Genomic DNA, 72,089 nt, shown 5'->3' with positions numbered 1-72,089 from the left:
TATCTTCTTGGTTATCAAGGTCTAGGGAAGTTGTTGTTCTATAAAGATTGCATATTTGGAAAACAAAAGAGAGTGAGTTTTATAGCAGCTACTCATCGTACACATGGTATTCTTAATTACATTCATTATAATTTATGGAAGGCCTTCAAAGGTTTCATCTCTTTGAGAAAATGCTATATGATGAGGCTAATTAATAATTTCACTCACACAGTCTGGATTTATTTCTTGAGATGTAAAAATGAAGTTTTTTTCTAAGTTTAAGAAATTCAAGGCTCTTGTTGAGAACTAAACTGTAAGGAAGATAAAAAAGCTCTGGACTAATAATGATTTGGATATTTGTGAGTCAAATTTCAATGAGTTCTGCACAAGTCATGATATTGTTAGACATAAGACTCTTGTTAGGAAGCCCTAACAAAATAAACTTGCAAAAATTATAAATCAGACACTTTTCGTGAAAGAGATCATTGTATGCTCTCAAATGTGAGATTATGGCATCTTCATGATTTTTGGGTTTAGGATATTTCTATAGCTTGTTATCTTGTCAACTAATCTCCAAACTCATCCATTAATATCAAAATTCTATAAGAAGTTTGGTCAAGTAATCCTATAGATTTCTCTAATTTAAAAGTATTTGGATACCCTACTTTTGCCTTTGTTAATGACGAAAAATTTAGCTCCTAGGGTTGTAAAATGCTTATTTCTTAAATATTCTTCTGAGTCAAAAGGGTATTGTTTATGGTGTCCTGACTAGAGAAAAAATTATTTTAAGCAGAAACATTACTTTTAATAAAAATACATTGTTATGTTTTGGAAAAGTCTTTTGTATTTTCTCCTAGTATAAGTGATCAACAAGATACCAGTGAGAAGGTGGATTTAGAAATGAGAACTACATCTCAAAAGGTTGACCTTATCTCTTCTGAAGTTCTATAATATAGCAGTGGCATTCATGTTGATGAACAATAAAACAAGATTCTAGTACCACCCATCCCGTTAAGCCAAAATATGTTGATGATTCTTTTATTTCTCATAATACACCAAGAAGGGATATAAGAAAACCTAACAAATATAGTGATAATGATGACATGATTGCCTATGTATTTGTAGTTGCACAAGAGATTTCTAAAGGAGCTGAACCTACGTCATATTTTTTTTAGGCAATCACGAATTCTAATTCATCCCAATGGTTGATAGAAATGAAAGAAATATTGAATTTTTTTATAAAAATAGGACAAGTATGTAAGCTTCTTAAAGGCCGTCATGCATTAAGCTGCAAATGGATCTACAAACAGAAAGAAGGAATTCCTGGGGTTGAAGTTTCAAGATAGAAAGCTAGTTTTGTTGTTCTAGGTGTTGATCAAAAGGAAAGTATTGTGTCACAACTCGAACCCGTCGCGAGTGGCACCCACACTAACCCTCCGGTGAGAGAACCAACTAACTCAAACATTAACCAATACTTAGTCAAAAGTAGACAACTAATATAATTTCACAAAATAATATCCATAGTTAAAATAAACATAAGTACAATAAATAATGTGGAAACATTATACTTAAAGAGAATTCCTAAAACCTGAAAGTTGTTTTACCAAAACTACTAAAGAATGTAAAAATGGGGATGCAACCCCGAAAATTAAGAATATGCATAAGTCCAGAAACAAAGGACTTTAAATCGGCAAGAGAAGAAGCCATGGTATCCCAAAAGATGTAGTTCACTCTTGAATTCAAATCAACCACTGAGGTCTCCCTATATCCAATGGAATATGCTTTCTACTCTAAAAAAGTAAGAGTAGGTGTAGTATCAGCACACAAGAAAATAATAATGTACTCGTAGGATCATTTGGCCAACCCAAGATGAGATATGTGAACACACGAATAAACTTAGTAACACAAGTCAACGCATGTACACAAATAAGAAACCTCTATTCAGTTCACAACACGTAATCTTATTCAAAATATTTATTAAACTAGTCAATATGAGTCAAACAAGAGTAACAAATCAATATGAATCAAACAAGAGCAATAAATCAAGTCAAGGTAAGTCCATCAACAAGACTCTAATGCAACAATTCAAGTCTTAAAACCATAACCAGTTCAATGATACATGACTGCAACACTAATTCCACCTCAATTTATAATATGAGGATAAAAATAAGAAGAAGATATAAGTATTGAAAACATCTCTAAACTTGGTGTGAATTATTATGTTAGTCTCTGAACTATTGACATCCCTAAAAATACCCCTCTACTTCACTAAGTAAATTTAAAAAACACTCGTCTTATGCCACGTGTGTGTATATGTGGTCTATTGATATGGCATGCACAAAGATATATATATATATATATATATATATATATATATATATAGTAAAAGAAGACATTTAAAAAGTTAGATACTAACATGTTAGCAATTAAGGAAGAGAAATGAATTTTAAAAATTTTAATTTTTTGCTTACCCCATCCCCTACCCAGTACCCAACCCCCTTAATTTTTTTATAAATTTTTTAAATTATTTTTAAAATAAAATAAAATTTTTTATTCTTACCCCATCCCCAACGTACTTTTTTTCTTATGTTCGATATGCAAGTAGAAAAAATTTTCTTAAAAGCATTTATATATATCTAACACAAAATTAAATATAACTTTTTTAGGAGGTGGGAGTAATAAGGTAAGAACTTATTTTTATTTTTATGAGTGGAGGGTGGTTAGGAGTAAGAAAAAAATTTAATTATCTCCTTTAAAATATTTTAATTTTAAAAGTTAAAAATACTTTTTTGGGGTGGGAGTGAGGATGGGGAAAGAAAAAAACCTTAATTTTAGTTTTTTTTAAAAAAAAGTAAAATTTTCGGGGGGTGGGGTTGGGGTAGGTGGTGAGTTAGGATAAGAAAAAGGTTTGAACTTTTTAATTTTTTTAAAGAAATAAACTTAGGTGGTGGGATATAGGGTTAGGGTACTAGGTAGCAGATGGGATAGGATGGGGTAAGAAAAAAGTTTAAGTTTTTTTTAAAAGAATAAATATTTTAAATAATATTTTTACTATGTATATCTATGTGAAAGCACATCAAGAGAAAATTTCACATATGCACACACGTGGCATAAAAGAAGTATTTTTGAATTCAACTAGTCAAGTAGAGGGGTGTTTTTAAGGTTGCCAGTAGTTCAGGCACTAAAATAATAATTTGAGCCAAGTTTTTGGGGTGTTTTTAATATTTATCTCTAACAAGAATATATCCTTCTTCTTTATTCTATTAGCCAGACATCTTAAGGGTTTAAATAAACTGACAAACAAATATTATACAAGCCATTTTACACATAAACCGCCTTTAATAATTATCATATAAATTTGGCCCACTTCAAAGATTCAATTTAAAAATTCAACATGCAAGTCAATTTACTTAAGGAACTAAGTTAATAACCATACATAATCCTCATTTCACCTATGGAACCATCACACTCATATGTACCTTGTACATACATGCTAACGGTCTTAAGTAAAACACCCCAAATTTCGGCTCTTAAAATTCATGAGATTTGGGCTCACTGGTTTGATCACGACTTTTGATAACAAGTCATGAGGTGTGGTTATGGGTCGTAGGCCCCTAGCTGTAACCAAATAAAATGTATAGAGGCAAGGTTCTACTCTGAGTATGAGTGGATCACTATGAGGCATGAAGATATATTACGATTTGTGTGTTCAAATCGTATGATATCCAGTGTTGGATTTATTTGGGTTATGTATTGCTTATGAGTAGGACCATATGAGTCATAGGGTCATGTTACGAATTAGTGGGTAGAGTTGTAAGGTGGCAGTATGTGGGGGTCCTAGTCACTGTCTTAGTTACAAGTCGTGGTCTCAAGTCGTATGTTGTGGGTACGAGTCAAGGGGATGACTCGTAACCAAAGTCGATGTTTTACAGCTTTTAAGTTGGGGCACTTTAGATAGTTCCCACTTAAAACCCTTTAGACCCTATGTTCATAAAATATTTTTGGGGCATTCATTCAACACTTTAACGAATTAGACACTCCCAAATTCTCTCTCAAACTCTCAGTTCAAGTTATGGATAGGGTTTTAAAAGATTGACCAATTAGAGCTCTAACAGTGGTTTCTCTTCGTAAATTTTTATAATTAAAGCATATTACTCTTCCCTCATTGTTAATTTTGTAAATTCATATGATTTCAAGTATTTTTCATAAGGTTACTGTTGGGTTTTGAAAACAAAGGTTGGGGGTTTTGAATGTTATGAATTGAATAATATTTCTCATGGTTTATACATATGATTTTCATGCTTTTAATATGGGTTTGAACTTGTGGGTGCATGGATATGGTGAATGAACTAGGGAATTGTAATTTTTTTCCAAACTTATGGTTTTTAAAGTGTTTATAACCCCAACACCATAATGTGAAATTGGTTTAGTTATGAGAACTATAGGAATTTATAAAATTGAACTAGTCCTGAACTATTGTATGATTTATAAAGGTATTTGAAATACAATGGTATGCTTTAATGAACAAAGGGGGTCGGTGTTCCCCAATGTGTATTAATGAACAAAGGGAGTTGTTCTTCCTATGTTAATTGAAATTGTTTGGCATGATGTGTTACCTTGAAAGTGTAGTTGGTATGACAATACCAACAATGTATGCATTAACGTGGAACATGGTTAATTGAATGATAATGTGTGACACTTGTTTTAATTAGGCTTTAATAAGGGTTGTGTATCTGAGTCGTGAAAGTAGAGGTCCAAGTGACCAATACTGGAAATCGTATTTGTCAAAGCGAGGGTCAAAGTGACCAGAGAGGTTCGAGTCCCCCTTATCATTATTTCATGATTAAGGATGTTCAAGTCCCTTGTAAATCATCATTATGATCGAGTTCTTAAGTCACCTTGTATATATTGAAGGGTTTGAGTCTCCCGTGTGCATATATATGAGATTATTCTTCGGTTTGTGTGGCTACACGCACTGAGGTATGGCCAAGGGGTGAGAGCTGGGGCCCATATAGCCCGTGGCTACTATTATATGACGGTTAAGATACATAATCTAGGCTAAGGTTTTAAGCTCATTTTTAGCCTTATACCCTATCCCAACATATTTTTTATACACATATATATATGTGTGTGTGTGTGTGTGTGTTGATAAATTTGATTATGTGCACTAGCTTTGAATGATTTTAAATTATTGCTCATAATATTATCCCTAAATTTCATGCTAGCATTCACCCTACTAATTGTATTCAAATGTTGTATCCCCCCGCAATGCAGGAACATGTTATACTTCTACTTCTCCTTCTTAGTAACTTGGATTTGGGATCAGGTAGTGAGTCAGATTAAAGTGGTGAGCTTTCATACCTTGAAAGACCCTATTTCATGTTTATGATTTCTTTTACATTTTGACTATTCCTTTGGATTTAGTTTTTAGCTATGGTAAGGGGCATGTCTCGATCAAATACTCTTTGGTTTTGATTTAAGGCTTCGTTAGACTAGTATTTGTATAGGCGGTGTCGGTATTGTTGTTAGTATCGGTATTGGAATTAATGCTGGTACCGATTAGTTCTGGTTATGGACTTGCTTTAATGCATTGAATTAATATTCTCTTATCTTATTATATGTTCAGAATTTAGCCTACTTGGGGTGTGGTGTTTTTGATTTTGTTAGGTATAGGGGGTAACCTCCAGTCCCCGTGGGACTTGAGATGCCCAACATGGCCAGGACCGGGTTTAGGTTATGAAAAAAGTCGTATCAGAGCCTAAGTTTGGTGTCATTGGGTGTCTGACAAAGCTATGTCGAGTAGAGTCTCTTTTATAGGTGTGTAGCATACCACACTTATAAGGGCAAGGCTACATGATAATTAGGAATATTTCCCTTTCATGTTGTGCTATTTCAATCTATAGAATCTAAGGTCTTGATTCTCTTTAATTCCCATTTGTTCATTTTTCATATCATGCCTCCCCGACAATCTGAAGCTCATGAAAACTCCTCTATACCACTTGAGGACAATTCTAATGGGATATGCTCTATGTATGGGGTACAGAACTGATCTAGGGGTCCTGTTCCTAATTTTTCTTTTTGAGTTCCACCGGTCCCTTCTAGTCTTCCTCGAGCTGCTCAGGCTGATATGTCAAATATAGAATTTTGTCAGTCTATTCATATGGTGGCTCAGTTGGTGGATTTACAGTCTGAGTATGTAGTTTCTATCACTCCATCTTCTAATGCCCCGAGGGTTGGCTTGTTAATAAGGTTGAGACCTCATTTGTTCACCAATGTTAAGGCTGAGGTGGATCCTCAAGAATTTATTGATTAGATGGTATGAGAAATGGGAACAGTCTAGGAGAGAAAATGTCGAATCTGCACTATGGGATGATTTCTCTGGTGCTTTTTTTTACTGCTTCTTTCCTCAGGAGTTGAGGGATGAGAAAGCAAAAGAGTTTGTTAATCTAAATCAAGGCAGAATGACGGTCAATGAGTATTCCTTGAAATTCCATAAGTTGCTGCGGTATGCTCCTGAGTTAATGTCTAGCTTGAGGGCTAGAATGAGAAAGTTTTCTTTTGGACTGTTGATGGGTGGTGATTTTACCACTCATTCGCACTCAGTTTTAGTGCATATTACCTTGTCTCAAATGAGTAAATGATTCATAATCGTGATTTAATGCACTAATATCCACCTTTTGCAGGTATAGGAGTTAAAAAGACAAAGAGATTTGGATAGGAGCTTGAAATGATTAAAAGGGAGCAGAAAAAGTTCAGCTGAAGACCTATAGTGAACTAGCCTCAGTTACCACGGTCATGGTCCATGGACCGTGGGCACGGTCAATCAAGATGGTCAATCAATTTCGACTGCAGAAGTCAATCGCGGTCGCAGCCAAACTTGCGAGACCGCAGCTTGGCAGAAATTTTTAGCCCAAGGAAAAAACTATAATTGCACGTGCAGATCCTAATTTGAATAAAAAGACTCAAACCCTAATTTTTCTACCATTCATTCCATCACATTCCTTCTTCCCTAATTTTTCTAGGTTTAGCTTGAGACTTTGTAGCCTCTATTTTTGGAGAAGAATTTTTTTTGTAAATTTTGGGTGAAGAATACATTAGACACTTTCAAAGTGAAAGATTTTCTTATTTCCATTGTTGATATTGTGGGGGAGCCAAGTTTTAAGTAACATTCGCTTAGATCTACCACAAATTAATTCAATGCAGATTATGGTATATCTTTGCTTATTTAACTTATGTATAGCTAAATCTCTCTCTTGGGGTTATGTGTGAGTAGGGATTAAAGTGTGTGTGAGTTGTGATTATTAGCATCTATTTGATAGTTCATATTTATGGGTTCTATTATTTCTATGCTATTTCGGTTGGGGTTTGATGGCTGAAAACTCCAAATACCCACATGGGCTTGATAGGTAAAAGCTCCAAGCTCTGGAAAACCTAAGGCTATCTTCAAAAGAAGGGTTTAGGGTGAAGTTTAGGAATCTATATCATCCTATAAAGAGGGATGTGGAGACCAAAGCAATGATAGACAATTATGTGTATAGTTTGCTAAATTCTCACTATCTTAGAAATAAGGGTGAAAGTGAGGTTACTATGCCTTGGTGGTCATCCAAGAAATAGGGATGCCTTGATTGAGGCTGTGGTTACTAATTGTTGAACACATCCATTAGGTATTTGAAAGGATCGATGAGTTAAATTTTGGTGTTTTGTTGAAAGACTAGCATCAATATCTATAACTAAACCTACCCATATTTGACTTACTAAATCGATGTTGATAACTAACTCCCATGTGTCACTCCCTTAGTAATGCATAATCCCAAAATCCTTGCATAATTGTTAAAACTCTAATTATTTGTAGCCCCAAATTTATACTAGAAAATCCCAAAAAGTAACATTAGTGTAGGAACTCACCTCCCCCATTTTATCTTTTTGTACCATTTGTTGGCATTTAACTTGTAACTAGCATTTCAAATTAATTTGATTACCACTCACATTGTTCGACATGGATTAGACCCCAACTCCAGACTTGGGTAAATATATTTACAACGACCACCTTGCACTCAAATTGACGTGTAAGTTGAGTGTTATAAAAAATGATGTCGTTGCCGAGGAGTGAAATATAGATTTTACTTGTGTGATGTTATTATTGCTTGGGAATACCTGGAGTGTGGTAATTTAATTTATTTGTTGTTTTTGACTATTTTTTAGGTGATCAAAGTGTGAATGGGGCAATGACCAATAATGCAAGTAATTTTAGCCGCTTTGATGCTCCACTAGATGATGAGGGCCAATTAAATAAAGCGCGGAAAATAAGTTCTATCCGTATCCCACCAACCAACGAAAATGGTGTGTTTCATGTGACTAGTGTTATGTTTCACATGTTACAAATTAAAGGATTATATAGGGAAGTTTGCGCACCATTTAACATAGCGCATATTATATACAAATCCATCTGGCTTCGAATCTTCCTATTTCCACTAATGGGCAAGGTAGTTTAATGGCTTCGCTCACTTCCATCCTGCTCAATTACCTCTTGGAAGGAGCTCACCACAGTTTTCCTTGATAGACACTTCCTACTATCAAAGATGCTTCAAAAATGGGATGATATTGTAAACTTTCGGCAATTGAATGGAGAATCATTGTTTGAAGCATGGGAGAGGTTTAATAGAAAGCTAGCACAATGCCCAAATCATGAGGTCCCAGATAAGATTCTCCTTTAGATTTTCTATAGAGATCTTGACCCATTGAACAAAATAGTTGTGGATAATGCAGTGGGTGGCTCTATTGTAAAATTGTACCATCTTACAGCTTTCTTATTTAGAAATAAAGTATCCAAACAAAATTGGGGGTGGCACACCCGTGATGCTGATGCTCCTAAAACCCTTTCTACTACCTTTATGGTGACCAATGAACAAAGAAAATGAGAATAGAAGAAGGAAGAGAACATGTCCAAGATGATGACCCAGCTTGACCTTCTAACAAAACATGTTATGGGGGTACCCGCGAAAGCGGTAAATACCGTAACATCAAAGCCTTATGAATATGATGATGAAGCAAAGAAGTTGGATGAAGAAATTTGGTACATAGCAAACTACTCGGGAGGTTCCTGCCCTGCCCATCAAAGGCAAGGTGGGAGTTAAGGTTGGATGGATCAAGATCGATATAGAGATTGGAAAGATAGGGAACGTGACAATGACCGCTACATTCCTCCTCATGATAGGGCTAAGGTCAAGGAGTCGAATGTCATTGACCCTAACATTTCAAGACCAAAGATGTTTTGGCACGAATCTTGAGTAGAGTTAAAGGCATGGACAAAATGGTCTGTGAGTTGAAGGGTGACTTCTCCGTACTCTCCCAAACGGTGGTGTCTCACTCCGTCTTCATTAAATAATTACTAAATGCAATGAGTAGAGGTGGACTTCCAAGTAACACAATTTCTAACCTAAAGAATAAAGCATAAGTCCTAGCAATTGTCACTATAAGTGGGAAAGCACTTGAAGAGACCCGTAGAGGAAAGATAAGTGAAAATATGCCTAAGGCCAAGGGAAAGGAGGTGACACATATAAGAAGAAAAGCAAATGATGAGAAAGAGCTAGATAAAGTGATGAGGAGGTGATCAAAGTTGAGGAGCTGCAAGGAGAAGAAAAGCTAACCATCCATGTTCCTCCTTCATTCCCTCAACGGTTGCATAAAAAGGAAGAGAGTGACAAATTGAGAAAATTTATGGAAAAACTTAGCAATCTTTCTATAAATATCCCACTACTTGATGCGATTCAAGATATTTCGAGATATGCTAAGTTGATAAAGAAGTTAAAATCTAAGAAGAAGCTCATTGAGGGTGATACCATCGAAATTACTCATGGGTGTAGTGCTATCATGGATAGCAAAGTTGCGGAAAATATAAACGACCCCGGAGCCTTCACTATCCCTTGCACCATTGGTATTCATGATTTTCCAAAATCTTTTTGTGACCTAGGTGCAAGTATCAACCTAATGTTTTATGCCATCTAGGAGAAACTTGGTTAGGACACTTGTACACTAACCTCAATGTGACTTTTGTGGGCGGACCGGTCCATCAAAAGGCTGGTCGGTATATTATTTGATGTCCTTGTAAAGGTGGACAAATTCATTCTCCTGATAGATTTCATTGTATTAGATTGTTAGATGTACCAAGAGGTGCCTATCATTCTTGGTTGTCCCTTCTTGGCCATCGGAAGGGCAATAGTTGATCTAGAATTAGGGGAAATAAAATTTTAGGTGCAAGAAGATAAAGTATCATTCAAAATTTGTAAGTCAAAGAAACAAACTGCAGAGCTCCAAGTAGTATTCATGGTGGATGTTGAAAATGAGATAGTGAAAAATAAGGGGTTTGAGGACCCACCGTGGGACTAAATAAAGAAATAAATCATACCACGACAATAACTTAGGCGTTAGGTGGGAGGCAACCCACAAATGCCATGAGAGTGGCCCATATCCTTTTTTGTTATGTTCTCATAGTGTAGATGTTTTCTTTTGTATATGATTAACCCATGAATTTTTGGCACTCTGGATTGCATTGAATGAGTTTTAAAAAGGGTAAAGTGCGAAAGTTTACTTTGAAAATCCAAGCAGGAAAATTCTGTGAAAAATGGGTAAAATGCTGAAGAGGGGAAAATAGGGGAGCCAAAACTGCTCTCAGTTACCGTGATCACGGCCACCGTGCACGATCACAGCTACACGGGTGTCTACAGTCACTACCCCTGACTACGATCGCAGTTATTTCAGTCATTTAACCCCTAGTCTCCTTCATTTCCCTCATACTCCCTTTTTAAGATTTTTCTCTCAAATCTAAGCTACATTATTGGCCAAATTATAAGCTCTAGATCAGCCTCTTTGCACATCTCTCTTGCATCACAACTCTAGTAGGTGACATGAACCCTTACTTTTATTTTGGAAAATAGGCCATTGAGTGCATGATTAAGAAAGGGCCTAGAGTTTTAATTTTTATGGTTTACATGTGGTCATACTTATTATTGTTGTGGTGTTGGTTGCTTTATTGAGGTGTGCACACAAGTGGGAAACCCTGAGTACCCAACAGTGTGTACGGTAGACAAATATGATATGCACACCTTGTGTTTGATAAATTGGTCAAATGAACTTTCAATAGTAGCATTTACTTTTGAAGGGCACATTCACATACACCAGTAGCATTGTTCTCATAGCCTTCATTTTTACCCATATTATAGAACATGCTGGTAGTCTAGAATTATGAGGAAGTTGAACATGCAGAACTGACATAGAACCAGCCTCAGGTATTGCTATCATGGTCATAGACTGCAATTACATTAACATGGATGTGGCTCTTATCCCACGATTGCAGTAACTGAGGGTAGGTTCCTATCATGTCAAAAAGCCTGTACTCCCAATTTTTAGCCATACAACCCTAAGCACCTAGTTCAATGAAATTTAAGGATCAATCTAGCATAACTCGCATGATTCAACTGACATTGAAAGATATAATGTATGTTTAATGCTTTCAGGACAACCTCATGGATAAGTTTGATCACATCAGATTCATGGCACCCGAATGCCACACTCACTACTACAGTGATATTTCAAGGACAAAGTTGTTGTTGGAAAGAGGAATTTGTTTAGAGAATTTATCGGAGAAGCTATCGACTTTTTATGACAACTTAAAGCTACAGGGTGGAGTTGCTTTTCCTCAGATCCATGCCTTGCAAATGAGCAATGGGTTCGTGAATTTTACACCAATATCAGTGAAGTATCTTTCTTAGACCCACTTAATATGATTGTAAAGATGCGGGGGAAGCCGGTGAAAGTTGGGGCTAAGTAAATCAATGATGTGTATGGGCTTAAAAAGGCAGACATAGGTGAATTCAAGGTGAAAGGGTGTAAATCGGGGAATTGGTTGGCACAATGGCTATGTCCCAGAAAGGAAGTCTCATGGAACAAGACCAAAAGCAACATCTCCATGAACTACTTCACTTCTAAGGCTCGGATATGGTTGTACATCATTTTTATCCGAATGTGTCCTTACACCCTCATGATGGCAGCCCCTGAATTACATGCTCAGATGGTTGCTTGTATTTTAGATGAAATCCCCTTGGATGTTGGTCATCTTTTGGTCAATGAAATAGATCATTTCAAAAACCATGGTGGTACTAATCTTTTTTACCCCTCTCTGATTATTGAGTTGTGCACTTTTGGTCAATGAAATAGATCATTTCAAAAACCATGGTGGTACTAATCTCTTTTACCCTTCTCTAATTACTGAGTTGTGCAAGAGTGCAGGGGTAGAAGAATATGCTAGTGATACAAGGGTGCATTCTATCACCCCTATCTATCCATTGAGGATTAAAGAAGAGGGCACACCAGGAAATAGCAATAAAATAAAAAACAACTTGGAAGAGCCAACATGTAGCTAAGCCTCATAGAACAACCACCATGGGACCTCTTGAAGAGATTGGAGTTAATATTGTAACCATTAAAGAGCTTGTGGCTGGCTTGCCTCAAGGGCCGGGAGAGCCCTCCACTACCTATTACTTGTATGTGTCACATGTTAATTATGATGAGTACAAAGAGGACAAAAAAAATCAAAAAACTACTATTAATCATCTTGAGGAAGCCTACTCCTCTTTGGAGGCAACACCCTGGGATCTTTAGAGTGCGTAAGAAAAGATAATCACTAGGGAAAAAAAAAGGGACGGGTTCTTTACCAAGATGTAGAAAAGGGTGATAGGTCTGTAGAAGGTTCTGAAACCTCAAAGCAGGCTTCCTACTTCTTGGGTGGACAGTGATTATGAAGCCCCAACCAAGTGGTCAGATCTTGAGGATGATGGTGATGATGCAAGGTTTGTGAGTGATAGCATCCCTTGATATAGTTTCAGGGAGCACCCTTATCTTTTCTACCCATGATTATTTGTGCAGTAGAGACACTACTACCTCTAGTTGGGGGTGTTTCCTTATTCATGACATTTGGTCCTATATTATTGATATATTTACATACTTCTCTACTCTTTTGGATAATCCTTACCTTTATTTTTATTTGAGTTATAATACTCAAGAACTTTGATGGTGTCCATATTTGTATGAACTAGTTATTTGTTATTGGTTAGTTGGAATTTTAGTTTGAATGACACTAGATGTGTTTTGCCATCGTGATTGGGTTTCTATTAGTAAGTGCAGGAGAAGTCTGAGTACCCATGGCATTGAAGCTATAAAATGCAAGGGAAGTCTAAGTACCTATAGCATTGATGATTTGGAATCACCTCCATATCCAGTGGTGTAGTCTAAGTAACCATGTGGATAGTTGCTCCATACTATGATTCATAATATGAGACTATGGCTTGAGTTGTTGCCATAATTAGCAAATTATGTGTGGTGCAGATACAAAGGTAAACAACCCCCTCCATCCAAAAATTATTAAAAAAATTCAAAAGCAAGGACGTGAGAAACTTTGTAACAATATTTTTCTTCTTTTTATGACTCCGAGAGTTGATGTTGGAAAGTTAATGAATACCCCATCTTTATTTTGAGCGGGTAGAATGATTGACATTAATTGCATGCCATGTATGTTAGGATGATTGTCTTCATCTCTTGTGTACCTGTGCTATCTAGAACTTGCCTCTCTAGAATTTTACAGCTAATTTAGATTATACTTGGTTGGATAAATGATATTAGGCAATCTTTGTGATTTTGGTACCCACTTTAAGACTAAAAATCCTACCCTTGCATAAGTGTAATCCCTCATACCCACTTTGAGCCTTTGGACATTTCTTTGGTAAAGATATTATAAGCCATGAACCATTATTTTTATCCTTTTTTTGAACCATTCCATTCTTGAACTTGAGAATGTAATTTGAGACAAAAATCCTAAGTTGGGGGGTGGAAAATATTGAAGGAAAAAAGTTTGGTGCCACAAAGAGTTAATGTATGCCTATTGTGCCTATGTTTTGAAAAGAAGTGAATAGAAGAGGAATGGACCCAACAAAGAAAAGATAGCCTTACCATTGCAAGAAATTGAGATAAAAGAAGTTGGGTGAGCAAAGAAAGCATAAAGTAGGCATGGTAAAAGAAAGAAAGCAAGGAGAGTGGCCCATAGTTATTTAGAAAAAGAAAGAACTTTGAAAAATGTGATGTAGAAGGTCAAGGAAGGGTGTAGCCATGTTGTTTCCGAAATGATATCCTACCTTAACCCAACCTTTCGTTACAAGCTTAGAAAGTCCTTTGAGATCTCCAACTTCTTACCTTCTTTATAGTGGTGATTGAAAATTGGGGTAGGCCTATGGTATGGTGCTTGTTAACATGGAGAACTTCTTGAGAGAGTGAGGTCTTGCACTTAAATTTTCTTGGTGCATGATTAGTAACTAGGTGTGTAACATTTTTCTTTCTCATGAGGAGGCATGTGAGCTAGTTGAGGTGGGTGATTTTGTTGTTTCCCGTGCAATGAGGTAAATGAAGGCATAGTATGCAAGTCACTTTAAGAGTGTTAGTAGTTGTTACATGGTTATTCACCAAAGTCTATTGCATCCTTCGCTATTCCACTTTATAATGAAGGGAGTGGTTAGAAACCTATTTATACATGTGTCAAATGCTTTTACTGGTAGCACTCAAGTTAAGTCATCATGATCATTGATTTATAGAGTGAGGGCATACATTGTCTCGTAATATAGGAGTAGTGTTGCTCGAGGACAACCAAAGTTTTAAGTTAGGGGTGTTGGTGAGTGGTATTTTTACCACTTATTCATAATCATTATTCGTGCACAATGCCTTGATTTGAATACATAAATTAGACAAACTTGTGGTTAGATGCACTAATTTCCACTCGATGCAGGTAAAAAGCTAAGGAGGTCAAAACATGTGGATTAGAGTTGAAAATGATAAAAAGGAAGCATAAAAGAGTGCAACTGAAGACCTAGGTTACATCAGCCCCGGTTACACCGACCGTGGTCCTCTAGCTGCAGTCGTGGTCAGTAAAGATGGTCAGAGCAACGGGGTCACAGAGTCTAACCTAGTCACAGTCAAATATACGAGGTCGTGAATCAGTGGGAACTGGCCGAAGAGAAGAATTGTAAAATGTCATGGATGAATGTCAAATCATATATAAGCAAAAACCCTTTCTTCTTTGGGCATTGCTTATCTCATAATATAGTTTTGAATTCTAATCTTGAAATCCTAATTGGGTAAGTGAGTAATCAACTTTGGAGACTTAAATTTCTTAGTTTCTTGTTGAAGAATGAATGCTTTGTCTGACCCACATGGTATATCTCTCTTTACTTTCTTCATGTGTAGTTAAGAAATTTAGTCTTAGGATTATGTTGAATTAGTGTGTATATTTTGTGTGGGTATTATTGTGCTGGCATGAATTTTAGTTGTTGAGAATGGATTTTACTATTGCTTAATCTTATGAGTTGGGATTTGATGGGTGAAACTCCAAATTTCCAAATGGGTTTGATGGGCAAATGCTCCAAAGCTCTAGAAATCTTTTGTCATCCTCGAAAAAGGGACTTAGGTGAATATTAGGTAACCCATAACATCCTTTAAAGAGGGTTATCAGGGGACAAGGCAATGGTGAACAACTAACCTTATGGTTTAACACCCTTTGCAATCTTAGAAATAAGTGTTTAGGAAGTGTAAATCATGTCAAGAGCATCATCCTAGAAATAGGGATGCCTGGTTAAGGTTTTGGGTGGTTACAAAAAACTCCACACCTATTAGGTGCTCAAAAGAGCCAATGGTGAAATCATTGTGGTTTTATCGAAGATAGACCTCAATGATATTTGACCTAGCCTATCTGTCAATTAAGAACTAAATCTCTTGATAAACCAACATTACCCCACATACGTTACCTCTAAGGAGACATAGTCCCAAGATTCCTCCAAACCTTGAAATTAGACCAAAGATAGAACTCACTCCATATTGGTTAAAGTTTGTGTGAAGAATTCTCAGAAAATCCCCTCATTTACTTATACATGTTGTTTCTATTAGCATTTCGAGTAACCTTATGGTAATTTGAGTAGCCATAGGTTGGAAGTCTATACCATTCACTCCTTGATATTCGACCCCAATTTATATTGAGTTACTTGACAACGACTACCTCATCCCTCAAATATGGAAGTGGGTTGAGCGTTATCAAAATGGCGCCATTGTCGGGGAACAATCTTACATATTAAGTTAGTTTGGAATTTTAGTTACTTATTTTAATTCAAACTTATATATAAGTGTTTGTGATTTTCTTCCGTAGGTAGCTTCTTATTTTATTTGATTTTTTTATCGCACCTACTAACACATGAATTTATTGGTTGGAATACATATATTGACATCCTATGTCTATATTATGACAGACCACACTACACGAAAGATTGTAACTATGCTTCTCGAAGAGAGATGGAATCACCATCTCAACCTGATAGAGAGTTTTTTTCACTTCATATGAAAGTCAAGATGGACATAGGGATGATTGCCCAAATACCCCCTCCCCCTATTGTTCTAACCAAGTTTCTAGTTCTTCTTCTGAGATTGATAGGTCCTATGATAAAGAGGAGAAGGAGAAACATACCGAACTAATGGATTTTGTAGAATTACTACAAGCCATTTTGGATTGGGTGAAAGTAACAAGGGAGAACATATAAGCGATGCATCATGACGCATTGGCATGGAAAACTGTAAAGATAGAGGAAATAGGCGAAGTAGAAAAGCTTGAAAAAATAACAACATTTCCCATTTCCCAAGAGGAGGTTCATCAAGAAGAGAAATTAAGCTACGATGATGAGCTTGGTAGCAAAGACTCATCAGCGGCATCCAAATAAATAAACTCATATGAAAATTAAGAGGCCATAATAAAGGAAATGAGACTAGATTCAAATGAAGAGGCAAAATAAACCTCTTATGATGACTCTAGCTCATTTTAGGGTGACAATTCTTTGGAGAAAGATAACATAAATTAGGTGTTGAGCCTCGTTCAACCCACATTTCAACATTAGGTATAGAGGATATGATGGGGATCCATCCTTTTAACCAAATAGAGAATTGTGGGGAAGAGGATTCCAACTCTTGTATTTTGGAGTTTGTCATCCCAAAGGAGAACATGGTACCCCACCCATTAAAGGCCAAGATGATCAATTTCCAAAGGCCAAGGAGTGGTTTATTGATGTGCTCACTTTTACCCAAGAAGCTAAAATGAAAGTTCAATGCGAAGATGGCTAAAAGGTTTAAATCTTTAAAATGGCGAGACCAAAACTTGCTTGCCATTGCTTTACCTCTTCGAAGCCTCTTTAGAAAGATCTGAATCTTTTATCCCTCTTTCGTTCATTACATATTGAGAAAAAGTTTAGACGATGATTCAAATCTTCTAAGTGGAAGGACAAAAGTAAGTGGAAGGGGTGTCTTGCTAAGACTTTAAACTAAGCGCTCGATAGGAGGCAACCCATCATGCCACAAAAAGTGGCACATATTATTTTAAATATGCATGGTAAGTTAAATTTTTGTGTTTTTATGCATTCATAAGACTTGAGAGGTGGTGCTCACCGAAATTTTGATCGAATTTGAAGAAGAAAAGTGTGAATTAGGCATTTTGGGAATGAACAAGAAAGTTAGGGAATCTGATTTCTGGTCTCAGTTACCACGGTCGCGGCTCATGTTAACGCTATCACTATGGTCGTGTGACTGTGATCATATGACTAACACTGTGATCGTGATCAAATCAGTTTAAATGACTATCCAACTTCTCACTGTTCACCCGCCCCTTCTTCATTTTCTCTCAAAATTTTCTTCTCTTTTTGGCCCTACAGAGCATACCAAGGGTCATCTCATTTCAATTGCATCTACTAACATGGTAATTTGTCTAAAATCCTTTGATTTGAATGAAAATGTATGATTTGATCTTATAATGTTTATATAGACCATGAACTGATGTTTGTCTTATCACATTCATGCTAAATTTTTATTGCTATGTGGTTCGCTGATATAGATAGAGTGCACACTATGTGGGGAACTCTTGAGTACCCAATAACTGGAAGTGCGTTCCATATGTGAGCTTGAAAGCCTCTACAGATTCCTTGTCCAAATTATTTAAGTTTGGAGCTGGGATCACATACTCTAGTCTTATAATTCACTATTTACAGCCTTATCCTACTTTTTTGAAGAAAATTTTTTGGGTGAAACTATGTTAAAGGTATTACACAGGGCCTGTCAAAATCTGCTATCAGGTACCATAATCGTGGACCTGATGACAGTGATCACTTAACTTCGATCTCGGTTATCACTCCACGATCTCCATACTTGAGGGCAGTTTATGGCAAACTTTGAACATTTTTGCACATCGTTTCACTGCCCCTAAAATCCTCATGGAACTAACACATGAGCTTATCTGTTAGATCTAGCATGTGTTTCATATGATAAAACTAACATTGGTCTGAGTTACATTGCTCATAGATTATTAGCCCAAAGATGGAAGACTTAAACGACACCAGATTCATGACCGCATGATGTCGCCAACTCTATTATGATGATTTCCACAGGACTAAGATACTTCTTGAGAGGGGCATCATCCTGGACAAGGAAGAAGAGAAACTCCCAGAATTCCATGCCAGACTCACTGCGACCAAGTGGAAATGCTTTGCCCCAAAACCCTGTGAGGCCAACGAGATATGGGTGTGTGATTTCTGTGCAAACCTCAGTATAGTCTCTATCATAAACCCCATGATGATAATCCAAAATAAATAGGTAAACATTAGAGTGGAGAAAGTGAATGCGATGTATGGGCTCGCAAATATCGACATAAGGTAGTTTCACGAAAGGGCATGTGAGTCTGGTCCTAGATAGCCAACATTTTATGCCCTGGTAAAGAAGTTTCTTGGTCCATCGCCAAGAAAGAAATTTTAATGAAGGACTTCAAAGAAGAGGCCAGACTTTGGTTAAACATCATATGAAGTCGAGTATCACCCTGCACCCATATGACCAATGTCAGGGACTTGAGATCTCGAATGGTGGCTTGCATCTTGTTTGGCATCCCTCTTAATATGGGAGATATTATCTTATGATAATGGAGCTTTCAACAGACCCATGGAGGTACACACCTACTTTTCCCTTCTCTTATCACTAAACTTTGTAAGAGAGCAGAGGTGGAGGTTTATGTTGTAGATACTTGGGTACACTCGAGCTCCATTATCTATCCACTCAAATTCAGAGGCGAGGGTACCCCAGTCTAGAGCAAGAAAAGAAAGATAGATTCTAAAAAAGTATCCCAATAGGACCCAGCAGCAGCAGACCCTCATTAGCAAATCCCCTCGATGATCTTTCAGATCAAATGAGCATGGTCAGAGAGTTAGTGTCCAGATTACCCCATGGCCCGAGAGCGCCCTCTACAGCCCATCATTCATATGTAATGCAATTTGACTATGATAAGTACATTAAGGAGCAGTAGAAACAGGGAGACACCATTGCCAACCTAGAGTAAGCATACTCAACCTTAGCAGGTGAACACAGGGACCTCAACCAACCACAGACAATATGGTACGAAGAGAGAAGAAGAGCAACAAGTTCTTCAAAAAGCTGTGGAAGAGGGTAAAAGGCATCTTTCATATGCTCAAGCTAAATGAGAAATTTCCTTCTTCAAATCTAGATAGTAAAGATGAAGCCCTGAAGTTTTGGCTTAGACGAAGTATGTTACATCTTTTTCTTGGGAAAATTGTATGTTTTCAAGAACAAAAGGTTGCGTTTAATGCTAGATTTTAGTGTTCCAGGATAAGGAGCTAGCTGAAGGAGAAGACTTAGAAAAGTAGCAAAAAAACACGACTGACAGTCTAAATGGAGAACCATCAGTCTTGCGACTGACCACCAGCTTAACGATCAGGCCTAAAAAGAATCTAGGATTTCAGAAGACCTAGTGACGATCATTATGGTGGACTACCATTCTTACGATGGACACTAGTATAACCGTCAGTAGTAAACAAAACTTGGGATCCTGAAACACTCAGTGATTGCCCATTTGGTAGACCATCAGTCTTGCGACGGACCACCAGTTTAACCATCAATGCTAACAGAACTTCACATTTTAGGATCATAAGCGATGGCACATTTGGTGGACCACCAGTCTTGTGATGGACCACCGGTTTAACCATCATTGTTAAACCAAACTTTAAATCTTAGGATCATCAGCTAAGGCTCATATAGTGGACCTTCAACATTCTGACAGACCACCACTTTGGCTACAATTTGGAAATAATTTTTTTGAATTCATATTTTTAATCCTTTTTACCTGGGAACATATAAATAACCAGTTTTAGGTTTTATTAGGAATCTTTTACTTTTTTTTAGGTTTTCCATACTGGAAATATATTGTACGTTGTGTTTCTCTGAGATTCATTCTAGAATTGAGGATCTAGATTCCATTATTATTTTCTCTATTGAAGATTGAAGATCAATAATTGTGACTTTTGTAAATAAATTCTGAATAAATTTATGAATAATGCAATGATTTCTTCTCTTTCTGTGATGGAGATGTGTGGCTAAGCCCCCATAACTAGGGCTATGGGAGCCTTGATTTGAATCTGGTTGGGGATTGTAAATCTACGAGATTCCCATGATTAATTGAAATTGCATAAACTTGTCTTCACATTGATGACTTTTATTGGTTGCAAACTTGAAAAGTGAGCCCAAGCACATCACTTGTTCAAATAGAAAAGTGTTTGTTGGGAAAAAAAAGGTTTACATAAATCTAAAGACTTTAACCTTTGGATAGAGGGTAGATACCTTAACTAGATCAATACATATAAGAATATAGTTGAATAAATAATATGTTCCTTAAGTTTGAAAGATTTAAGGGATAAGATACTCATTTAGTTAAGAAACTAATGGGTAAACCATAGAATTCAATTACTCTTGCAATTAGGATTGTTCATTGGGAATTCAAAATAGTTCACAACCCTAGCTGCTTAAGCATCTTGGTAACCATAACTCGAATTTGACTACTCTTACTGAATTACTATTTGCAATACAATCTACAATTGGATTACTTTCTATGACAAGCATTTGAATACAATTGATAAATCAAAACACCACTTTATTCCAGAACCTTTGATCAACAGTCTAATAACAACCACAATACTTAGTGAACACAGTATTCCCTGTGGGATTCGACACCCAACCCAATTGGTTTCTATATTTGATAGTGATCGCATACACTTTCTAACGAGAGTTGTAATTTAGGTGTATCAAATTTTGGTGTCGTTGTCGGGGAATACGGTTGTCAATTAAGTTTGTGTTTGTTAGTTAACTTTTGGTCAACTGTCTCAAATTTTACTTTTATTTGTTGTTTTTGTTCTGTGTAGGGTAGTTATTGTGTATGCCAAGTACACAGAGATCGGGTGCACCATTATTACTAATACATATAGAACCACAGTTAATTGGCAGAATGCCAGACCCCCGAGATGCTGAAAGTCTAGACGCTCTAACGAGAGCTCAACTTAATCAGCAGAATGACAGCTAGCAGGCGCGTCATCCAAATCCTATTTTGGGGATGATGATTTGTTAGATCCTATTAACCCAAGGCGAGTATAGAATGTGGCTACACTAGTGAATTAGAATGCAAACAGAAATTGTCACTTTAGGGTAAGATAGGATCGACAATCGGTATTGTTTGATCTAAACGATAACGAAGATGGAATAGATGGAGCAGGTGTAACTGGTGCTATCATTCCTCCACCTCTAGCACCTAGATCTAAATTCAATATTACTAGTAGAAGATTCAACTCCTTCATCTTAATGGGTTGTTCAGTGGTCTTCCCGGAGATGATCCAAACATGTACTTGGTAAACTTTATCACCATTTGCAAGTCTTTTGATAACCCAGGAGTAGGTTAGAATGCTATCTGCCTGTGTTTGTTTCCGTTGTCTCTGTCTAGAGAGGTGACACTATGGCTCAATAGACTGAATCCTAATTCTATAACCAACTAAAGGTAGTTAAAAGAGGCTTTCCTAAAAAGGTTCTTTCCATTCTCCAGAAGGGTACAGTTGAGGGATGAAATCAGTAACTTCCAACAGCTTCCCACTAAAGCTCTTCATGAGACCTGGGAGATGTTTAAAAATAAGTTGATGTAATGCCCAAACTATAACATAACAGATATTAATTTGATGGAGACTCTTTATTGGTATTTGAACTCTATTACGAAGCTAGTTGTGGATAATACTGTAGAAGGTTCGTTTGTTGATCTTAATTTACCAGAGGCTTTGGATATGCTTGATCAGATTACCAAACTGAGTAGAGCTTGGTATACCAGGAATTCTATGGTAGCAAGCCCTAATGTGTCAGGTAGTATGACTGCAGGGCAATGCAAGAAGGAAAAAGAATGTGACCAGGACATAGAACACTTAAAGACATAAATAGATTTGTTGACCTAGCATTTATATATAGAAAGACTGAGAAATTAAAAGATGTAGGATCCCAAAGTAGAGATGACTTTAATTCAAAACAAGAGGCAAATAATCTAAACAATCAGGGGGGTTTTGAGGCAATAGCCAAAGAAACTAAGGTCAGAACTATTACGACAAGGCTTGTTATAAGGATAGAGATCAAGGGAACTGGAAGAGCAAGAATGATAGGAGTGGACTGTATGTACCTATTGGAAGTAGAGATAATACTGTAAGTAGCTCAGGCAAGATGCTCATGGAGAACATGATGGAGAAATTATTAAAAGGTGTTGAGATTACCAACTCTAGGGTGACTACTATGAACAGTGATTTGTCTTCCATGAGTTAGTTGATAAACTCACACTCTACTTCTATCAAGTAGTTGGAATAGCAAATAAGACAACTCTCAGTAGCATTGGATCAGAGAAAGAGCAGAACTTTGCCAAGTGATACAGTTCAGAACCCTCGAAATAATGGATCTTATATGGTAATTGCCACACAGAGTAGTAAGGCCCTTCTGTGGTTAAAGTTGTTATTAAAGAGGTTATCAAAGAAGATGTCGAGCTTAGAAAAAGTAATCCTTTAGAGTTTGAGAAGTAGGATAACATTGATGTTCTTTCTAATCATCAACTGGTTGATGGATTGGAAAAAGGGAAAGACAAGGAAAAGGAAGTAGTGGGGACTTTTCTACCAAAACCACCGCCTGTCTTTCCTCATAGATTGAAGAAGAAGGTCGACGACCCAAAGTTTGGCAAATTTATGGCCATTCTTAAGCAGTTGACCATCAATTTTCCATTGGTGGAGGCATTTGAACAAATGCCCGGTTATGCAAAGTTCATGAATGACCTTGTACAAAGAAGCGGACAGTTAGCTATGAGCCAGTGGACAACCTTCATCATTGTGGTGCTATCTCCACCTGTTCTTTGGTGCAGAAGAAGGCATACCCAAGAGCATTTACCATCCCATGCACTCTTGGGTCTATTGATTTTTCAAAAGCTCTATTTGATTTGGGAGCTAGTATAAACTTGATGCCACTTGTTGTGGATAAGAAACAGGGTTTGGGGGATCCTACTTCAATAAACATGAGGCTAGTTATCGTGGACAAGACTGTAAAGTGGCCCGTAGGGATTCTATAGGCCTATTTTATATTTTCGACTGATTTTGTTATTCTCAATTGTGAGGTGGATTTTGAGGTACCCATAATCATGGGTCGACTTTTCCTCACAACCAAGAGTGTACTTATTGATTTAAGCTACTATTCAGGCTGAATGATAAGGTAGTTTGATTTAGTGTATGCTAGTCCATGAAATAGCATAAAGATATGAGTGTATTCTCTATTGTGGATGTCTATTATAAATAGGAGTAGGAAGTGCCAATAGAAGAAAAATTTGTTGTGGAGACTTTAGCTGATGTATCAATGAATTTTGATCATGACGATATACAAGATTATGAGGAGACTATGTGTGCCTTAACGGGCATGGGGTTTTATTCATATGCACCCAAGAAGTTTGATTTTGATTTGAAAAATCATCCAAGTCCACTTGTTAATCCTTTTATAGAAGAGCTACCTACCTTGCAGCTAAAAGAGTTGCCTGGCCATTTGAGGTATGTGTTCCTGGGCAGTGAGAATACACTATATGTTATTATTGTGGCTGATATAGGTGAGCAACGGGTGGAAGCCCTTACCTCAATTATTAAGAGGTATAGAGGGCTATTGGTTGGACGATTGCAGATATCATCGGCATCCCTCATGGTATATGTACACATAAATTTCAACTAGAGTAGGATTTTTTTCCAACTATTGAGCACCAATGTCGTTTAAACCCACCCATAAAAGAGGTCTTAAAGAAATAAATCACCAAGTGGCTAGATGCAGGGGTAGTATACCTCATTTTAGATAGTAAGTGGTTGAGTCCCGCTCAGTATGTACCTAAGAAAAGGGGCATGATAGTTGTGGATAATGAGAAGAATGAGTTGATCCTACTCAGGCCTGTTACTGGGTGGAGGGTGTGTATGGATTACAAAAAACTCAACACATGGACACTGAAGGACCACTTCCTAATGCCTTTCATGGAGCAGATGCTTGATTGGAGAGCGGAAAGGGGTTGGTATTGTTTCTTAGATGGGTACTGTAGTTACAATCAGATTTATATTGCTCCTAAATATCAAGAAAAGATGACATTCACATGCCCATATGGTACGTTTTCTTTTAAGCAGATGCCTTTTAAGTTGTATAATGTACCCTTCACTTTTCAATGGTGCATGATGTTGATATTTTCTGATATGGTTGAAGACGCCTTGGAGCTGTTTATGGATGACTTCTCGGTAATTGGTGATTCTTGTGAGCTCTACTTGTTGAATCTTAGTCGGGGGTTCTAGCAGTGTAAAGAGTTCAACCTTGTCCTTAACTGGGAAAAATGCCACTTCATGGTGAAGGAGGGCATTGTTCTTAGTCACAAAAATCTCTAATAAATGCATTGAGGTAGATAAGTCAAAGGTTGAAGTGATTAAGAAATTATCTCCTTCTATCTCAGTCAAAGGGGTATGTAGCTTTCTCGGTCATGCGGGGTTCTACCGCAGATTCATAAAGGGTTTCTCAAAGATTCCAAACCCGCTTTGCAAACTTCTGGAGATGGAGGCTAAGTTCACTTTTGATGATGACTGCAATAAGACTTTTGAATGTCTTAAGAGGCTTTAATTATTATTGGTTCTGATTGGACGAAGATGTTTGAGATTATGTGTGATGCCAGTAGAGTGGCACTTGTAGATGTTCTTGGCAAAAAGAAAAAGAAGTTGTTTCATCTGATATATTATGTAAGCAAATACCTAAATAGGGCTCAAAGAATTATTTTATGACTGAACAGGAACTTCTAGTAGTGGTGTATGCTTTTGAGAAGTTTCGGTCATATTTGTTAAGTACCAAGGTAGTGGTGCACACTGACCACTTTACCTTGACATACTTAATGGCAAAGAAGTATTCTAAGCCAAGGCTGATCCGATGGGTATTACTGCTTCAGGAATTTGACTTCGAAGTTAAGGATCGAAAGGGATATGAGAATGAGGTAGCAAATCAACTAGCCAGACTCTATGGTGAGCAGGCAGTGGGACGAGCTAGAGATTGATGATTCATTTCAAGATGAGAAAATATTAACTGTTGTGCTCAAAAAATACCTTGGTATGCTGACTTCGCAAACTATGTGGTAAGTGAAGTAATGCCGAACAACCTTTTCTTTCGTCAAAGTAAAAAGTTTCTCCCTGATGTGACATATTATTTCTAGGATAAGATGTATCATTTTGGTAGTGTGCGGATGGTATTATTAGATAGTGCATCCTAATAGTAGATATGTTGAGTATACAGGAAAAAAATCATGCTTCCCCAATTGGAGGTCACCATGATGGTGATCCGATGGCAAGAAAAGTGCTTCAAAGCGGCTACTATTATACCTCCTTGTTCAAAGATGCCTATGAGTTTGTGAAGAGATATGACCAATGTCAAAGGCAAGGGTCTATCTCAAGGCACCATGAGATGCCAATGTCTAAATTGCTGGAGGTAGATTTATTTGATGTTTGGGGCATTAACTTCATGGGGCCCTTCGTGAGCTCATTTGGCATGAAGTACATATTAGTTGCCATTGACTACGTGTCAAAATTGGTTGAGTCAATGGCTCTAGCGGATAATGAAGGAAAATGGATTGCTGCATTCTTAAAGAGAAATATTTTCTCACTCTTTGGGGTACCACGTACCATCATAAGCGATGGAGGATGGCACTTTTACAACAAGATGTTCAGAGCCACCTTCGAAAAATATGGAGTTATGCAGCATAAGGTGGCTACCCCATACCACCCACATCCAGTGGGCAGGTGGCAATCTCCAGTCAAGAAATCAAGGCTATCCTTGCCAAGACTGTAAATGTAGTAGGAAAGATTGGACTAGGAAGCTGGATGATGCCTTATGGGCATATTGAACAGCTTTCAAGACACCTATTGGCATGTCACCATAACAATTGGTTTATGGCAAGGCATTTCATTTGTCGATTAAGCTAGAACATAAAGTGTTGTGGGCACTAAAGTGGCTTAATCTGAACTGGAATAAAGCAACAGATATGAGACTAGGGTAGCTGAATGAGATGGATGAGTTTCACCTCGAATCTTATGAAAGAGTTGATCTATTCAAGCAAAGAATGAAGAAGTACCATGACTGCAGAATTAAAAAGAGGGAGTGAGAGAAAGGTGACTTGGTGCTCCTTTTCAACTCCAGACTCAAGCTTTTTCCAGGTAAGCTAAAATCCAAATGTCTGGCCTATTTAAAGTTAATCAAGTGTACTCATCTGGAGTAGTGGAACTTGAAAAGAAAATGGAAGTGTCCTCAAGGTTAATGGGCAGCGAGTGAAATTGTATGTCGGTCCAATGGACTCGATAAAGAGTATTGCTACCATCAATCTCAATGAAGTCTGAGTAATTGAAATAAATGAGTAGTTCCACGATAATAAATTAGGCGCTAATGGGAGGCATCCCACGGTGTGTTGTTGTAAAGCATTAGTTAAAGTTACTTTGATGTTTTAGTGCATTTTTTATGTTTTTGTGAAGTGTGCAGGACTGAAAAAAATCAAAAGAAGGAGTAATACAGTTGGAAAAAGGGGTTAACGGCCAAATTGGTGGACCACCAATTACCTGACAGACCACTATTTGCTCCGTCAATCAAATGCTGAAAATTTGAGGCACTGGATCAAATTGATGGAGAAATTGGTGGACTGTCAATAATTTGGTGGACCATCAGACTAACCGTCATAATGAAACAGGGTTGCCTAGGTTCTGGTAAGTTGCGATGGACAAACTGGTGGACCGTCGCAGATCCAATGGACCATCGTCTTAGTCATCATTATAACCCTAGTACTGTGTTGGGTCAGGTTAAATTTGATGCCTATTTAAATGACCCGTACTTGAACCAAAGGATTTTAAAGAGATAAAATAGGGCAGTTACATACATTGTAACCATTTCAAATTTTTTAACTAACTCCCTTTGGATTCAAAGTATCTGAAGGCATTTACTCCTTCTCTGACTCTCCATATCCATTCTTCTTCCCTATTTAAGCAAACCCACTCTTCTTTTTCTCTTCTTCATAAACAATCTTAAAAGCAATTACTAGAGTTTTAAGTTAATTTTGTTTTCTTAAGTTGCAAGCAAGAAAAGAGAAGCTACTGCAGAACTAAGGTATAATCATAACCGTTTTCTTCTCTCTTCGAATTGCAAAATCATGAAGTAAATGAGTGGTTCATTGATAAAATTTCATCTTGTTTTCTTCTTTTGCTTTGAATTTCTTTGAGTTTGAAACGTTAATATACACTGTTTGGGAGAATTCTGAGTAACCCATATGTTTAAAAGTGGGAAACTTTATGCAGAAATGTGAAATTGGTGTCTACTTTTGATAAAAATCAATATTGTACATGAAGTCTATGATAAAATGCCAAAATAAAAGCTTAATCTGGAGAAGGGGTTGCTACGGCCAACTTGGTGGACCACCATTTGTGTGACAGACAACCATAAAGACCATCACAAGGACCCCAGAAATGGTACCCACTGGATAAGATGCGATGGACCACTACTGTAACCACCACAAGGCTCTGCAAAGATTAGGTTTTCTAGATAAGACCTGACAGCCCAACTGGTGGACCACCAGTTACCTAACAGACAACTAGTGTGGCCGTCAAGCCAAAGTTTTTGCTGTTTAGACAGGTTTTATGTTGTAAACTAATTTCGTACTTCTTTTTTAGGTATTATGGCATACAAACTTTCACTAACCAGAGGAGGTAGATCTCAAAGAGGTAGAGACGAACCTGCATCTGCTTATAATACTAGTTAATAAGAAAGGGAAACTCACACACTCTCCTAGTCTAAAGAAGAGAGTGACAGTAACACCAATAGTACCAGCTTGATCCTAGACGAGGCAAGGGTTGCTAAACTTCAACCCAAGCTTGCTGAGGTTAAAATAGAGGCTACTAACGTGGGAGAGCAAACTGAAGCAACTGGTATGGATACTGAACTTGAGGAAACTAACATTATCAAGTATAAGGATTCTCAAGTTTGGGAGGCAATTAGATGGCAGCTAAAGGGAGCAAGGAAAAAAATTCTATTACTGATTGGCACCTACAGTAAGAGAGATCAAAAGGCCATTTACTGAGGAACGTTAGATAGTGACAATGGAGTTACATTAATATCCTAAATTAGACCATCATTTGAACGAGTATAAACTAGCATGTATGAGCAAGCCACCTAGATCATATCAACCGAATTAGGTAAGGGAATTCTTTGCTAATTATCTTGTATTAGTAGAGAAGGACTATCCAAAGGGGGCGTCAGTTTATGACCTACCGAACAGAGAATTAGTACCTGTCGGAGGAGTCAACATTGATATTTTAGCCCGAACAATCAATAGGATACTATTTAGGCTAGAGTATGAAGCTCCACCTGCTATGCCTGATCTTGAGTATAGGTTATGATTTGCATCTACTCAGAGGCCTTGGGTGGCTACTTTATTGACTGATGGTATAGTAACCCCTCTTGGTGACCAATCCACGTGAGTGCATTGCAAAATATTCCATTAGCTCTAAGGCTAAGTTCTGGTGGGCTATTGTTTGTTTAAGGCTGATGCCAACCAAAGGTGATGCAAAGTTTGATAAATACAAAGCTGTATTGGTGGCCAATTTGATTGCAGGGCTGCAGATTGATTTTAGCTAGATTATTGCTGATGAGATATTTGTAAGGGCATATAAAATGACCAGTGCATTGCTATTCCCATGCTTAATCACATAGTTATGCAAGCAGGCAAGTGTGCCTCTAATTCAAGGAGTTGACAATGCAGTCCAGGCTACAAATATATAGGACATTGAGAAGTCAAAAGATCACTCAAAGTTTGAGATATGAGTAACCAAGTCTCCAGCTTACCAGACTCACTCTGGACCAACTCCTGATGCTCCCAAAATTCCTACAGGTATGTCATTGCCCATGACCACTTATATGCCACCTGAGTATGTTCTACCAAGTACATCTGTAGGGTCGGGTTATGCACCATCAATGGGTGGACCAGACTTTGCTGAATACAGGTTAACGTAGGAAAATTTCACAAAATCGGTGAAGCTGCAAAAGAGGTTTTAGAAACAGTTAGATAAATGGGTGTCAGAATTCAAGCCTTTTTATTAACGAAATTGTAGCTAAGGCAATCTATATATTCTAAAATATTTAGACTATGATGGACAACATGGAACACCGCATCAACAAAAGGCTAGATGAACTATCCCTCCCTAATCTTGCCAAGCTAATGGCTAAATTTGAGCAAGTGAAGGTTGATATAGCAGAGTTAAAGAAAAGGCAGCCACAGTAGACTATTTTTGACCCAGCCTTAGTGATGAGTGATGATGATGAAGGTATATGGACCTAATGGGAAGACCAGTGAAAGACAAAGAGAAGTAATACATGGATAAGCGAGTTGTAATGAAAGATGAAAAAAAAGAGAAATAGAGAAACAATGACACCAGAGCAACAAGAACAGTATGATATGAGGAGAGTTTGAAAGAAATCTAGGAAACATAAAGAGAAAAAAAAGCAAAAGATGAAGCAGCAGGAGTTTCTACTAGTGTTGACCCAGTAAAGGGCAAAGTTCAGACTCAATCTTGGAGACGATAACTCTAATTTTGGGGGTGAGATTTTGAGTACCCCTACCACCATAGTGGTAAACGCTGCATTAGGTGAGGAAACTGGTTCCTCACTATACTTCATAGATGCCTCATATAAATAAGAGGCAATACAAGTATAACCACTTCTTTGTACTTTGATTTAATGTTTTGAGGATAATGCATATATTGTTTTGCGGGGGTGGTGTACTTGTACCATTGGGGGTTGTGTTGCCGATATTCTTTCCTCCCATGTGCTATCTAGGAGAATCAGCATGCCTAGGATTATGTTAAGTTTGCATTTTTCTTTTCTAGGATTAACTTTAGGCTTTTATTTTTCTTTTTCTTAAATCTTGTTAAGTTGTTAATGTTGGTCCATAAAATAAAAGTGTCGTTTGTGTTAGCACCTTATTGTGAATATGGATGATGAATGATGTTGGCATCAAGATATGAGTTTTTTCATATGACTATTACTTTTGTCTCCTAGGATATGTGATCAACTGTTAGTGAATCTATTGTTGGCATTAACTTGTAAATATACATGACATGTGATGCAAAGCTTAAGAATAGTAGAATGAGTTTTACTCAGTTTTCTCTGTGTAGTACCTAGAATTTGCCTGGTTCAATTGATATTGTTTTGTAGTTGATGAAATAAGAAATGATGGCAGGCCACCTTGTAATTTTAGTCCACTTAGCCAAAATAATTAACCCTACCAAAAAGAATTTTTCATTTTTGAACCCTTCTTTGAGCCTTTGTTAAATTTTCTTCGTCAAAGCATTCTAGTTAACTCTCTTTAAGTTGGTAACACCTAGCTCTATCCCTGGCCCAATGGTGGGCAATATGTACCTGTACTTAGGCAAAACACCTAAATTGAGGGTGGCTATTGTAGGTTGTTAGCTGTCTAATGGAAAGTTGGTCTAAAATTTGAATTAGAGCATTTAGCCCTGGTCTATTTAAGAAAATGTGCACCTTGACTTATTGCATCAGCCTAAGTTGAGGGTGGAATATGCTTGTGTGTATACATAAAATGGGGGGTTATTGTGGGAAAGCATGAATGAATGAGAAAAGGGTAAGTAAGCTAGCAAAGCAATGGCCTTGGTAGGAAGAATTTCGAAGGCAAAGAGAGTTAAAGCCTAGTATTTGTCATTTTTTCCTAAATTTCTTCTTGACCTAGCCTGATACCTCATTACAAGCCTACAATAGACCTGCTTGATCTTAGAAACTAGTTAATAGGGGGCATTGGATGATAAAGGCAAACTTATGGGTGCATGCACAATGTTTGTAACTTCTTTGATGAGTGTGAGAGTTTTGATTTGTATCCACAAAATATAATTAGTGGTGGATCTCCTTGACTGTGAGGGCAACCTGAGTTATACTTAATTTGGCTGATCTCTATAGATTCTTATATCCACGTTTATGTAGATGAAATGAATTTGAAACAATGCCGGTTATGGACTCTAACATGTTAAACCATATGATTTGGATGACAAGTGAATGGTTTTGTGAAAACTAGTTCAGTAGCAAATATCTGTCATTGTATTATTCATATTTGTAAATTGGTTCTGAGTTGCTTGAGGACAAGCGATTATCTTAAGTTTAGGGTGTTGATGTTCCGACTATTGATAGAATATTTTGCATCTTTTTTTGGGAAAATTATATGTTTTCAAGCAACCAAGGTTGCATTTAATACTAGATTTTAGTATTTCAGGGTAAGGAGATAACTGAAGGAGAAGACTCAGAAAAGTAGCAGAAAAACACCACTGACGGTCTAAATGGTGGACCACCAGTCTTACGACTGATACCAGCTTAACCGTCAGGCCCAAACAGAATCTAAGATTTCAGAAGACCCAGTGGCGATCATTAAGGTGGACCACCAGTCTTACGACAGACCACCAGTATAACCGTCAGTGGTAAACTGAACCTAGGATACTAAAAGACTCAGTGACGACCCATTTGGTGGACCACCAGTCTTATGACGGACCACCAGTTTAACAGTCAGTGCTAATAAGAACTTGACATTTTAGGATTATCAGCAACGGCCCATTTAGTGGACACCAGTCTCGGACAGACCACCAGTTTAACCTTCAGTTCTAAGCAGAACTTTACATTTCAGGATCATCAGCGATGGCTCATATGGTAGACCGTCAGCATTTCGATAGACCACCACTTTGGCCGTCAATTTGGATGTAGTTTTTCTAAATTTGAATTTTTAATCCTTTTTACCTGGGGATATATAAATATCAGTTTTAGAATTTACTAGGCATCTTTTACTTTTTTTTAGGTTTTCCATACTGGAAACATATGGTACATAGTTTTTCTCTGAGATTTATTGTAGAATTAGGGATCTAGATTCCATTATATTTTCTCTATTGAATATTGGATAACAATAATTGTGACTTTTGTAAATAAATTCTGAATTAATTTAAGAATAACACAATGATTTCTTCTCTTTCTGTGATGGAGATGTGTGGCTAAGTTCCCATAACTAGGGTTATGGGAGCCTTGCTATGAACAGCTGGTTGAGGGTTGTGAATCTAGGAGATTCCCATGATTAATTGAAATTGCATAAACTCGTCTTCACTTTAATGACTTTTCTTGGTTGCAAACTTAAAAAGTGAGCCCAAGAACATCACTTGTTCGAATAGAAAATTGTTTGTTGGGAAAATAAAGGGTTTACATAAATCTAAAGGCTTTAACCTTTAGATAGAGGGTAGATAGCTTAATCAGATCAATCCATGTGAGAATATAGTTGGATAAATAATATGTTCCTTAAGTTTGAAAGAATTAAGGGATAAGCTACTCATTTAGGTTGAGAAACTAATGGGTAAATCATAGAATTCAATTACTATTGCAATTAGAATTGTTCATTGGGAATTAAAAACAGTTCACAACCCTAGATGCTTCAACATCTTGGTAACCATAACTCTAATTTGACTACTTTTACTGAATTACTATTTGAAATACAATCTACAGTTGGAGTACTTTTTGTGGCAAGCATTTGAATACCATTGATAAATCAAAATCCCACTTTATTCTGAAACCTTTGATCAACAGTCTAATAACAACGACAATACTTAGTGAACACAGTATTCCCTATGGGATTTGCACCTAATCAAGTGGGTTCTATATCTGACAGTGACCGCTTACACTTTCTAACAAAAGTTGTAATTTGGGCGTATCAGGCCCCTGCTAATTGGTCAATTGATGAAACTGGCGGTGCTAGCACAGAGTCAGATAGGGAAGATGGCTCTTGAGGTGGATTTAAAAAGACATTTCTTACTCTTGCTTTAGTGTGCATGCAATGGGAACACCGCATTTTATCTAGTTGGGGGTTGCCCCTGGAATCATGGTGTTTTGATAACCTAATACCAGACACTATTTTTTTTGTGATATTGTTTTGGGATGATGCTTTGGATATTATTTGTTTTATGAATTATTATGCTTTTTTTTTATTTCCAATTTTCTATATGTGCTTTAACTTTTGTTATGGATCTTAGTGATATTGGGACAAGTATGCACAGAATTTTAAGTACCCATAGCATAAATGTCGAAAAATGCAAGGAAAATCTAAGTACCTATAGCATTTTGTTTTGTAAATTGGGATCACTTTATACAACATTGGAGAAGTCTGAGTAGTCATATGGTTAGTCTGCCTATCTTGAGCCAAGATGTAAGACTAAGGCTTTGGTTGTAGCCTTCACCATATGTTACCAATTTGTGCATGGTGCTATGAAAAATCAAGAAACCCCCTCCATCAAAATTTTTTTAAAAGTCAATGGCATGGACGTGAGTAATGTTGTAACAGATCCTTTTTTTTTTGTGGTTCCACAAATTTTTGACTTGTGAATAATAATAAATACTCTATAATTTTTTCTATCGGGAGGGATATTTAAGCTCCCTTAATGATTTTTGCATGCCATGTGTGGTGATAATATTGCATTCATCTCCTGTATACATATGTTATCTAGAACTTGCCCCAGTAGTCTTTCAAAACTAATTTTGATTATATTTGGTTGGAGAAATAATCTTAGGCCCTCTTTGTAATTTTGGAACCCACTCTAGCCTAAAAACCCTACCCATGTATAATTGTAATCCCTAGTACCCACTTTGAGCCTTTAAACCTTTCTTTTGCAAAACTCATTACAACCCATAAACCTTTATTTCTATCCCTCCTTGAGCATTACCCCCCTTGAACTTGAAAATGCAATGTGAGGCTAAAATCCTAAGTTGGGGGTGGTAAAAATTGACGGAAGTAAGTTTGGGACCATGAAGTATTAGTAAAAATGCCAAATGTGCCTAAGTGTTGAAAACAAATGTTTAAAAAAAGAAAGGACTCAACAAAAGGATGACTTGCACAAAAATGCAAGGAATTGGAAGTAAAAGGAAAGTGGGGAACAAAGGAGGTAAAAGTAGGCATAAGAAAAGAGAGAAACAAAGTAAAGTGGCCCTTAGTAGAAAGAAGGAGTATTGTAAAGGGTGATGTAGATGTTCAAGGTAGGGTGTAACCAAGTTCCCTAAATGATATCCTACCCTAACCCAAACCTACGTTACAAGCTTAAAAAGTCCTTTGAAATCTCCGACCATTTACTTTCTTTGTAGTGGAGATTGAATATAGGGGAAAGCCTATGGCATGACACTTGTTGCATTGAGATTTATTTTGTGAGAGGAGAATTTTACACTTGAAATTCCATGGTACTTGTTTGGTAGTTTGGTGTGTGAAACTTTTTTTTCTTGTGAGATGGGCATGCTAACAAGTTGAGGTGAGTGATTGTTTACACCGCCCGAATAAAGACGCACGTAGACTATGGTTTATTTTTAGTTAAAAGGTGAGCCACTTCTAGAGTGTTGGTTTTTCTTGATTGATTTCTCCTTAAAGTCTGATACATCCTGGATTATAAAATTTTATAATGAGGGGTGTTGAGAAATTAGCCTACCATATGTGCGATGGGATACTTATGGTTGCGATCAAGTTGAGGTCGGTATGGAAATTAAGGGATAAAATGCGAAAATAAATAATTGTGGCTCATAGTAAAGAGGTAGTGTTTCTTGAGGACAAACAAATGCTCAAGTTGGGGGTGTTGATAAGTGGTGATTTTACCACTCATTCGCACTTAGTTTTAGTGCATATTACCTTGTCTCAAATAAGTAAATGAGTCATAATCATGATTTAATGCACTAATATTCACTCTTTGCAGGTATAGGATTTTAAAAGACAAAGAGATGTGGATTGGAGCTTGAAATAGTCAAAAATGAGTAGAAAAAGTACAGCTGAAGACCTAGAGTGAACTAGCCTCAGTTACCACGGTCGCAGTCCATGCACCGCGGTCGCGGTCAATTAATATGGTGAATCAACCACCACCTCAGAAATAAATCACGATCACATTGTCGCGGTCACAACCAATCTTGCGTGATCACAGCTTGGTGGAAATGTTCAGCCCAGTGGCAAAACTGTAATTATATGTACTGATCCCAATTTGAACAAAAAGACTCAAACCCTAATTTTTCCATTATTCATTCCATCATATTCTTTTTTCCCCAATTTTTCTAGGTTTAGCTTGAGACTTTGTAGCCTCTATTTTTGGAGAAGAGAATTTTGTATAAATTTTGGGTGAAGAATACATTGGAGACTTTCAAAGTGGAAGATTTGCTCACTTCCATTGTTGATATTGTGGGGAAGCCAAGTTTGAAGTAACATTCTCTTAGATCTACCACAAATTAATTTAATGGAGATTGTGGGTATATCTATGCTTATTTATCTTATGTGTAGCTAAATCTCTCTCTTGGGGTTATGTATGAATAGGGATTAAAGTATGTGTGGGTTGTGATTGTTAGCATTTATTTGGTAGATCATATTTATGGGTTTTATTATTGCTATGCTATTTTGGTTGGGATTTGATGGCTGAAAACTCCAAATACCTACATGGATTTGATGGAGCAAAAACCTAAGGCTGTCATCAAAAGAAAGGTTTTGGGTAAAGTTTAGGAATATTTATCATCCTCAAAAAAGGGATTTGCAGACCAAAGTAATGATGAATAACTATGTGTGTAGTTTGCTAAATTCTCACTATCTTAGAAATAAGGGTAAAAGTGAGGTTGACTATGCCTAGGGTGTCATCCTAGAAATAGGGATGCCTTGATTGAGGTCGTGGTTACTAATTGTTGAACACATCTATTAGGTATTTGAAAGGATCAATGGGTGAAAGTTTGGTGTTTTGTTGACAGACTAGCATCAACATCTATAATCAAACCTAACCATATTTGAATTACTAAATCAATGTAGATGACTAACATCCACATGTCACTCCCTTAGTAATGCATAATCCCAAATCCGTGCATAATTTTTAAAACTCTAATTATTCATAGCACTAAATTTATACTAGAAAATCCCAAAAAGAAACATTAGTGTAGGAACTCACCTCCCCCATTTTATATTTTTGTACCATTTATTGGCATTTAACTTGTAACTATCATTTTGAATTAATTTGATCATTACTCACATTGTTCCTCATGGATTCGATCCCAACTCCAAGTTGGGTAAATATATTCACGATGACCGCCTTGCACTCAAATTGACGTATAAGTTGAGTGTTTAAACTATCCCATGATTTGATTCTTGAGAGTATGGCTTCCTTGTAGAATAAGGATATGGACATCTCCAGGTTGGTTGTGTATTTGCAGCAAGTCAAGGAAGAGAAGAAGAATCAGTGTGAAATTAGGGAGAGGCAAAATAAGAAGTTTAGGTTTTCTGATCAGGGTATTGGTCAGCACCAGAGTGGTAGAGATGGTGGAATGTAACTAAATAAGAAGTGGGGGAGTTTTAGTTCCTATTCTATGGATTGTTCTCCTTACTTGAAGTTGTTGGTTGATTTTCATTCTCAGCATAATAGAGGATTTGGGGCATAGGGCACCCAATCTTAGGTTGGTGGGGCTCAGTCCACTCCATAATATCATTCTTATAGATTCTGTGGGAAGGTTCACCAAGGTTTTATGAAGAAGGGAGGAACAAGTATTTTAAATGTGGTCAGAGTTGTCACTTGCAGAAGGATTGTCCTTTTAAGGTTGCTTTGAGGGCAAATAAGATTTTTTTTGCCACTTTATTAGCACCTGCACCAAAGGGTGCTTCTTCTGCTTTTGGCACTGGCACTGGCTAAAATCGCTTATATGCTCTTGCTACCCACTAGGACTTTAAGGCATCTCCCAATGTTGTCACTTGTATGTTACAATTGTTTTCTCATGATATGTATTACTTTCTTGATCTGGGGTCTACTCTTTCCTATGAAACCCTATTTGTGGATGCATTTTAGTTTTGGTCCTGAATGTATTTCAGACCTTTTCTCTATTTTCTACCCCAATGGGTAACTCTGTGGTTGGTAGAAGAGTCTATAAAGGTTGTGTGGTATCTTTTGGTGGTAGAGAAACTCTGGTAGATCTCATAAAGTTAGACATGGTTGATTTTGATATCATATTGATGATGGATTGGTTACACTCGTACTATGCCTCCTTAGATTGTCAAACCCGTAAGGCCATGTTTAAATTCCTTAATGAGCCAGTCATTAAGTGGGAAGGGGATTCTTTAGAGCCTAAGAAAAGGTTTATATCATATCTTAGAGCCTAGAAGTTGATTTCCAAGGAATGTCTTTATCATTTGGTCCAGGTTAAAAATTCTAGCTTAGAGGGTCCTTCATTAACATCCGCTCCCATGGTTGATAAATTTCTTAAGGTTTTTCTTGATTATCTTCTTGGTATCTCTCCCAAGAGAAAGATTGATTTTAGGATTGATCTTGTTCCGGACACTCGTCCTATCTCTATTCCTCCATATAGAATAGCTCCGACTGAGTTAAAGAAACTTAAAGAGCAGTTGAAAGACCTCCTTGACAAGGGTTTTATCTGTCCTAGTGAGTCTCCATAGGGTGCTCTTATTTTATCCGTGCATAAGAATGATGGTTCTCTTTAAATGTGCATTAATTACCGTTAGTTGAATAAGGTTATGGTAAAGAATAAGTATCCTTTCCTTAGATTGATGATTTGTTTGACCAGCTTCAAGGGTTAGTATTTCTCTAAGATCAATCTTCAATCTGGGTATCATCATCTAAATATTAGGGAAGTGGATATCCCTAAGACTGCATTCCAAACTTGGTATGGTCACTATGAATTCTTAGTCATGTCCTTTGGTTTGACTAATGCCCCAGTGGTATTCATGGATTTCATGAATAGGGTTTTTTCAGTTTCTTGAGTTGTTCGTTATTATGTTCATCGATGATATTCTGGTGTATTCCAAGAGTGAGGCAGATCATGTCGATCACCTTCGTATTATGTTGCAAACCTTGAAAGATCAGTAATTATATGTTATGTTTTTGAAGTACGAATTCTGGTTAAAGGTTATTACTTTTCTGGGTCATGTCATTTCTAGTGAAGGGATCATAGTGGATCCCCAAAAGGTTACAGTGGTTAAGAAATGGCCTAGGCCCACGACTCCGACCAATATTCAGAGTTTCTTGAGTTTGGCCAATTATTATAGGAGATTTATGGAGATTTTCTCGACTATAGCTGCGCCGTTAATTAAGTTGACCTAGAAAAAGGTAAAGTTCTTGTACTCCTATGATTGTGAAGGTAGTTTGAAAAGCTGAAAGATAAGTTGACTTTAACTCCAATTTTGACTCTGCCTGAAGGCACTAATGGTTTTGTTGTCTATTGTGATGCATCCTGTGAGGGACTTGGTTATGCATTGATGCAGCATAGTAGGGTGATGGCCTTTACTTCTAGGCAGTTAAAAGTTCATGAGAAGAATTACCCGACTTATGACATAGAGTTGTTGGTTGTGATGTTCGAATTGAAAGTCTGGCATCACTATTTGTATGGAGTCCATGTGGATATTTTTTCTAATCATAAGAGTCTACAAAATGTGTTCACCCAGAAGGGGATAAATCTCAGGCAGAGAAAATGTCTTGAGTTTTTTAAAGACTATGGTATGAGTCTCTATTATCACTAGGATAATGCTAACGTGGTAGGTGATGCTCCTAATAAGTTATCCATGGGGAGTCTAGTTCATATGGATGAAGATCGGTAGGAGTTGGTGAAACAAATTCACCATTTGGCTAACCTTGAAGTATGTATCTTGGACTCTGAGGATGGTGGTGTATTTGTGCAAGAGGTGGTGAAGTCATTCCTTGTTACCGAGATAAAGGAGAAGCAGGTGTTAGATCCTGTCTTAATGTAGATTAAGGAAGATGTGGGTCAGGAAAATATTATAGGTTTTGAAATTAGTGGTGATGGTATCTTAAGGTACCAAGGAATATTATGTGTTCCCAATGTAGATGGGTTGACAGAAAGCATCTTGGCTGAGGCTCATGAGTCGTGTTATGTCATTTATCCCAGTTCGATGAAGATGTATCATGATCTTAAGCAGATCTATTGGTGGAACAATATTAAGTAAGATGTGGCCAATTTTATGGCTAAATGCATAGTATGTCAATAAGTAAAGGTTGAGCACTTGAGGCCCGGTGGATTGACTCAAGAGATTAAACTAGTGGTGTGGAAATGGGAGATAATTGATATAGATTTTTTTACCGGTCTTCCTAGGTCTTAGAATCAGCTTGATTTGATTTGGGTCATCGTAGATAGGATGAATATGTATGCTCACTTTTTGTCAGTGAGGACCAATTACTCGACAAAGGATTATGCGAGGTTGTTCTTCCAAGAGATTGTGAAGTTGCATGGGGCACATGTTTCTATCACATCAGATCGTAGTGCTCATTCCTAATCATATTTTTAGCATTCATTTGAGAGAATTTTAGGAACGAATGTGAGCCTTAGTACTATTTTTCACCCGCAGTCGGATGGTCAGGTAGAAAGGACTATTTAGACATTGTAAGATTTGCATCGAGCTTGTGTAATTTACTATGGTGGCTGTTGGGTTGATTATTTGCCTCTTATAGAGTTTTTGTATAATAAAAGCTACCCTTCTAGATTAGAATGGCTCCGTTTGAGGTGTTATATGGTAGGAGATGTAGGTCTCATATTGGGTGGTTTAAGGTTAGTAAGGCGGAGTTTCTTGGCCCAGATTTGGTTTACCGAGTGATAGAGAAGGTGAAGGTGATTCGAGATAGACTTAAAGCTGCCCAAAGTTGCCAAAAGTCCTATGTCGATGTGACGCGTAGGGAGTTAGAGTTAAAGTTTGGCGATTGGGTGTTCTTGAAGTTATCTCCCATAAAGGGAGTGATGCAGTTTAGGAAGTAGGGGAAGCTCAGTTCCCAGTATGTAGGTCCACACTTAGTTTTGAAAAGGGTTGGTAAGGTTGCGTATGATTTGGAGTTCCCCTCTAGTTTCAGCTTCATTCATCTGGTGTTCCACATGTCGATAATAAGAAAGTGTGTAGGTGATCCATCGTAAATTATGCCTATCAAGGATATTGGTATTTCGGATTCCTTATCATATAAGACGGTCCCGATTGAGATCCTGGATCGACAAGTTCATCAGTTGTAGATGAAGGACGTAGCTTCGATAAAGGTTCTATAGAGGAACCCCATGTTTGAGGAGGCTACTTGTGAAGCCGAAGAGGAAATAAAGTCCAAATATCCATTCTTGTTTTTTGCTCTAGATAATTGTGTGTAAGGTAAGTAGATTCCCTTCCATCTTTGTTTTCTATCTTTGTTAAAGGAAAGAGTAAATTCCTTGGTATTCTTATTTCCTGTCTTAAAAGGTAAGCGTAGAGATGTCTAGATTCTATTCTTGCTAGCAATTTCCTTGTCACATCATTCAAGGAAGAATGATCCAAGTGGGAGATTATTGAAACACCCCAGATTTTTGGCCCTTGAAAATTCCTAAGCTTTAGGGTCACTATTTTAGTCATGACTCATGGTGAAAAGTCATGAGGTTTGATTATGAGTCATAGGACATTGTTCGTAACCAAATCAAAATCTTAGTGGCAAGGTTCTGGTCAGAGTATGAGTGTCTCACTATGAGCCGCGAAGATATGTTACGAGTTGTATGTTCAAATCGTATTATGTCTAGTGTTGGATTCATTTGGGTTCTATGTTACTTACGAGTAGGAACCTATGAGGAGTAGGGTCATGTCACGAGTTTGTAGGTGGATTTACAAGGTGGGCAGTGTGTGGGGGTCCTAGTTACTTTCTTGATTACGACTCATTGTCATGAGTCATAAGTTATAGGTACGAGTCAAAGAGGTGACTTGTAACCGAAGCCAATTTTTTCCAACTTTTAAGTTTGGGGCACTTTAGACATTTCCCACTTAAAACTCTTTAGACCCAACGTCCATAAAACATTTTTGGGATTCATTCAATAATTTGATGGATTAAAGACTTCTAAATTCTTTCTCAAACTCTCTATTTAAGTTAATGCTAGGGTTTCAAAAGGTTGATCAATTAGGGCTCTCAAGGGAGGTTTCTTTCCGTAAATCTTCATGATTCAGTCACGTTACTATTCCCTCATTGTTAATTTTGCTAAGGCATATGCTTTCAAGGATTTTTCACAAGGTTACTATTAGGTTCTAAAAACAAAGGTTGGGGGTTTTGAATGTTATGAATTGAATAATGTTTCTCATGGTTTATACATATGATTTTCATGCTTTTAATATGGATTTGAACTTGTGGGTGCATGGGTATGGTGAATAAACTAGGGAATTGTGATTTTTTCCAAACTGATGGTTTTTGAAGTGGTTATAACCCCAACCCATAATGTGAAATTCGTTTAGTTATAAGAACTATGGGAATTTTTTAAAATTGAACTAGTCTTGAACTATTGCATAATTTACAAAGGTATTTGAAATACTATGGTATGGTTCAATGAAAAAAAGGGTTGGGTGTTCCTTAATGTGTCTTAATGAACAAAAGGAGTTGTTCTCGCCAAGTTAATTGAAATTGTTTTGGCATGATGTGTTACCTTACAAGTGTAGTTGGTATGACGATACCAGCAATGTATGCCTAAATATGGAATGTAGTTAATTGAATGGGAATATGTGATACTTGTTTTAATTACACTTTAATAAAGGTTTAGTAGCTGAGTCACAAAAGTAGAGGTCCAAGTGACCAATACTGGAAACCGCATTTACCGACGCGGGGGTCAAAGTGACCAGGGAGGTTCGAGTCCCCCTTATTAGTATTTCATGATCTGGGAGGTTCAAGTCCCTTGTAAATCATTATTATGATCGGGTGCTTAAGTCACCTTGGTATATGTTGGAGGATTCGAGTCCCCCATGTGCATATATATAAGATTATTCTCCAGTTCGTGTGACTACACACACTAGGGCCCGACCAGGGGATGAGAGTTGGGGCCCATATAGCCCTTGGGTACTATTATATGATGGTTGAGCTACACAATCTAGGCTAAGGTATCAAGTGCATGTTAAGCCTTATTCCCTATCCCAATATGTTTTATATATGTGTGTGTGTGTGTGTGTTGATGCATTTGATTGTGTGCACTGGCTTTGAATGAATTTAAACTATATATATGTGTGTGTGTATGTGTTGATGCATTTGATTGTGTGCACTGGCTTTGAATGAATTTAAACTATTGTTCATATTATTATGTATCCTTATCCCCGAGTTTCATGCTGGTGTTCACTCCACTAACCATCTTAGGATGTTGTATCCTCATGTGATATAGGAACTGGTCATACTTCTATTCCTCCTACTAGTAACTTTGATTCGGGATCAGCTAGAGAGTAAGATTAAAGTGGTGAGCTTCCATACTTTGGAAGACCCCATTTTATGTTTATGGTTTCCTTTACATTTTGACTATTCCTTTGGATTTAGTTTTTGGCTATGGTTGGGGGAATGTCCCTACCAGATACTCTTTAATTTTTATTAGAGGCTTTTCCATAATACTGTTGGTATAGGCGGTGTTGGATATGTGTTAGTATTGGTTTTAGTATTAACATTGATGCTGGTACCAGTTAGTTTTGGTTATGGACTTTCTTTAATGTCTTGAATAAATATTCTCTTATCTTGTTATATGTTCGAAATTCATCCTACTTAGGGTATTGTGTGTTGGTGATCAATAGTCCTCGTGGGACTTGAGATGCCCATCATGGTCATGCCCTGGTTTGGGTCGTGACATTAAGGTAGCCCACTAGTCATGACCTACAGAGGACGAGCTCTATCAATGTACCAAAATTCAGACCCCAAGTGCCTGTCAATCTTATTTCATCGAATCCTATGAAGATGTCTAATTACCGGTACGTCCCATAATTAGCCAATAGATATCACAACATCATAAAAGTAATGATAACAACCAACACTTGTAACAAACAACAAACTTTACATATAGTTTATTGAATGTGATTACACTTAGAATATAAAACAACCCTTTATACCTTCCTTAACAACATACATTGAACAAGTAATACTATGAAACAGTTATCATGCAAACATAAAACAAATTGGATTAAACTATATTAATCATCACCTATCCCAATCCAAGCCTGAATATTCTAGCGAGCTTGATTTTTCCCCTTTCTCTCAACCACGTCTTTCCTTTGGTCTAAAAATATAAATAATAAACATGATCAACCAAATGACCTGCAATGTTGAGAATTACAACTTAATTCCAACCCCCAAGTCCAAATTCATGATCATTTCCCCACTATAGAGCTTTTTTACTAATTTCATCTTAGACCTACTAGTTTTATGGCTGCAACAAGGAATTATGATCATGCTAGATTAATTTAATGATTAATGACTTAAATTTAAAGGTTTGAACCAATTTCATCCTCTTTCACCAGCAAATCAGCTAAATCAAGCTTAAAACACTCCTCAAAATATGTAAGCTAGTGATTCTAAGGTTAATTAATCAAGATACTATTTATAGGGGACAACTTACTTACCTTTGCGATGAAAAATGATGAAAAATAATGGAAATCACCTAAATCGCCTTTGTCCTTCCCCAAAATGATTTTTAGAATAATGAAATATTTTTGGAGAATTTTCTAAATTAGCAATGGTTTACCCTGCTATAGCATCCCAATTTCTCTATAGCTATATAGTATAGCGGGTTTGACCATCTTATACCTCCGTCATAGCCGAAATTATACCTCTATAGTGATAGTCACTAAACCAATGTTCATGTTTTTGTAGAGGTTGTGGTGAGGAAGAACCTCAAGAATCCTCCCATTTTTTTCTTTTTCACAACGCATCCTCAAACCACAACATTGCAAACTAACCCTTTTATGTCAAGTTCAATACCAGGAGTTTTACTTACCCAAATTCACTTCTGAAAGTCCTACGAATTTCTTATCATCTTATCTTAAATAAAATCAAGCTAAACCTTATTAAATTTTCCCAATTCATTCTCATACTCCCCTAGAACATACCATACTCAAATTTCATCTAAGACTATCCAAGCCTAAAAAAATTTAACTTCTAATCCGAAAAAAATCTTAACCCAAATTTTTATATGATAGACTCACCCATAGTGACAAAGAGGGTCGTTACATAATGATTTTAATGAAATTTTGTCTCTCGTTTTTCGTTATTTTTCCATTAGAGTGCTTCTTGCGTTTGTTGCACTATTTGATTTGGAATTGGAGAAATTACAAGTTAAAACTATTTTTCTACGCAGAGAATTGGAGAAAATAATTTATATGAAGCAACTTGAGGGCTTTGTTGTTCATTGAAATGAACAATATGTTGTTGTTTGAAAAGTTCATTGTATGTACTTAAACAAATTCCATGACGGTAGTACAAGTGATTTGATGCTTGTATGGTTAGCCCAGGATATACATAAAGTCAATATGATAATTATGTTTACTTTCTATAATCTTTAAATGGTTCCTTAATTTCCTTGTTATTGTATGTATATTACATTTTGATTGTTTCAAAAGACATTTCCTTAATCAACAATAAAAAGTCTTAACTTAATAATGAGTTTCAGATGAAGAACCTTGGTGTAGCAAAGAAGATTCTTGAAATGGAGATTCATAGAGAACGACAAGCTGAAAAGTTATACTTGTCTTCGAAAAATATACTGAGAAAATCCTTGACAATTTCAATATGAGTAAGAGCAATCCTGTGTCAACTCCTTTAGCAGCTCACTTCAAGATTTCTTCTGAATTTTGTCTGAAAACAAAGGAATATGTTGAAATGATGTTTATCATTCCATACTCTGGTGCAGTTTGTAGTCTTAAGTATGCCATGGTCTGCACTAAACTCAATCTTGCATACACAATGAGTATGATGAGTTGGTACATGCACAATCCTGACAAGTATCATTGGGATGTGGTGAAGTGGACTTTTTGATACTTGAAAGGTACAATTAATCTTGGCTTGGTTTTTGATAGGAAAAAATCGATATCTATGATGTTGTTTGGTTTGTTGATTCTGATTATGGTGGTGATCTTGATAGGCACAGATCTCCATCCGAATATAGCTTTAATTTATGTTATGGTTCTATTAGTTGGAAAGTATATTTTCAATCAATTGTTACTGTATCCACTACAAAAGTGGAGTATGTTATAGCTACATGGAAGAGGTTGCATGGTTACGTGGTCTTGTTCTTGAGTTTAGTGTTTCACAAGATACTATTATTATGGTTTCAAATTGTCAAAGTACAATATGTGTAACAAAGAATGATTCTTATCATTGCAAAGCTAAGCATATTAATGTGAAATATCAGTATATCAGAAATGCAATGACTGTTGGAGAGATTGTAGTTAAGAAAGATCTCACGTCTGAGAATCGGACCGATATGCTTGCTAATCCACTTTCCATTGGTACGTTCAAACCCTTGTTGAACTTAGCTAGTGTTTACAACACTTGATTTCCCTTCAAGAATTCTATGGTAATGACGAGAATCTACTAAATGTGAGTCAAGGTGGAGATTATTAGAGTTGTCTCAAACTATTTTCTCTTCTGTTGACTTTGCCTTAACATGTTGCCATGTTCTACCTTGGTTCTTAGTACATGTATAGTTTCACGAGTGACAAGACCCGAACCAGGGCCCTGTCGTAATAGGAATCCTAAATCATAGAACAACGTACCCACGGGCTATATGGTCAGCTCTCCCCTAGCTGAAAGGGCCCCAGTGCGTGCAACCACACGAACCAGAGAATATCCATAACTGTATATGCCTATATGGGGGTCTTGAACCTCTCATCATAATCAATGTGAGTCAAGCACCAATACATGTATAAGGGGGACTCGAACCTCCCATTCATATATTAATTCGGGGGACTCAAACCACCCGGTCATAAAGACACCCGCACAAGCTAGCGGGGTTTCTAGTGATATTCCTTCGAACTCCACTTTCACGACCTGGCTACACATCCCACTTTAAATCCCAATTTAAAAACATCATTTCATATACACAACCATTAATCCAATTTCTTACCAATGGCACTTCATTGGTATCATCATACCAACACCACTTGCAAGCGTACCACATGCCATCATCATTATCAATCAACCAATCATTCATTTGACTTTGGTACTCGAACCCATTGCAAATAAAGACACAAATTCAATTCAAAGTTTATGGACTCGAACCCATTATCTAGTAAAGTCATAAATCAATTTAATGTTTAGGGACTCAAACCCTTTTAGCCGATTAAATCAACAAGGTTACTATTTAAATGATTGCATGGCCAACAAGGACATCACAAAACTATTTACCAACCATTCATATTCATTTGGCTAATGCCTTGGTTCAAAATGGCATTTAACATGTGACTAGTTTATTCTCTTAGGAATTTTCATAAACACTTTGAGGGCATACAATTACAAAGACCAAAACCAAAGTAAAAACCATCAAGTTTAAGATAAACCATTACCCAATTGTTAAACCACAAATTACCAAGAACCCACATGTGCAAACCATCATTAAAAACATGTATAAACACAATTGGAACCAAGAGTAAACAATACTCAACAATATTCGACAAGACCCTCAACATTGGTTTTCAAAACAACCATTATTGATTAATAATAAATGTTTAAAACACATAATATTTGAGAACTAACAATGAGGAAAGAGTCACATGCCTTATTGATGAAGATTCATGAAGAGAACTTGACTCTTGAGCCTCTAGATGAACACTTTGTAGAAACCCAAGCCTAATCTTCAAGAGAGTTTTAGGAGTGATTTGATCTTTCAAAGTGTGTTATGAGAGGATACAATATGTTTTAAGATGTGGAGTCTTAAGGATTTTAAGGTGGGAAATGTCTAAATTGTTCTCAACTTAAAAACTAAAAATGTGCGCAAAGGGGTACGACCCCCCCCCCAACTCATACACATAACATACAAGTGGTACCCACTAATCGTACCCAAGACAGAATGTTGGACTCCAAAACTATCCAACATACGGCCCCAAGGACCAACTTGCATCCATAACATACGATTGGTACGCAAAAATAGTACTCTAGTCAAAATCATCTAGGCTAAACATAGGACATCATACGGTTTGGCACTATGGTTTGGCACTATACTTCTCGTACCCTAACATACGACTAGAATGATGTCTATTCTTACCTTGCACAGAAACTAACCAAAACCATATTGAGTATCATAGACCAAGGACTTCAAACCGTATCCACATTATACGACAAGTAAGAACAAGTCGTATGATGTCCAGAAAGCTAAAAATTAAGAAATTTCTAAGGTTCCAAACTATGGTATTCCAATTCTCCCCCACTAGGATCATTCATCTTCGAATGACTGGTTAAGGCAAGCAGAAGAACGAGTTAGCACATTACCACCCATCAAACTTCCCTTTAACCAATACTAGAAAACAAAGACATTAAAGAATCAATATTTTCTCCAAAAAAGACATAAAACAAAGATATTAAGAATAACGTATACCTCAAGCACGAATTTCCAAAACGGGGAACAAATGAGGATACTTTGACTTTATGTGCTCTTCCTCCTCCCAAGTAGTTTCTTCAACCTTATGGTTCCTCCAAAGAAACCTTTACTGAAGCCACATCCTTCGTCCTCAACCGACAAACTTGACGATCCAAGATCTCAACCGGGACTACCTCATAAGATAAGGAATTCGAAATACCCAATCCTTCCAAAGGAATAACTGATGAAGGATCACCCACACACTTCCTCAACATAGAGACATAGAAAACCTGATGACTAGAGCTCAAGCTAGAAGGCAACTCCAACTCATAGGCAGCATTGCCAACCCCTTTCAGAACCATGTATGGACCAACATACCAGGGACTAAGCTTTTATTTCTCACCAACCTGCATTATTCCTTTCATGGGAGACACCTTTAACAACACCCAATCGCCAACTTTAAACTCCAACTCCCTATGCCTTACATCTGCATAGGACTTTTGGCGACTTTGAGTGGCTTTCAATCTATCATGAATTACCTTCACCTTTCAAGGCTTAGTGAACTAAATTAGGGCCAAACATCTTACCCTCACCAACCTTATACCACCCAATTGGAGAACGACATCTTCTATCATACAATGCCTAAAAAGGAGCCATACCAATGCTAGAGTGATAACTATTATTATAAGAAACTCTATAATAGGCAAATGGTCAACCCAAGTACCACCACAGTCAATCACATAAGCATAAAGCATGTCTTCCAATGTCTGAATGGTCCTCTCCGCTTTTCCATCTGAATGCGGGTGAAAAGTGGTACTAAGGCACACCTTAGTCCCCAAACCTTTCTAAAACGATCGCTAAAAATGAGATGATAACAGAGTACCACGATAAAAAATAATAGAAATGAGAGCATCCTACCACTTCACAATCTTTGAAAGATACGACTTAGCATAATCCTCAGTCGAATAACTAGTCCTTATAGGAAAAAAATTAGCAGACTTGGTCATCCTATCCACAATGAACCAAATCGAATGATATTGGTTTTGAGACAGAGGAAGATCAGTAATGAAATCCATATTAATTACCTCTCACTTTCATTCGGGCAACTCAATCTCTTGGTATAGACCTCCAGTCTCATGTGCTTAACTTTCACATGTTGACACACCATGCACTTAGCCACATAGTTAGCCATATCTCGCTTTATATTATTCCACTAACAAAACTCCTTAAGATCATGATACATCTTCATAGAACCAGGATGAATAACATAACAAGATCCATAAGCTTAGGCCAAAATCCTTTCCCTCAATACAATGACGTCGGGAACACATAACTTGCCTTGGTACCTTAAGATACCATCACTACCAATCGCAAAGTCAACAACCTTTTGGTGACCCACATTTTCCTTAATATTTATCAAATCAGAATCCAACATTTGCTTTTCCTTTATCTCAACAGCAAGAGACAACTGTGATACCTGATGCACGAACATATCACCATTCTCAGAGTCTGTGAGATGAACTCCAAGACTAGATAAACGGTGAATGTCCTTCACCAACTCCTACTTATCCTCATCCACATGAGCTATACTCCCCATGGATAAACTACTAAGTGCATCAGCAATTACGTTAGCTTTACTTGGATGTAATGGAGACTCATATCACAGTCCTTTAGCAACTCAAGCGACCTCTTTTGCATGAGATTTAGCTCCCTCTTGTAAATACATACTATAGGCCCTTATGATTAAAAAAGATGTCAACATAAACCCCATAGAGATAGTGACGCCAAATATTCAACGCAAATACCACAACCAACAACTCCAAATCATGAGTAGGGTAGTTCTGCTTATGAACTTTCAACTGCCTAGAAGCATAAGCCACCGCCCTACCATGTTGCATTAACACGTAACCAAGCCCAAAACGAGAAGAATCACAATACACTACAAAGCAACCATTACACTCGAGCAAAGTCAAAACCAGAGCGGAAATCAATTTATCCTTCAACATCTCAAAACTACCCTCACACGCATTTGACCACAAAAACTACGCCTTCTTATGGGTTAATCTAGTCAATGAGGCAGCTATAGTCAAAAAAACTTTCCACAAATCTCCTTTAGTAGCCGGTTAAACCCAAGAAGCTCCGAATATTGATTGGAGTTACGGTTTTAGGCAACTTCTTAACTACTGTAACCTTCTATGTATCCACCATGATCCCTTTACTAGAGATAACATGTCCAACAAAAATCACATCCTTCAACCAAAACTCACACTTTGAGAACTTGGCATACAAAAATTGATCCTTCAAGGTCTGTAACACAGAACGGAGGTGATCAACATAATCTGCCTCACTCTTAGAGTATACACGAATACCATCTATGAAGACAATGACGAACAAATCCAAAAACTAACAGAAGACCTTATTTATCAAGTCCATAAATATCGTCGGGGCATTGGTCAATCCAAAAGACATAACTAGAAACTCATAATGACCATATCGGGTCTTGAAGATAGTCTTAGGAATATCTACTTCCCTAATCTTAAGCTGATGATAGCCTGACCTAAGATCAATCTTAAATAAATACTTCGCACCTTGAGATGATCAAACAAATCATCGATCCTAGGAAGAGGATACTTATTCTTCACAGTCACCTTATTCGGCTGACGGTAATCAATACACATCCGAAGAAAACTATCCTTCTTATGCACGAACAACACATGAATGCCCCAAGAAGATATACTAGGATGGATAAAACCCTTATCTAAGAGATCCTTTAATTGCTCCTTAAGCTTCTTCAACTCAGCCAGAGCCATTCTATAATGAGGGATAGAGATAGGACGAGTGTCTGAAACAAGATCAATTCCAAAATCGATTTCCGTATCGGGGGAATACCAGCAAGATCATCAGGGAAAACCTCATGAAACTCATTAACCATAGGAACAGATTCTAGAGAAGGACCTTCTGAGTTAGCATTTTAACTCAGATCAAATGATTGTAATCTTTAACTCGGACCAAATAATACAAACATCCTTTGGAAATCAACTTTCGGACTCTAAGATATAAGATGAATCTCCCCTTAGGCACTAACCAACCACCTTCCCAAATAATGATCGGCTCATTAGGAAATTTAAACATTACCTTGTGGGTCCTATATTCTAAAGAAGCATAGCACAAACGCAACCAGTCTATCCCTAATATGACATCAAAGTCAACTATGTCTAACTTTATCAAATCTATAAGAGTTTCTCTGCTACTAACAAATACCACACACCCCTTATAGACTCTTTTAGCAATCATACAATCACCAACCGGGGTAGATATAGAAAAAGGATCTGAAATGAACTCAGGTAAAAAACCAAAATACACAGCCACAAATGGGGTCATATAAGAAAGAGTATACCTTGGATCAGGTAAACAACACACATCGTGGGAGAATAGTTTCAACATACCAATAACGACATCGGGGGAGACCTTAGAATCCTGACAAGAAGTAAGAGCATATAATTAATTTCAGCCAGTGCCGGTACAAAAAAGCAGAAAAAAATTGTAGAAGTAGCACCCTTTGGTACAAAAGAAGATGAGAGCCAACAGAAATCTTGTTCGCCCCAGAAGCCATTCTAGAACGGCAATCACGCTGCATATGACTAATCTAACCACAATAAAAATATTTATTCTTCCCTTTCTCACAGAACCCATGGTACGACCGCCCATAAAATCTATAATGAGGGTGGGATAAAGCTGATTAAGCCCCACTAGCTTGATATTGGGCATCCTGCACCCGAAACCCACCATCATGTTGAGACCGACGATCACCCGATAACTTCTAGTAAGGAGCACTAGCCGTGGAGAAAGAAACAGAACTCCCCCACTTCTTTTTTGGACACTTACCACCATCTCTACTACTCTGCTCAGAAGGCCTAAATTTCTTCCCCTGCCTCTCACTAAACTCAGCTTGCTTTCTTTTCTCTTCCTCCACCTACAATATATACACAACCAATCTAGAGATGTCCATGTCCTTGATCAACAAGGCATCCTTACTCTCTAGGATCAACTCACGAGATAATCTCAAAGCAAATTTATGCATTCTATCCTCATGCTAGAAACCAACTCAAGAGTATACCTAGACAACTGATGAAATTTCAAGGCATATTTCTTGATAGACATCCTACCATGCCTCAAATTCACAAACTCTTCCACTTTTGCTTCCCTCAATTCCTAAGGGAAAAAGTGGTCCAGAAATGCACTAGATAAATCCTCTCACAAGAAAAAGCCAACATCCTCTTACCTCAATTATTTCTACTATTCGTACCACTGGTATGCCACATCATTCAATCGATAGGCAGTAAACTCAACACCTTCAAACTTCGAAGTATGCATAACTCAGAAGATCTTCTCTATTTCATCAATGGAACTTTGAAAATCCTCCTCAACCTTTGTACTAGTAAGGGTCGAAGAATTCAACCTCATAAACTAGCCAATCCTTATGGCCTTAAAATGTAGAGTAACAGGAATGCCACACTCAGACTGAGAAGCTACCAATTGATTCAACAGGGTAATGAAGCAATGGAACTCAACATTAGTAGCCTTCCATTGAGGTAACTGAGTATAAGTATCTCTCTTAGGAGTAGGACTAGTTGGGATGAGTGGAACCCCACGAGCACAGTCAGATACAGCGACCATTAATCGAGTCTTGACTCTAAAAGTAGAGTGTGCCCCGTCAACACTGTCCCTAGTCGGGACAAATGAGTTTGCATAAACATCAGATCTTCTTAGAGGTAGGATCTGAAAGACGAGTAAACGAATATCAAAAGAATCCTAGACTTTAGACTCTAAAGCTCGAAATAAGACAACAAGAAAGTGAAACATTCCTAAATATCTCATAGCCTATCTCTTATAATATGGCACACTATACACCCATAAAAGATACTGTACTTGACACGACTTTGTGGACACCCAACTGACCATGAACCTGTCTTAGATACCAACTTGACACGACCCGCACTAGGGCCTTGTTATAATAGGCATCCTAAGTCCAACAAGAACCAGAGATCGCCCCGATACCCAACCCAACAAATCAATAAACAACAAAATAATAACCAAATCGATAATCATTCCATAACATAACCAAGTCCACAGTTTTTATATACAAAGCCTCTAAAATAAAATAACAATATTCGATAGAGACATGCCCCCGACCACAGCCAAAACCAATATTCAAGTCTAAACCAATAAAGATAAAAGGAACTCAAAGCAAAAAATGGAGCCTTCCAAAGCATGAAAGATCACCACTTCAAGTCAACACAGGTTATCCCCAAATCCAAGTCACTGAGTAGATGGTGTGATAGTATGACCAGCACCTGCATTGCGTAGGGATACACCATTCAACGATAGCAGCAGTTGGAGCGCTAGCAAGTAAGTCAAGGATAAGGATAGAATAATGCCAACAGTTCAAAACCAATCAACCAATGGAACATATACACATACATATACATATACATATACATATACATATACATATACATATATATATACCATGCCAGGATAGTGAACAAGATTAGCATGAACTTTGAAATCACTAACCTGTCTTGTATAGCATAATCGTCATAGAACAAGGCACCTACGGGTTATATGGGCCTAGCTCTCCCCTAGTTGGAAGGGCCTTAGTGCGTGCAGCTGTATGAACCAGAGAATATCCATAATTGTATAAGCCTATATAGGGGACTCAAACCTCCCAACATAATCAAGGTGATGCAACCACCAATATATGTATAAAGGGGACTCGAACCTCTCATTTATATATTCATTCGAGGGACTTGAACCACCCAGTCATAAAGATACCCACACCGGCTAGCGCAGCTTTTAGTGTTAGTCCTTCAGACTCCACTTTCACGGTCTAGCTACACATCCAGCTTTAAATCCCAATTTAAAACCATCATTTCACATACATAACCATTAAGCCGATTACTTACCAAAGGTAATTCATTGGTATCGTCATACCAACACCACTTGCAAATGTACCACATGCCATCACCATTATCAATCAACCAATCATTCATTTAACTTTGGGACTCAAACTTATTGTCCAATAAAGATACTAATTCAATTCAACATTTAGGGAATCGAACCCATTATCTAATATAGTCATAAATCAATTTAATCTTTAGGGACTCAAACCCTTTTAGCGAATTAAACCACCAAGGTTACCATTTAAACCATTACATAGCCAACAAGGACTTTACAAAACCATTTAACAACCATTCATATTCATTAGGACAATGTCTTAGTTCAAAACACCATTTAACATGTGACTAATTTATTTTCTTAGGCATTTTCACAAACACTTTGAGGGCATACCATTCCCAAGACCAAAACCAAAGTAAAAATCATCAAGTTTAGGGTGAACCATTACCCAATTATTAAACCATAATTACAAAGCACCCCACATGTGAAAACCATCATAAAAAAAGTGTATAAACACAATTTAAACCAAGAGTAAACAATACTCAATAATATGCAACAAGTCCCTCAACATTGATTTTCAAAACCACCATTAATGAATCACAATCAATGTTTGAAATATATGATATTTGAGAATTAACAATGAGGGAAGAGTCACATGCCTTATTCACGAAGATTCACAGAAAGAACTTGACCCTTGAGCCTCTAGATGAACACCTTGTAGAAACCCTAGCCCAATCTTTAAGAGAGAGTTTAGAAATAGTTTTAGGAGTGATTTGGTCTTTCAAAGTATGTTATGAGAGGCTACAATGTGTTTTAAGATGTGGGGTATTAAGGTTTTAAGGTGAGAAAAGTCTAAAATATCCCCAGCTTAACAGCTAAAATGGGCGTAGGAGGGTACGACTCTCTCTCTCCCCCCCAACTCGTACAAACAACATATGAGTGGTGGTTGGTACCCACCACTCGTACCCTAGACAAAATGTTGGACTCTAACACTGTCCAACATACGACTCCAAAGACCAACTCGTATCCATAACATACGATTGGTACCCATAAATCATATCCTAGGGAGAATGATCTAAACTAGACATAAGACATTATACGGTTTGGCACTATACTTCTCGTACCATAATATATGACTATTATGTTGTTCATTCATACCTTGGACAAAACCAACCAAAACTATACTAAGTATCATACGACTAAGGACTTCAAACCGTATCCATATTTTATGACAAGTAAGCACAAGTCATATGATGTCCAGAGTGGTCAAAATCTCAACGAGAGTTGAGCAAATTATGGGATTATTATGTAGCTATTAGTCTCAAGTTTTTTTGAAAGTGTGGCATATTTCTTAGACATTTTCTGTTTATTTGGTATATATATATTTTTCTCTATAACTTCTTGAGAAAGTATTTTTTGTACTAAGCTGACTCTTTTTTCCCATTCTTTCATATTTGAAGACTTGATTGTACTTGACCTTCTACATAGTGAATTTTCTCGTCATTGTCTGTGGTTTTTTCATAACTTAGATTTTTCACGTTAAATTTGTTTGTCATCTATTGAGTTTCCATATTTGTTTCTCGATCATTCACATCTATCTTGTTTTTTTATATATGTTATTACCTAACACAGTGTCGTGCAATGTGGATGTGAACAGTTGTTGGTTTTAGTTCGCCAGAGTAGCAAACGGGAGAGTAAAATCATCATTAGATTGGTTGTTGGTTTGCTTTGGTCGAAGAAGACAAAAGGACTGGAGGTGGTGGTTTTCGTCGGAGGTAATGAAGGTGAACGAAGATGAATGCTAATAGTGGGTTTGGGCGGTGTGTTGGTCGTGGTGCTTCGTTAGAGCTCCAACGAGCAGCGAAGAAAAAGTGAAAAGAATGTTGTTAAGTGGTGCCTATGAGTATGCCATATTCTCGATAGAGATGGGCTGGAGGAGAAAAGGAAAAACAGATGGAGAAGCGGTGGTGTTGTGAGTTGTCGGAGATTGCTTCGACGAGGGTGGTGGGGGCTGCTTTTTAGCCCAATATGACAGATAACTTTTTAGGGTTTCCAAATTTGTAAATTTTCACCACTACCAATTGTGAAAAGAATGGATAAGTTTTATAGACAAAAAAACCTACTCAAGAGAAACACTGTATGCTTAATTGCCACGGTTTTGAAAAATCATGGACTATCCAAAATCATGAAAATTTTGAGTTATCTATTCAAATATCTTGTTAGACCATGAGGAATTATCGAGATGTGAAAAAAGAAAATTAAAAATGTATTTAGTGCCCGGTATATGATTTGAGTGACAAACAAAAATGATGATTTGATAAAATTCAAACAACATTTGTTTGTAAAATAACTGCAAAAATCAGTGGCAGTCAAAACATATTAAAAATAATAATCCAAATGTCCTAATATTTTTAGGAATAAGGATAATTATCAATAACCTCTATTAAAATTGAACAAAATATTTGAATTTGTGCTCTTTAACAAATAAAAAGTCTAAAAGGATTTATTTTGAAATTGTCTGGCCAAAATTGGGTGACTATAACACCCTGTTCAAACCAAATCGTGATCCGTTTTGAATCGCCAAATATCAGTAACACAAGTTAACAAAAAAATTTTAAACTTTAACCATATAACAAATACATAAATTATATAATTTAGGGTTATTAAATCGGGAGAAAATATTAATTTTGATGAAAAAGCATTAGTTCTGAAAATCAGTGCTCTAATATCACATGTAAGGATTACGGCTGTGCAAAAATGGAACCGACCGATAAACCAAACCGATAAAAATATTATTGATTTATGGTTATTGGGTTATTGGGTTAACGGGTTTTTATTGGTTTTATAAAAAAATTTATTGGGTAAACGGTTCGGTATCGATTTTATCTTATTGGTACACTAAGTTATTGTTTTATCCCTATTTATGTTTTATATTTAAATCTCTCTCTCTTTATCTATCTATCTATCTATCTATCTATATATCTATGTATGTATGTATATATAGAGAGAGAGATGTGTATGTATATATATTATATGCACTACTAATTCATAATTCAGTGATTCACAAAGTATTAACCTATACAGGCAACAAAGGCACAATATAAAGTTCTGCTATTACCGTAATAAAAAACTTGAAGCATTTATAGCTTCCAACAATTAGGATTCAATTTTTTTCCTAACATTCAGTTCAAGTTTGAAGATTCTTGTAAACTAAAATGTATTGCGTAGGTTTTGGCGGTAATTAAGATTTCATTTTTTTTATGTTAGTTGTTACTATTTCTATTTTATAAGTATTTTCTTATTGGTTAAATCGAACCGTTGTGGACCAAAAACTGATAAACCGAAACCAATAAGAAAATCTCTTATTGGTTGGTTATTGGTTTTACATATTTAAAAACCGAAAACCAATAAAGCGAACCAATAACACATAAAATCGAATTGAACCGATCAAGGGATTACGTGATTTCAAGATTCATAGAACTTAACATTTTCGCTTACTATTTTAATAACAAGAAGCCAGTCAGGAAATATACTCGAGTCGGCCTTGACGTTCGTCTTGGCTGAAATTGAGCGGAAGCTTTTCTTTGTTCTTGACAAACAGTTGTCTTTTCTCTCTCATTTCCTTTTCTTTTTCTTTCAGAATAGTGTATGATGGATAATACGGTATTGATTAAGGCAAAGAGAGGAATGATTACTTTATTTCCCCTCTCCATCAAAATAGGTAGTTGAAGTTATAACCAAAAGTAACTTTCCCTATTTATCCAATTAAAAGTAAACTAATAAATAATTTATTAAACCAGACATGAGTATATACATGTGGGTCAAATCTTACAGAAAACAGTTCAAGATATTGCTGTATAAAACTCCAACTAAAAACCCCGCAGATTTCTAAGTTGTATGTGTATCGGGACAGGTCTATCTAAAGTTTATTTTTCTTCATGATGCATTTATCAGATGGATGGGCATTTGACACTTGACGGGGGTGAAATCATATTGTGCATCTGAAAGTTTATTTGCTCTGTGAATCGAAGTAATGGGTGAAAGGAAAAATCCAGGCTAAATTGGTGGAGCATCCACAAATTCATTAGTTGGACAAAATATGTGAGTAGCGAGACCAAGTTTGTAATACAACTAAATGTTCCGCTTGACAATGTTAAATAGAGTTGTGTTTTCAGGTTAGTATTAACCAGTAGAGTTCAACCCATGCAGGCTACTCATTAAGAATTAAGAGCCACCAATTCGTCGCCCTCTCTCCTGTTTGGAACATATGATCCATGGTACTCGAACCACCAGAATCTGCTAAATGAATGATGTTTACTAATACTTTGTAATATATACACTTATTAAATTCCCTCAAGTGGATTGAGAAAACTGTGTTCATATCAAATTCCCCTAGAACAAATGTGGTGCCCTAGAGCATCTAATAACTGACAAAACAAATCATCAAAGATAAGTTTGACAGAGATGCTGAACTTCCGTAGCCCAAAAATTTTCAAATTGACAACTCAATGTAGCACGCTTCTAATTTCGCATCCAAATTATTTTTTGTCTCACATTAAGCTATTTGTAGACAAAAACACCACCAAAATTTGGCTCCATAGTGAATTTAGACAAAATCTGACAGCGCCTATATCTTAAGGTAAACAAACTCCTCAACAGCAGGAATTTCCCCAATCCTCTTCAGTGACTCCTTGCTCGGTTGCTCATCCACCCCAATAGCCATAACAGCATGCTTCCTTGGAGCAATCCTTCCAACACTCATGAAGCTTACGTTCACATTCCCCTCAGACAAGATGCTACCCACCTTTCCAATCATTCCTGGCTGATCGACCTGTCTGCACAGAATGATGCTCCCCTCCAAACTGACATCCACTTCAAAAGATCCAACTTTTGTCAAATGAGGGATTCCATCTTTAACCTTTCCTTCCACTCTAATCTCTCCGGAGTTGGAAAGAGCACTTGCAAACTTGGACGTCACACTAGAAATCTGAACCTGAATGAATTCTAGTGGACTTTCTGGCGAACCATTTAGAAGAAATCTTTCTTCAGCTATTCTCAGTCCCCTCTGTTTAGCAGTGAAGTCTGCATTTACGAGGTTCACAAAAGCACTGGAAATAGGCTCAATCAATCCCTTAGTTATCATGGCCCGAAGCAATCTTGTGTCAAGATCACCAGGTGCTCTAGCTGAACCATAAGTTACTGTAACTGATTTCACACCACTTCCACCTGCCACTAGTTGGACAACAAGTTTGCCAAGTTTTTCAGCCAGGGCAACAAAAGGCTTCAGCTCGGAAAGCACCTGCATTATAGAGAGGTAGAAATGATATTTCCTTTAACCACAACTCCAAACTAATCTTCCAAGCTCCCTTCTCAATATATAAATGAAAAAGAACAATGCATTTATCTACACTTTGGAAGGAGACTCTTCTACAATAGCGAATAACTGAAAAATTTGAAACAGGCAACAATTAACTAAGAGGGCAGGCTTATGTAGTTGAAGGCACTGTATAGAGCCTTTCTTATTTGCACAAACATAAAAAAGGGATCATAACCAGTAAATATTCAGCGCATTCACCTCAGCAGGCACCATTGGAGCATTGACAGCAGTAGCTGCAAGCTCTCCATTTAAAGCTCCAACAACAGCTTCTGCTATCTCAACGGCCACCCCTTCCTGAACAGGAAGTTCATATAGTACTAAGACATGTATCAGGTGGGGCAAAAAGTGTGAAATAAATGCAGACATCAAGCACAGACCTGAGCTTCCATAGTACTAGCACCAAGATGAGGAGTTGCAGTTACATTCTCATGTAAAACTAACTTACTATCCTTTGGTGGCTCCACAGTGAAAACATCAAGTGCCGCCTGCAAATCTATTTTTACATCAATGCAGATAAGCTATGGAAAAAAGCCTATTTTATAGTTTAATCCAGGACGGGAAAGGGAATATTGATGTTAAACTCCCAACTGCCAGACAGATATGAATATCAACAAAATACACAGAAAGAAACAGTTCAAAAAATAAGTTCATCATGTTTATCCAAGACCTGTGCCACAATTCCTGCATCAAGTGCCCTGACCAAAGCATCTTCATCAATCACTCCCCCGCGAGCAACGTTTACAATTCGCACTCCCTTTTTCATCTTTGCAAAAGTTTCATCATTTAGGATCTTGTTAGTTGCAGGAGTAAGGGGCATGTGAAGTGAGATAAAATCTGCAGAAGCAATAGCTTTATCAAAGCTAACGAGCTCCAACCCAAGGGCACGTGCACGATCAGCAGGGGCATATGGATCATGAGCAATAACATGCATGCCAAGCCCCTTAGCTCGCCTGGCAACTTCTGATCCAACCTTCCCAAAACCCATCACAGCAAGTGTTTTTCCAACTAAGGAGACACCAACATATTTGTTTCTCAGCCACTTCCCTGGAAACCATATCATGGTAAAATTTCAACGGTTATGATCTCCCGATGCAAAAGCAACTAGGATAATTGTGGGAACTATTAGCATCCATAAAATTGTTATAATTGCAATCAACATTATTAACCTACATCAATAAATATATGAAAGAAATAGCAAGATAAAGACCGAATTGGTGGTATTGTCTTTGCCTAGGCAGCAACCCAGCAAGTCTAAGTTGAGGTTTTAATCCCTTTTGTAATCCAAATAAGATGCACATCTAGAAAGGAAAAAGGGTAGTGAAAGAAAATCATCCATAGATGTGATACAACAACAGTGAGACCAAAATGAGGTTGCTGATGTATATCTTAGACCTTCCTGTTTCTTCAAGATACATTATCAGCAGCGATGTGCCAATGCCCACACAAATCTTCATCATTTACAACACTGACATTTCAGTCTCCCAACCAAAAAAAATGAATGAGATTACGAAGGCAGTATTGACACAAAGTAATTACGAAGGCAGTATTGACACAAAGTAATTGCAACAGGTAATAAGCTGTGTTGTCAAAGATGAAAAGCCTAGAAAGTGTAAATCAAAACACAAGTAAAGAAAAATAAAATGAAATTTAAAAAATTAAAAATATACAACGATTCACAAGAATAGCTGTAAGCACAAAAAAGTATTATACAGAAAGAACGGAAAAAACTACAATTTAGTTAAATATTTCAAGAAGAAAAAATCATGCAAGAAGTCCAAAATCGTTCTGAATTTTTTCTCCACTTCAAAGATGTAGCTGAAAATCTAATAAAGGTTTAGTGACAAGTTTTCTCATATGAAATCTTCAATTTCCTATATCTAACAATAACAAATTTATTCAACTATTTGCTTCATTTGATATATCACTTTGCCGGCAATAATTACACTATTTTTGCCAGCTATTTACTGTTCCCTCTTCAAGAGAGAGTTCACGCACATTGAAATGCTCTAGCATTTTAGTGCCTACAAATGAAGTGCCGCCTAAGCAAGGCCTAGTGCAAGCCTGTACTAGTTTGACTGCACCTCACCAAGCCATTAACACCAGTACTATGACCAATTACTCTACAAGAACATAGCTGCATAGCAATGAATTGTTAATCCAAATCTCGTTAAGGCAATCTCATATTCAAACTACATAAATTTCGCAATCATGAAACAAATTAGATTCAGAAAATATCTACATACACAGTAACTCATATACAGATATAAGACGAAATTAGATGTACAATATACTAACCAGCTTTCACAGAAGCATCGGCTTGAGCAACATTTCGAGACATAGCAGTTAGTAGTGCGATACCATGCTCAGCAGCAGCAACAGTGTTAGCAGTCGGCGCATTTACAACAAGGCACCCATGCTCAGTCGCTGCTGCAAGATCGACATTATCAATACCAACACCAGCTCGTCCAACCACTTTGAGCCGTCCACCGGATGACTCAAACACCTCTCTGCTCACCTTCGTTCCACTCCTTACAATCAACGCATCACACAATGAGATCTTAGTGCAGAGTTCCTCAGGAGTCAGATTATAGGAACAATCAACATCGGCAAATTCCTTCAGGAGATTGACTCCTGCCTCGCCGAGTTTTTCGGCTACGAGGACCGTAGGTTTAGCGCCCATAGAGAAGATAACGAAGCGTGGATAGTGACGGTTGGCGAGGCGGGGAGAAACAGCGAAGGCGGAGGTAGAAGCGAGGTGAAGTTTCCATGAGAGAGAGGTGCGTGTGGGTTTGATCGACAGATTCACAGCCGAAGAAGCAGATGCCGCCATTTTTGTAGGAGATTAATACAGAGTGCTAATTCAGTGTGTTGCGAAGAGGAGAAAGTGGTGGAGGCGGACAAAGGATGAAGAAATGAATTTTAATACAGAGGTAAAAGGTGGTAGTGCTTTGTGTTTCGGAAAGACATGAAAAACAATTTCCTAATTTCTTTTCCATCAAAAGAAATCGAAAATTATATTAGTACGTTTTAGACTGTTTATTGTAAATTGTAATTATATTTTTATATAAATATTAAATTATGAAATTAATTATAAGTTATAACAACTCTATTAAAATATAATAATAATAATTTATTTTTAAATTAAAAAATAGTATAAATTATATATGTTTATTTCTCTCCTAAATAGTTGTGTAAATTCATTCTCCTCCGTAGGGGTGTGCAAATAACAAACCGATCAATAAATCGAACCGATAAAAATATTATTGGTTTATTGTTATTGAGTTATTGGGTTAACGATTTTTGAATGATTTTATAATAAAATTTATTGGGTTATTGGTTGGGTTCGATTTTTTCTTATTGGTTTATTGGGTAAACCGATAACCTAATAAGAATATATATATATATATATATATATATATATATAGCTCTTAATTTCTCCTAACAACATTTAGTTAAAACTTGAAGCTTCTCGTAAATTAAAGCACATCATGTAGGATTTTTAGTTGCAACTAAGATTCGAGTATTTTTCATGTTAGTTACTACTATTTCTATTTTATGGGTATTTTCTTATTGGTTAAATCGAAAATCGAACCGTTAAGGACTAAAAATTGATAAACCGAAAATCAGTAAAACATATCTTATTGGTTTGGTTATTGGTTTAGCATATTTATAAACCGAAAATCAATAAACCAAACTGATAATATATAAAATCGAACCGAACCGACCGATGCACACCCCTACTCCCCCGTCTTAATAATTGTGTAGGAGTAAATTATGATTAAAAAAAACTCCCACTTGTAATACTCCTTCTTCTGGAATTGACTTCATCTTCTTCGATCAAAAAACAAAATTCACATAATGAATCAACATCAATATCAATCATAGCTAATATTGATTACATTTTTTATTGTAATAAAAAAAATATCGATATCATACAATTATTAATTAGTTTGTTTCAATATCTACGGTGATAATTTTTCATTCAATATTCATTATACACACTAAAAAAGGTTATGTAACATACAACATCATTTTTCTTATCAATTGTTACATTCATAAAACTCATTTCATACAAATGTGACATATACGAAACTTCATCGATATCAACTTTAATATCAATTACATACATTGAGAACTAAACAAAACATTACTTAAGTATGATTTGAGTATATAAACTGGCTTCAACGAAATTTATTAAACTAATTCATAGATATTATATTATGTACTATTTTGATACACTAAAAACAGTTATAAGAACACATCACTTGTATGTAGAATATAATTTCATAAATTGAGACCCCAAAAATTAAAAATTATTTAAAATATGATTTTGTTATATATAAAATGATTTCAACTTAATCGTCTAAAATAATACATGAAAACTAAATTGTATACAAGTTTTACAAATTAAAAATAAATTATTAACATACAATATTTGTTGGCTATCAATTTTCATATAATAATTTTACCACCAACATTATTGCAATTTCAAAATCCATGAATTAGAAATTAAAGATATTGTACTATAATCCATGATTATTGAGAGATATGGTAAGAAAGAAGGAAAGAGAAGAAAAATATTTGTTTTCCTTTTTAAAAATTTAATATAAATATAATTGAAGAAATAGGAAAAGACATGTTTATTAATAGGTTCCATAATTTTAGTCTACATAATAACTAATTCGAAGATTATTTTAGCAAAAATATAAAAAAAAAAAATTTCTTAATTTTTTTGGTTTTAAATAATTAATTTGTTTTTTCTTTTTTTTCTTTTAAAAGTTTTTATTAGTTGTGATCTAAGAAGTATTCTAATGAGTTGTAATATATAATCTAAGAACATATATTTTGATTTTTTTCCCATTCGTTTTCTGTAGTGAATTACTACAGTCAAACATAAGCTCCCAAATATTCTATTTAGTCTTTAGTCTAAGTTTCAATTAATTACAATTCATAACCTCTCTTATCAATTAAATACAATCCATAAATTATCTCCTTTATTGTCTTTCTTTCTCTATCTTTTATATCTCTTTCTTATTTTTCTTCTTCTTTAGTTCTTTTCCCTTTTTTTTTTTCTTTTTTTCCTTTTACCTTTTGTTATGTTTTTTCTTTTGTTGTTATTTTTTCTCACTTTTTAAAATTTTATTTTTTTCTTCTTCTTTTTTTTTTTGTTCTTGTTTCATTTTTTGGTCATTTTTTCTCCTTTTTTTTTTTTATGTTTTCATATTTTTTTCTCTCATTTTGTTGTTGGTGTTGTTATATTTTATTTTTTGTATTTATTTGTATCATACTATATATTTTAAATAAAACTTATTATCTATATTTGAATAGTTTAGCCATGAATATGTGTAATTTATCATTTGTACTTGTAAACAAACAAGTATATGGATTAATTATATTTGCTTAAGTCTAAATTATAAAAATATTCAATGTGTCATTCAATGCAAATATATCATTACTATTTGTATGTCAAATTTATCATTTGTATTTGTATAGAAACAAATATCATTTGTATGCATATAGTTCAAATTGTATAAATATGTATCATTTGATACAAATATAACATTTGTATTTATATAATTTAATATTTGTATTTGTATCATTTATCATTTGTATTGTTCAATTTGTGTCAGTAAAATATAATTTGTATCAATGAATATAAATATAAGTGTTTATAAAAAGAAAAATAATAATTCTTTTTTAATTATCTAATAATACAAATGATGTTGTCAACTACAAATTCAAATACAAACAAATGAAAAAAAATTATAAATATAAATATGATATGCAGTCAACTTACAAATATAAAATAGTTCTTTAAAAGTACATCGACAAAAAATAATACAGATACAATTACACATACAAATAAAATAAAATCATAAAACTCAACAAATCCAATCTGCAGTCATCTACAATAAAATACAAATTTCTTTAAAATACAAATATAAATTGTTTAAAATATAAATGATGATGTGAACTATAAAATACGAGTACAAGTGCGAATTCTATAATACAAATACAAATGTGAAGTATAAAATATAAAAATACAAATGCAAATACAAGAACGGACTATAAAATATAAATATATCAACGAATACAAAAATATAAATGATAATGCAAATACAAATATAATAAGCAATTGTGTTATTTTCGTAATCATCCATGGCTGGTGCTCGATGTAGCCATATTTTTTAAAAATATAAAAAAATATAAAATAAAACAAAAAGACGAGAAAGGAAAAAAATACAAAAATGAAAAAAAAGAAAAAAAAAGAAATAGAAGCTAGAGACAGAAAAGAGAAAAAAAAAACAAAAAGAAAAGAAAGATATGGAAAAAAAAACAGAATAAGAAAAGAAATATAAAAAAGACCAAAAATAAAAAAATCAAGAAAAATAAAAAATAAGAAAGAAAAAATACAAAAATCAAAAAATAGAAAAAATAGAAAAGAAAAAAAAAAGAAAGAGAAGAAGAGAGAAGAAAAAATTGAAAAAGAAAAAAGGAAAACTAAAATTGAAAAAAGAGAAAAGGAGAAAGGGAAAAAAATGATGGTGAATACAAATATAATGAGCGGCTATGATATTTTCGTCATCATCCATGGCTTGTACTCGATGTAGTCATATTTTTTAAAAATATAAAAAAAATATATAAAATATAAAATATAGCCAAAAAAATGAGAATTTTTTTTTTAAAGAAAACAAATTAAAAAAAGAAGAAGAAGAAGAAGAAAAGAAAAAAGAAAGAGAAGTAGAGGTTAGAGATAGAAGAGAGGGAAAAAATGAAAAAAGAAAAAAGAAAGAGAAATAGAGGCTAGAGATAGAAAAGAAAAATAGAGGCTAGAGATAAAAAGGAGAAATAAAAAAAGTCGAAAAAGAAAAAAAAATAACAAAGAAAAGAAGAAGAAAGAGAGACTATGAATCATATTTTGAAAGTTAGACTAGAAACACTTTTATTTTGCTGAAACATAGGTTATTTTCTATTAGTGTCCTTTTTATATCACGTTTGCTTATTTGTCTTGAATAAAATTTGTATGATTGAAGAAGCTTCTTTAAAAAAAGTTTATAAGTGATCAAAACATATCCTTCCTCCCCCTATTGAATAGAAAAAGGCTAATAATTTTTTTTGAATTTAAAATTATCCTCTAAGTTAACAGAAATATGACATGAAATTAATTAAATCAGTAATCCTTTTTTAATGATAACTATGACCCTAAACACTCCGATCAACTAATTAATAAAGTATGTAAAAAATACATAAATTGTGTACATTTATACACACACACTATTAATGTAAGCCTTAAGCACAAAAAAGATTTCTATTTATTAGTCTAAGCCACTACTAGAGAAAATGCTTGGCAGGATCTCAAATTGGACAACTAAATTCTTATCATATGTTGGACAGGCGCAGTGAATTAAGAGTGTATTGTTTTCAATCCAAACCTTTTGGGCTCAAATTTTCTTGCTACCTAAGAAGTTCATACAAATGATTGAGTCTGTTTGTAGAAGGTTTTTGTGGACCGGTGGAGTTGAGATATCAGAAAAAGCACTGATGGCTTAGGAAAAATTATGCTATCCTAGATCTGCCGGGGGGGCTAAACATCCTTAGCATTCCGCATTAGAACAGAGCAGTCATATGCAAGTTACTGTGGAATCTTTGCAAAATGAAAGACAAACTTTGGGTTAAGTGGTTGCATATCTACTATGGTAAAGGTAGATCTGGTTGGGATCTAGAAGGTAAAAATGCATCTCGGGTAATCAGGAAAATCTTAAAATCCAAAGTGTATATGATAAATGCAAGAATTCAGGAACCAGACCTAGTATAAATGGAGAAGTTTTTCATTAAAAAGATGTATATTCAGCCGAGGGGACAATTTTCAAAAGTACCTTCGAGGAAAATAGTATACAACAACTATGGTTCAACTAAATGGATTTTTATCCTTAGGATCATCATTTGCAATAGGGTGATGACAAGAGATAGGATTGCTATTTGGGGGATTATTAATGATACAATTTGTCCGTTGTGTAAGCAAAAACATGAAAGTGTGGCAAACTAATTTTTTAAGTGTGTGGTCTCCTCCACAATTTGAAAAAGGATACTAGGTTGGCAAGGAATAACAAAACATCCCATGGAGTGGTGTGAGGAATTGAAATGGGCAATCACATTCCATAAAGGCAGAAGTGCAACTACAGAAGTGTACATAATATGTATGGCCTGTACTACATACCATATTTGGTTGAAAAAAATGCAAGAATTTTTTCGACAGAAGCAAAGAATTATCGGAGCCATGGTCAAGAAAATTGCGTAGGATGTGCATATACGAGATGTAACTTGACTGGGAGTGAAATAAAAGTTAGATAGTTTGAATTTCTATCCTTAGATGTGTAGTTGTTGATGTAGTAGGGTGGTCAGTTAGTAAGGGCTAAAGCTTGTTGCGTAAGCCTAATTTGTTTCTTTCTCTTCTTTTTTTGAGCTGTATAATCCTTACTTGGTGAATAAAATTTTTCAGTTATTTGCCAAAAAAAAATGTCATATTATGTATATCTCAGTCGTGCTAATAAACTAGTTGGTCAAATAAAATATTTAGGTAACCATTAATCTTAATACAAAAAATTTCCAGTTAGATAGTTTAATTATTTGAAATTTAAGAACATACATTATAACGGTTGAGCAAAAATAAAATGTGTCAAATATTTTAGAAATTCTTCTAATTACTAAAACAAAAGAAGTATCACCTAAAAACAAAAGAGAAAAGACATCAAACACCCCCTAAACTTGTTCTCAAAATTTACTTTAGCACTTTAACTTTATGGATAATTATTTATCCCTCTAAACAACTTTCAGTGAATTAAATACACCCTAAAAATATAATACTACTCTCACAATGAAAAGTATATTACACACGTCACACGTCAGCGCCATGTCAATGCCACATCGGAGTCACGCAGAAAAATATATTTTAAAAATAGTTTTATATATATATATATATATATATATATATATATATATATATATAAAATTCTTCTTAGAAAAAAGAAATTCTTTCTTCTTCCCCCCCCCCCCCCCCACTTCACCCGCAACACACATATAGAGGCTTTTTTATCTCTCATATTTCTTAGAACCCTGATGTGTCATGGTTTCATGGAACTTTCGATGCTTAAAATAAAAAAATTGACATGACCTGAATCAGGACCTTGTCGTAATAGGCATATTAAACCCAACAAGGACCGGAGATCACCCCATTACCCAAGCCAACCAACCAACATATACCCTGAGTTGGATAAATTCTGAACATATAACAAGATAGAGTGTCTAGCAACCCCAAGACTTTGGGATAGGTTCATGACCATGACCAACCCAAACAAATCAAACCATCAAATATCAAACCAACAACCATAACACAATAACCAAATCTATATCCATTCATAATGTACCCAAGTCTACAGCTTATCCATATAAAGCCTCTAATAATAAACCAAGAATATCTGCTCAGGATATGCCCCCGACCATAGCCCAAAACCAATATCCAAGTCTAAACCAATAAAGACATAAGAAAATTCAAGAGAGAAATAGATCCTTCTGAAGTATGGAAGATCACCATTTCAAGTCAACACAACCTGTTCTCGAGTCCAATAACAGAGTTAGAGGTATAGTATGACCAACACCTGCATCGCGTGGAGATACAACATCGAAGACGGTTAGCGATTGGAGCACTAGCATGTAATTCAAGTATAAGGATAAAATAATGCCAATAGTTTAAAACCAATCAATCAATGCATATACCAATGCAATACATACATATGCATATACATATACATATGCATATACATATACATATGCATATACATATACATATACATATACATATACATATGCATATGCATATACATATACCATAGCAGGATAGTGAACTAGATTAGCATGAACTTTGAAATCATTAACCAAATTTAGGTAGCATAACCATCATAGAACAAGGCACCCACGGGCAATATGTAATACCCCATGATTTTTCCTAGCTTAAATTCATCCTTAGAGTGTAAAAAGATAGTTTTCAAAATAAATACTATTTATTTGGTGTGGAATTCCTTAGATTTGGACTTTCCATTGCGTAGAAAATTGAATTAGCTTTCCAGCGATATAAGATTCTCTTAAATCCGATAACCGAGTAAGAAGTTATGGTTATTTTAAGTTCCAGTCGTAAAATACCGTGATTTGGGCCCTTAGCGCATCACAGATAAGCATAAAAATCACAATTTTCAATTTTCAGTGAAACTCCATGATTTTGGCACATCGCGGGGAGGCCTAATTTCCCGTTTGGCAATTTCCAATGAGACCTCATGATACTAGCGTGTCGCGCCAGTGGTCAAAATAACAAACTAAACGGCTCCGCATTGTGGAGTGTTGTGATGAAAGCTCAGTTCCCGCTCATCCATTTCCAGTGAGCCACCGCGATAGTGGTGCATCACGGTGGCCACCCATATTGAGAAAATATACGTTTTCTAGTTTTGCATAAACGTTTAAAGGGGTATTTTGGTAAATCTCCAACCCCCAATCCGCCTAAAAAACAAAAGATTAATCATATTCCAAGAACTTTGTGCTCTTTATTCACCATTCTATTCAAAAACAAAACCCTAGAAATCAAAAGCTCCTTCTCCAAGAAACCCAAATTCCTCCATTAATTTTTTAAGAAAATTCGAAACTAAGGATTCCCAATACATGAACTCTAAGAATTCATCTCCAATGCATTAATAGGAATCCAAGATTCGAGTTTCTCATCAAAGATCATCAATTTAAGGTATGTGGGGTTTGAACAAGGATAATTCTTTCATCCTTGTGCCCAAAATTTTACTTTAATTATTAATTTACTGCAATTTATGAGTATAATTAAAGGTTTATAGCTATTATCATTATTTGTAAGATTTTAAGATTTTCCATGATTTAGAAGTTGAATTACATGATTATATTTATATTTCTATACATTGTGCAGTAATTTCCAGATTTTATGATGAATTATAAGTGTTTATATTATCAAGCATGAATTTTTAAATGTTTTAACATGAGATTGTTGCATGGGTCATTATGTCCTAACTAAGATTTCTATTTCAAGATTATTTATACTATAAACACCCTCAGATAAGATTATTCTCAGATTATTGATAAAGATTTGACCTTTTGGTCCTAAGCTAAGATAAAGAATCCACTTTGTTTAGATAACTTGATATTTAAAAAAAGAAAAGCATAATTAGTGTTCTTGTAAACCCTTGTGCTATTTTAAAGTGGATTTCTTAAGATTTTGAGCATAATAATGGGAGTAGTATTTAACACCAAAATGGGTAGGTTACTACGGTTTCATATCCTAGAACTATGTGCCAACGCAGGATTTAGATTTATTTCCACTTCTACGTGGATGACTCAGATTATGATCACTTAAGATAGAAGTTCTATTTCAATGGCAAGGGTAGAACAACCCTACCTAATCGAGGTCAGACGTGGGACTCCATGGATGCTTACATAGTGTATTTCAGTTAGAAGAACCTCCTAATAAGATGTCCCCTACTCTTCAACAGTCTATTGATTTAAAGATTTAAGATAAAAGCATATGTTTTGAAAGTTATGGTCTTAAGACTATAAGCCCCAAGATAAGCTATTTTATAGACTTTAGATCTAAGTGTAATGGATCACAAGATTTACATTATATGTTTTCTTATTTATGATTTATGATCTTTCAATTTCAGATTACTCAAGCCTGTATGAGTCATTTACATTTAGCATGCATGAATTTTATAAACTGTGCTGATGTTGTTTACTTATTGCATACACCTCCATATACTTAGTACATTCTTAAAATACTGATCCACATATATGTCTATGTGCTACATTGTCTTATAATATAGGTTTAGGTGCTCAATCTCAGCAGCGTAAGTGATCTTGGAGCATTTCTTCTACATTCTTGCAGTTGGTGAGTCCTCATAGTTTGGGGGCTTAGTTGTTTACACTTTCAGTTTATTAGCAGATGTTTCTCATTTTATTTTAGACAGTTGGAGTCAACTGGGGCCTGTCCTAGTGACTCTCTAGATTCAGATAGTAGAGGCTTGTCAGATTACCAAATTTAGTATTCAGATTTTATTCTAGTACTTAGATTTTTAGTATTTGCTTTATCAGAATTTTGAGATTAGTATGATTCAGATATACCCAGATGATTTAGACAGTTTTCTTTATATATTATGACTTTTCATTTATATTTTCCCTTATTTTATAGTTCTGATTTAGAAAAGACAGCCAGGGTTAGCTCAGGATTACTTGTAGTTTAGAGCACCATATAGCCTCCCGGGGATCAGATTTTAGGGCGTTACAAACTTGGTATCAGAGCCTAAGATTTAGAGAGTCCTAGGGAGTTAGAAAAGCCGCATTACATAGAGTCTTGATCATCGGTGTGAAGCACTCCACATCTAAGAGCAAGAGGCTATGGAGCATTTAGGAAATCATCTCTTCTTTCATGATCTATCGTGCACTCATTATCTCCATCTGCTTCTAACTCATGCTTTCATATAATAGAAAATGCCTCCTCGTTGAGCTAACGCCCGCAGAAATAATAACCAGCACCTCAGCCCGCAGATCCTTTAAATGAGAATGTGTCACATACAGAGTTTCGGGTAGCCTTTCATGATCTAGCTCAAGCTATGGCAGCTAATATTCAGGGTAACTGTCAGTCCACACTCCTATTTCAGTAAGATGGAGACTTAGCCACGGCCAGGATCCTAGATTTTATGAGAATGAACCCACTAGAATTCTTTGGGTCAAAAGCAGATGAGGATCCACAGCTTTATCTGGATGAGGTATAAAAGATCACCTAAATTATGCATGTTTTTGAAAAGGAGAGTGTATAATTGGCATCCTATAGGCTTAAGGATATTGCTTATGATTA

At 36.0% G+C, this 72,089-nt stretch overlaps 1 protein-coding gene and 1 non-coding gene across 2 annotated transcripts; both read right to left on the bottom strand.

The window, feature by feature from the left end:
• Positions 1-8,559: 8,559 nt before the first annotated feature.
• On the bottom strand, positions 8,560-8,671 carry LOC124888292. The gene has a single exon (XR_007046420.1). It is a non-coding gene; the product is annotated as a small nucleolar RNA R71 (small nucleolar RNA).
• Positions 8,672-58,093: 49,422 nt separating this feature from the next.
• On the bottom strand, positions 58,094-62,170 carry LOC107845837 (D-3-phosphoglycerate dehydrogenase 1, chloroplastic). Its single transcript, XM_016690327.2, has 5 exons — positions 61,469-62,170; positions 59,841-60,217; positions 59,551-59,658; positions 59,372-59,467; positions 58,094-59,095 (listed from the first exon to the last, which is right to left on the bottom strand). The coding sequence occupies exons 1-5, from the start codon at positions 62,001-62,003 to the stop codon at positions 58,424-58,426; spliced, it is 1,788 nt and encodes a 595-aa protein (XP_016545813.2). The 5' UTR covers positions 62,004-62,170; the 3' UTR covers positions 58,094-58,423.
• Positions 62,171-72,089: the final 9,919 nt, after the last annotated feature.

The sequence above is a fragment of the Capsicum annuum genome, chromosome 10, assembly GCF_002878395.1.
Source record: "Capsicum annuum cultivar UCD-10X-F1 chromosome 10, UCD10Xv1.1, whole genome shotgun sequence".
In the NCBI taxonomy this organism is placed as follows: domain Eukaryota; kingdom Viridiplantae; phylum Streptophyta; class Magnoliopsida; order Solanales; family Solanaceae; genus Capsicum; species Capsicum annuum.
This window is presented reverse-complemented; position numbering and strand designations above follow the sequence as displayed.

What these genes read in the sequence shown, in the direction of transcription:
- LOC107845837 (XM_016690327.2), bottom strand. Translation starts at nt 62,003, where the DNA reads ATGGCGGCATCTGCTTCTTCGGCTGTGAATCTGTCGATCAAACCCACA. An exon ending in CGATGCTTCTGTGAAAGCTG is followed by an intron (nt 60,218 to 61,468) that starts GTTAGTATATTG and finishes TATGGTTTCCAG; the next exon opens with GGAAGTGGCTGAGAAACAAA. An exon ending in CTCCAATGGTGCCTGCTGAG is followed by an intron (nt 59,096 to 59,371) that starts GTGAATGCGCTG and finishes TCTATAATGCAG; the next exon opens with GTGCTTTCCGAGCTGAAGCC.